This window comes from Phyllostomus discolor, chromosome 7 (genome assembly GCF_004126475.2).
Source record: "Phyllostomus discolor isolate MPI-MPIP mPhyDis1 chromosome 7, mPhyDis1.pri.v3, whole genome shotgun sequence".
In the NCBI taxonomy this organism is placed as follows: domain Eukaryota; kingdom Metazoa; phylum Chordata; class Mammalia; order Chiroptera; family Phyllostomidae; genus Phyllostomus; species Phyllostomus discolor.
The window spans coordinates 135,037,058-135,107,721 of record NC_040909.2 but is presented as its reverse complement, the minus strand read 5'-3'; the positions used below and the strand labels follow the sequence as shown (position 1 = coordinate 135,107,721).

At 51.5% G+C, this 70,664-nt stretch overlaps 1 protein-coding gene across 3 annotated transcripts; it reads left to right on the top strand.

Moving 5' to 3' along the window:
- Positions 1-39,360: 39,360 nt before the first annotated feature.
- Positions 39,361-70,160, top strand: LOC118501802 (neural Wiskott-Aldrich syndrome protein-like). 3 transcript variants are annotated; one of them, XM_036031444.1, is made up of 3 exons: positions 39,361-39,771; positions 41,650-41,732; positions 41,958-42,239. In XM_036031444.1, exons 1-3 carry the CDS (start codon positions 39,492-39,494, stop codon positions 42,108-42,110), a joined length of 516 nt encoding a protein of 171 aa, XP_035887337.1. In that variant the 5' UTR covers positions 39,361-39,491; the 3' UTR covers positions 42,111-42,239. The 3 variants fall into 3 exon arrangements, with proteins under 3 accessions (XP_035887337.1, XP_035887338.1, XP_035887339.1); XM_036031445.1 differs by lacking the exon at positions 41,958-42,239 and adding an exon at positions 70,044-70,160 and having other exon boundaries at positions 39,363-39,771; XM_036031446.1 differs by lacking the exon at positions 41,958-42,239 and adding an exon at positions 42,858-43,128 and having other exon boundaries at positions 39,364-39,771.
- Positions 70,161-70,664: the final 504 nt, after the last annotated feature.

Here is a 70,664-nt window from a genome sequence, read left to right as displayed (position 1 = left end):
GTTCAAATCAAGACCTGGGGCTCACAGGTGACGGTGGACTAACACGTCTCCAAAGTCTCTTCATCTGTGACAGTTGTCCCTTTCTCCCCCCACCCCCCCTCGCTCTGCTGGGCGGATTGCATCCTCCCGACGTCCATCAGGCCTCCCTCAGGACGCGCATGCTCAGACCTCGTCTTCACAGCCAGCTGACAAGGTAGTCATTACTATATCGCGTTCCCAGACGCCAGTGTCTCAGTCTCGGGTCGATTGAAGCTGCACAGGTCACGTGATGCAGCAGCGCAGCGAACCCTCGCGGGGTCGCTTGGGGCGGATGAACACAGGGAGATGCAGGCGAGCGAGGTGCTGGGGGTCTGCCGAGTGCCTTGTGCATGTCAGCTGTCTCCGCCCCCCGCGGCGGTGGCCCCAACGCCACGCCACACCCCTTCTCCTCCCAGCAACCGCGGCCAAAGAAAAAGCTCAGAGCAGACACTGGTGCCGCTTTTGCAGGAACTGTGTTGCACACCCCTCTTTAGACCCTACGAGCGGTGACCTTCGGTTTCGTCCTAATCGGTGGTCTTCCTCTCCGTTCAACAGAGAAGGGAATGGACCCGACTCTCTGTCCTCCGGGAACCCACGGTGAGCCTGGGAAGACGGGGCAATACTCACCGATACCGCGAATGCGAGACGGGCATTGAAAAGCCCGGCGCGTGGTGTAGTTTCCCAGTAAGAGGAAACGGGTGGCTGACTAATAACGACTGGGGAGGCGGACGTCATCTGTGGGTGGACATGTGGAGCCCCAGGGAGGAGCGGATGCTCGCCAGGTCCCTGAGGGGCAGGCGCACGAAGGGTGCACTGGACGCGGGCGCGGTTCTGAGCAGACACGCAAGGGAGGATACTGGGCCGCCGTGTTTGGGACCTGCAGGCCTGTCGTTGCACGTTCCACCGCCAGAGGGAGCATGACACGTGCCTGTGTTTAGGAGGAGAGAGATGATTTCAGTTTCGGTTTTGTCGTCACCAGGCCCAGCCCTCAGCAAAGGTCTTTTAAGTTCTAGCTTCTGGGACTTGGCGGCCTCTCAGCATTCCTAATGCCCTTGCACATAAAAGGCTCTTGGCCCGGCAGGAGGCCGTAACATTTATGGAGGGATGACAAGATTTTTTCCGAACTTGACCTCATCGCCCTGTCCTGTCGCCGCATTCCCAGTAAGGAGGTCTGAACACCCAGGTCTAGCGCCCCGTTTCCTGCCCTGACTTCCCTCCCCTAGCCCCTCCTCATCTGGACAAGCTGCGGCTCCTTTCCCAGGACCGCCTGCTCTGTGAGTCCCCCTGACCCCCCCAAGCTTAGAGGACCCGTTAATATTTATTACCTTGTATCATAAGTATTTGTGTTGTTTAATTAAGACTTTTTAATGAAAATAACAGTCAGAAAATCGCTACTCTTTAATAATTTGCCGTAGGTAGACTTTATAAAAGACCAGATACCTTCCCGTACCCTGGGGAATCCAGTGCTCAGCCTGCTGGTGTCCTCCGCGCCTAGCAAAGGGCCTGGCACCTGTCAGTGGCCAAAAAAAAAAAAAGCCTACTGCGTGCAGAACACTCGAATACGTGAAACAGCCATTTCGATTCCGTGACCAGCACTGTCACTGCCAGGCGACACTGTCCGGCCTGTGAGGCTTCCCCGTGCTGGTGACTAAGGCCATGATGGCCCAGGGGCTGGTGTGAGTGACCTGACAGCATCTCACCTGACTGACCCCGCCCCCCCCCCCCCCCCCCCCCCCCCCCGACAGCCTCCGCGGCTTCCTACTGCGCTGAAGCTAAAATCCCAACTCCCTGCCTTGGCCCCTGGGGCCCTGCATGGTCACCCCGCCTCCTCTCTGGCTCGGGCCCCTCCCATCCAACTTCAGCCGCACAGCCCCTGTCCACACAGCCTCATCCTGCCCTCCCCCACCCCTCGGGCGTGGGCACGGGGCACTTGCAGGGTCCTCCCCTGGAACGGCTCCCTTTTCAGACTCAGAGCCGTCTCAACGTCACTGCTCAACGGGGCCCTGTGGGGTCATCTAACTCGAAACAAACTCCCATCACTTTCGATCGCACAAGCCAGTTTTAATGCTCTCTGCAGCATTCGCCGGGATGTCTGTGAATTGATTGCTTTACTGTCTGCTGCCTCAACTAGACGGCAAGACCAGGAGCCCAGGTGTGCCCCGGTGCCCAGAACTGACCCCCCTCCTCCTGCTCAAGCTCGCCCCTCAGGCTGATCTGCTGATTGAGTGACTCTGGGATGAGGGCTGCAGTGGCCCCTGGGCCTCCACCCCCCCAGCAGCACCCTGCTGACTGCAGACCCCACTTGTCCACCGGGAGGAGGCTGTCTCGGGGGAGGAGGCGGCCAAGGTTCGAGAAGGAATGAGGCGAGGCACAGGTATGCCACGTGGGCCAATCAGGGGCCTGGGATACCAGAGCAGCCAGCGCACCCTTCCGTTTCTCGGAGCTCGCCACGTCTCTGCCAGGACACGAGGGACAGGTGGCAGTAAAGAGCGTGGGTGCAGGATGTAGGGGGCCTGGACGTGCAGCCCAGCCCCTCCGCGTGCCAGATGAGCTGGGATGAATTGCTTCACCGCATGGTGCCTCCGTTTGCTCATCTGTAAAATGGAGATGACAACCGCAACGTCCACCCCAGGCGGCTGAGGTGACCACAAAGGAATGCTGGCTGAGTCCAGGCATGCGGGGAGCACCCGCGCGTGTTCTTGTGGACACTTGCTCTGCGGCACCGGGAGAGCCATCGGGGTGTGTCCAGCCAGGCAGAGCTGTCCGCAGGGAGAGGGAGGGGCTGGTGACCCTTCCCCCCCCACCCCGTTCCCAGGTGCCCGGCACCCTCCACAGCACAGGGCACGTCCCCGGAGATCGGCGGATCTCTGTTGTCTCAGCCAAAGACCAAGAGATTTTGGACTTGGGGCAGCCAGCCCCCCTCCGGCTGCAAGGTGCTCGGGCCTGCATCTCCTGTCCTTCTCCGTTATCCGCCTTAACAAGCCGTTGGCACGTTCCCTGGTTTTCCAACAGGAGCCGCCTGACAAGAGTGGGCTGGACCCCAGGGGCAGGAGACGCAGCTATGCAAAGAAATCAAAATAGATGCATTTCCTATCAGGTTATTCCTGCCCCCCCCACCCCCCCACCCCGTAAACAACATCACGGCGCCCCCAGGTCCTGTGGAAAAGCTCCCTCCATGAGGAACGAGGTGTATGTTCACGGAACTGCCAATATCACAGCCAATTTCCAAAGAAAATTGCCTCTATCCATCAAAGTGGCCCCGAGCCAGACGTGCATGGGTGGGGAGGACCCCCGCCAGCCTCTCCGGAGGGTCTTCTCGGAGGCCGTGGAAGGAAAGCCCACCCCCGGGACGAAAGGAAACGGGGCACAGGGAGAAAAAGAAGAACCGCCTGATTCCATGGGTGTCCCCCTTCGCCACCCTCACTGACCCCAGGACCAGGCAGCCTCGAGGAGTCCTGCAAATGAGCTGCCGACCAGCTCCCCAGTAGGACTTGGGGGCGGTGAGCTGGCCTGAGCTCGCAGGCTGCGTGACCCCGGCTGTGTGGCGGCTGTCCCCATCGCGCTGCTCTGCCCTCCCCTCCCGTCCGTGGGTCCTGCTGCCAGAGGCGGGCAGGGCCGCCTGCCCTCAGGGAGATAGCGATGAAGAACGTGGCCACTGGACACATTGCAAGCGGCCCATCTGGCATTCCTCCAGGGTGACGGGAGAGCCCTCGGTCACTCCTGAGAGGGGGGAGCCGGCAGGAGCAGTGCCGGAGCTGTGCCCCTCACGGGATTGCTGGCCTCTGTGGCCACGGAGGACACCCGGCATCTGTCACTGAGCCCCACGGCCCCTGCCTACACAGTCACGCTCGACCAGACGGGGGCTCACAGGCTGAGGACAGTGCCCCTACAGGCACAGGGTTGGAGGGGGCGGGGCCGGGGTTTGAACCCAGGTCCCTGGACCTACCCCGCCTCCCCGCTCTGCCTCCTGTCTGAGCCCAGGCCCCTCCCGCCACGGGTGGGCTGTAGGTGTGCCGTGGTGGGCGTGGAAATCACACAGACAGCATCTGGCCGTGGGCACAGAGTCATGAGCACCTCGTCCCTGCTCTTGTGGGACCACCCAGCGGCCCCTCAGTGGCCCGGCCACCAGCCCATGTGCCTCCCTGGGGGAAGCCGCTCCCTCCCTCCCTCCCGCTGCTCCCTGCCGTCCGACTCAGGGCTCGCACAGGATGGGTGCTGACGCCGGGTTTCTGGGATTCAGCTGAACGCCCTGGTCCTATGGTGAACGGGAAAGGCAGTGTGGCCACAATCCCCTCCCCCGAGGCTGATCACACACAGTGAACCCCGAGTCTCCCCAGCCCGGCAGGAGAACGGAAGGGTGAGGCCCAGAGAGCTCCTGCTGCCCGAAGCACTCAGCCCCCTGACCCTCGCCCTCCTTCCCGCACCGGGCTCGCTCAGGCCGCCTGGCCACAGCGCAGGACACACCCCCAGTCTCTCCTGGGGGGGAGGGGGAGGGGGAGAGGTCGTTCGGGGTTGGGCTGGAATCGGGGGCCTGCCCACCCACTCGGTCGTCCGGTTGGAGAGTTTGAAACACAGCGGCAAGGCCCTCGCAAGCCGCCTCTCGGGCCGGTTGAGATCAGATGACTTCCAGAGTGAGTGTCCGCAATCGGTAGGTGATGGAGGCCAGGCGCTCCCGCCGCCACCTGGCAAAACAGCTGGAAGACGAGCAGTGGCATCAGGGCCCTCGGGGGCACAACAAGGCTCCAGGGGCACCAGCTGCTGGGGTACAGCTGCAAGGGCGGGGCTGGGGTCGGCGTGAGTTCCAGCCTCGCTCCTTGTCGTCTTGTGACCTTGGGCACCTCACTCCAACCCTCGGGCCGGCTCCCTCTGCACCCGAGTGAGTTGGGGGGTTTCTGGGGTTGGCGGTCACATGTCCCATGTCACATAGACCCACTGGACCAGACCGTGATCAAACACCTGTTCTCACTCTGCTCTACAGAGCAGTCAGTCCCACGCCCGAGGAGGAGGGGATCCAGGTGGTTCTGTGGGAGCTGGTTTTGTAGAGCCGAGCACCCCACCCAGGCGTCTGTGCAGAAAGGGGGAGCCCCCCTGCTCCACAGGGTCCGCCCTCCACCAGGCCGCTTCCTCTGACCGTCTGTCAGTTGCCTTCTCTCGTGCAGGTGAACCACACCTGTTTCAGGTGAGACACGTCTGGGCCCGGTTACTTCGGGGAGCTCTTTCACTCAGAAACCCTTAAAGCAGAAAAATCACTGGGAATACCAGAGCACGCAGTGGAATGAGCCGTCTGCAGCCGGTAAGACAGTCGGTAACAGAGAGATAGTTTTCGCAGGTACACAGCCAACGTTTTGCAACAGTTGAGAAAACGTGGGAGTCACGCCAGCCCCTGGCCCTGGGGGGCGTGGAGGTGGGCACGCTTGCTCCCGTCCCTCTGCTGTTCTTCATGCAGCAGCCTGACCAGGTGGGCCGTCCTGTAAGAGATGGGGCCTTCTCTGGGACAGCACCTCTGGGACAAGGCACCCAGGGGCACCTGACAGAGCTCGAGTGACACCCGGACCAGGGCTGAGTCCAGATCATGCCATGTGAGGCGGGGTGGTTCAAGGTGAACCCCAGGTATCCCGTCTATAAACAGACGTGACCTTACCTCCCTCCTAGGCCTGGGAGAAAGTGTGAGGTAATACACCTAAAACACGCGACACACGGACGCTCTCGCTCCGTGGTAATTACTCCTGCAGCCTGTGCGTGAGGACGCCTCCCGGGGGCTCGGTCTGCTGAGCGCTGTAGAGTGAGAAGTCGGATTCTGTCGGCCCCTGGAGAGCCTCAGCCACATCCCCCGAAACGGAAACATAAATCAAACTGCCAGTCTCGTCATTCACATTGAGAAGCCACTGCCACACTGTATCAGCTCCCTGCTGCTGTGACAAATCACGGCGGACTTCGGGGCGTGGGACAGCAGGGATTTATCAGCGCAGTCGGGCAGTCCCGCCGGGCTGGGGCTGAGCCCTCGGCAGCCGCGCTGCTTTGGGAGGCTCTCGCGTGGCGGAATCTGTCTCCGCACCGGTTATAGCTCCTGGAGGCGGCTGCGTCCCTCGGCCTGCCGCCCCCTCCCCCCGCCTGCAAAGCCGGCTGCACCGGGCTGAGTCCTCCTGCGTCTCCGTGCATGCGGATCTCGCTCTTCGTCCACCCCACTCTTCCTCTCCTCGCTGGGCCCACCCAGGTCATCCAGGATCATGCCCCCCATTCTAAGGCCAGCAGATGAGCACCTTCAGTGTCATTTGCAACCTTAACTTGCCTTTGCAAGTAACATGGCTTCGTCACGGGTTCCAGGCATGAACACTTGGGGCGGGCGGGGGGCGTCCTTCCGCCTCTGGCGCATGGGCACCGGAACACCGGAGTCCACAGAGCCGGCACGCCGGCTCCCTGGAGGCAGGCCTCCCCCACAGGCGTGGTGAGCACAGAGCTGGTACCAGGTGACATCGGGACCACACGGCCCGATGTGCCCGCGTCCACAGAGGACGTGACTTAGCCAGCAGACCCCATGGCAGTAAGACGCCTTCCCTGATGGGAAGTGGGCTAGCCGTGGAGACATTTGTCTCTGTGATGCCCTCTTCCAGTCCTCCACGGCCGAGTCGCCGCCACGGATCCCAGCCGCCAAGACCACCTGCTGGTGGATCTTCCTGAGGGGCTAAAGCTTAGGTGGCCTGGTACCAAAAACGCCACATTTAGCACCTTCTCTCTTTTTTGCAGTCTGATTTGTGTGGGACTGAAAGTTGAACCCTCGAGGTGTGAACTTACTTCTGAGTACTGGGGAACACGGAACTGCCCCCTGAGAGCAGGGAGCCAGCCCTGCAGACACGCGTGAGAGCTTCATCCGTGTCAAGGGCGGCAAGACCCTGGAGCGGGATCAGACGCGGCCCCAGCCCTCGGGGAGCTCGCCCATCCTGAGCCAGACGAGTCGAGGATGTGACACGTCCCACCCGAGACCTCCGAGAGGGCTCAGGGCTCCAGACCGGGCTGGGGGGGGGGGGGGGTGCGGGGGGGAGGTGTGTCTGGGCTGAGGGAGCAGGGAGGAGGGCCCGGTGCTGCAGCACGGCCGTTGCGACACTAATTGAATCATTTGACTGTGGAGGGCTTTGTGCCATGACCCATTTTTATCGGGCCCAGACTTGATTGTGGGCAACGTTCCCTCAATTTTGAATGCCGACCCACAGGAAAAGAACAAGTCGTTTGTTCTTATGATCACAAAGTAGGTATGAAACCATATGCTGCGTTTTTCAGCTGCCAAGATTCTTAATTAAATTCTGTAGGTTCTGCATGCTGATGACTGTCTGCTGTGTCCTTTTAGAATCGCTAAGTAGGTGTGATCTTTTATCAGGTACCAGCACCAGCCGGCATTTACTGGGGGCTTCCGTCACGCCAGGCCCTGCGCCCGGCGCTGTGCGTGCACCAGTCACTCAGCCCGCACAACCAACCACGTTAGCAGGCAGGTGCTATTATTACCTTCGTTTTACAAATGAGGCAACCGAGGCGGCAACCGCAGCTCGGGGAGAAGAAGTAACGCCGCCGAGATCCCCCCAAGGCCCTGCACCACTGGTGGGGCCCGGAGGGGCGCCCAGCCAGGCTGCCGTCGGAGCCCGAGCACATGAAGACTTCTCAGCTTCACGCACGCACCCTTCACCCGCGACGGGAGGAGCCGCGCCGCACTCAGACGAGAGAGCAATCACAGTCGTCTTTAAAACTGGGGTGAGGTACACACCCCTGACGGGAGACGTACCGTCTTAACCGTTTCTAAGGGCACTCACTGTTCAGGGGCGGTCAGCACACTCGCGTGGTTGGGCAACCACCCCAGCCTCCACCCCAGACCTTTTTCATCCTCCCGAACTGACCCTCTGTGCCATCCAGCATGAACTCCCCACCCCCTCCCCCAGCCCCGGTCAGCTGTCACCCCACGGCCTGTCTCTGCGGGTCTGACTGTTTCAGGCGCCCCGCCCAAGTGGGCCCGTGCAGCCCTGTCCTTCCGGGACTTAGTTCACCCGGCGTGACGTCCTCATGGACACGGCACTGAGAGCTGGGCCTGGGGCCTCGTGGACACTATAGAGGTGTGTGCCACGTTCTCTTTCCACATGGTTAGCCAATGTAAAGATTATTCGAACAGAATATTCGCATAAGGAGAAACTCTATTCCCCGAGACTAGGAGTAAACGCATCTTCTTTATGCGCTTCCAAACCCCCGTAAACACGGGCATGGAAAATGCACGACTGAAACGCTTGCTGTGAAACACACAACCGGGAAAGTGTCACATGGAGAGAAAAAAGAAACAAACAAGAAACAACATCCTGTTCGCAGTCAAGTCCCTTTATACGGTGAGCCTCAAAGAACAATCCTATGTTATGGAGATTTCTTCTTCCTTCTGGAACTTACCATGGAGCCTTACTGACAAATTCTAGCCCTCGCCTTTTTACTTCCCGGGACTGTATTCCTTCAAGTGCAGGCTTTATAAATGCCTGCAACAGAGGGCACAATGGCCTGGACTTGACGCGTCAATGTGAGGACCTTGAACTTAGGGGGACGAGCAGGGCACCTGGAGTCAAGCTCCGCCTCCACTTCCTAAAGGACCCTGGAGGCCTGGCCTGCGCTGCCTGGGCCTCGGTGTCCCTGGTAGCATTAGCTGGCCCCACTGCACAAGACGGGAATGAGGACCGGAGGAGAAAGAGGGTGGGGAGGGGCTTTTTAAGCGGCAGTATACCTGACCGCTTGCATGGCGGGTGCAGGGGGAGCCCCGCGGCCTCCTCTCCAGGTCGGAGAAGACACCCAACTGCTCACTGGCGGCTCTCACACCAGAGCTCCGATGGGTCCCCTCCAGGGCTCGTTAAAACAGGAACAGCGAGGGCCGGGCCCCGAGTCTCTGATTCGGTAGGTAGGTATGGGGTGGGGCTGGGGAACCTGTCCTTCTCCACATGTCCCCAGGAAGCCTGGCGCTGCCAGGCGGGGACCTCACTGTGGAGACCACGGCTTTAAAGCCCCCTGGGTAGTTCTGCAGGCGGCCCGAGCTGCGAAACACGGCTCCCATCCCTGCCTTGTGCAATGGATGTCTAGACCGGAGGCAGCTCCGCGGAGAGGACGTGGCGCCACGCCTGGGACCCGGTCCACGTTTTACAGTGTCTGTGCCCTCCCTGGCGCCCCATGGCACCTGGCAAACCTGAACAGCCTCCCAGGGGCCGCTGCACCGCCCTCCCTTCCACTCGGTCCATTCCCACACACCCTTCTGGAAACACGACCCCTGAATACAAAAATCCAACGTCACTGCCCTCTCTGAAACACAGCCCTGCCCCCCCGATGCCTGTGGCATGGACTCTCGACGCAAGCCACGACACGGAGGGCTTTTCACCACGTACTCCGATCTTTTTGCCTGCTGTTCTGGTTGGACCTCCTTCTAAGTAGCCCTCCTCCCCAAAACCAGCCCTCCCTGGCTGGAAGAGACCTGTCAGGGTGCGGGGTGCATGGAGCGCAAGGGTCACATGGTGTGGGGGCAGCAGTGGGGGCTGAGTGACCAGGAGCCTGAGCTCCGGGTCCCGGCTCTGCACCTCGCTAGCCCTGTAGCGAAGGCAGGCTACCTCCCAGCACGTTCCCCAGTCCTCAAGACGCAGGGAGGGAGAACCAGAGTAGTAGTCCTTTCCTCGGTGGGTTGTCAGCTGAAATGCTCTGTGCAAAGCCCTCAGCACCAGACCCAGCGTGGGGAGGATTCAGCAGCTGGAAAAGGGAAAGGTGAAAATGACCGCTGATCCCACCTGCACACTACAGAGGACAGCCAGAGGGGGTTGGGAGGGAAGGACAGGACCCCTTGGCTCGGACTAGGGCCCTCCCTTCTCTCAGCACCCTACACACGCCCGTCCCAGGGAGCAGCTCTCTTAGTACTCCTCTCCCCGCAGACCTTTCTCCCCTGCTGGACAGTGACCTCCCTGTGGGTAGGGACTGGGCCTCATTCGCCCCACGGAAGGAAAGCAGAGTCGCCACGGACGAGAGGGGGTGTTCTCATTCTTTAGCTCCAAAGGGTAAGAATCAAGAGGGTGGTCGTTAAGGGGAAAACCTAAGAAAAGCCAGCGTCAGCAGGCCCGCTCTCCTGTCCTAAGACCTGAGTGCCTTTTCTCCTTGGCCCCGATTCAAAGGGACCCCCCCCTGGGGACAAGTGTCCAGTTTGGAGCCTCCAGACAGGCTTGGTGCCCTTCTCAGCCAGGACTTCCCCCACTCCCTTCCCCCTCGGGTCCCTCCACCACGTGCATATTTTTTTTAAGTGTTTTTTTTTAAGATTTTATTTATTCATTTTAGAGAGGGATGGGAGGGAGACAGAGATAGAGACAGAGACAGAGAGAGAGAGAGAGAGAGAAAGGGAGAGAGAAACATCAATGTGCGGTTGCTGGGGGCCATGGCCTGCAACCCAGGCATGTACCCTGACTGGGAATCGAACCTGCGCCACTTTGGTTCCCAGCCCGCGCTCAATCCACTGAGCTACGCCAGCCAGGGCTCCGCGTGCGTATTTACCCAGCTCCCCTCCTAGGTTTTAGATGCTGTTAGGAGCCCGTGGGATCGCGTTCCTCCGTCCTTGTAACTGGGCCATACACAAACATGAAACCAGAGTAAGCACCGGAGAACGAGACGTGTCGGGGCTTCGTGCAATGTAAGGCAAAGCTCGCACGTGGCTAGCGCTTTCCACGGAGGGAAGGGCGCCTCCCCGGCACGGAGGTTTGCAAACCGGAGCTGCCAGCGGCGACCGGGAAGGCGCAGTAGCTTCTGGAGGAAGTCAGAGGTGCAGTTGGTGGGCACTGAAAGGGCTTCTCTGGGCTCCTCACAGCACAGAACTCTGGGTACCAGGGTGAATACATCCTTCATCGACAGTCCAGCCCCCGTGTCTGTACAGAGGGAGGGACAGAAGCCTAGGAAACAGCCTCCCCAAGTCAGAGGGTCCCCAGCCTCGCCGCTCCACGGCCCCCAGACACTGCCCCGTGTGGGCCTGGCCGACCCGCTTCCGGACGCCCTCCCGCGGCCCGCCCCGCCCCGCAGAAACGCCAGGCAGACGATCTCCTAACTGCAGACTTGGCAGACACGGGGGAGGACGCACTGGCTCCGCCGCCCAGGCCTGCGCGTGGGCAGGCAGGGCAGAGAGAGCCTCGGCCAGAGCAAAGGGGGCCGATTCCCACTCGGCAGGGCGGCGGGCACTTCAGAGGGGATTACAGGGCCATTCTAACCAGCTGCCACAAGGGTGGGGCGCTGTTCTAACCAGCGGCCCCTGTGCGAGCCCTTCTGTTCAGGCAGGCCGGCCTTCCCGGTCCCCTGGCCACACGGTGCTCGCCTCCGCCTCCGCCTCCCCCGTGCACACGCCGTGCCCTCCCCGGAGGTGCACACACACTGCTCACAGCGCCCCCCACCCCCGCACCCTACCCAGCCTCCAAGGCCCAGCCGAAGCCCATCTCCTTTCTGACACCTCCCCAGACCCCTGGACCACAGGGAGCTCAGCAACTCCAGAACCACCTACCGGTATTAGATTAATAACCACAGATGTCACTGGTTACGCTCAGGGACGTGGCTGGCACTGTGTGTATACATTGTGCTAACATTCTCCAAACAATTCTGCGAGGAAGGAAGGTGTTCTCACTCTAGCGACGTGGACATCGAGACCTGGCACCATTTGTGAGGCTGGGGCACGGCGGGGCCGGGGCTGCCTGGCCCCAGATCCCACGTGCTGTCCGAGCGAAAATCAATCGTGGCTGTTTTCTCACAGGCTCGCCCGGCCCTTGGAAACAGCCCGGGCTCCTTGGAGCCGTGGACTGTGTCCCACAGTCCCACATCCTCCAAAGTGTTTACCCGAAGGTGTGAGCAAAACTCCTTCTGATAAATTCTCCCCGGTGCCCGCTCCATTTCAAACTGGGCGTCCGTCACTTGCCACGAAGGGAGTCCCAGAACACGCAGTTTGGGAATTCATCCCTCACTGCACACTTGTGGGTCCTGGAGTGAGCGTGGGCTTCCGGAGGTCGGCGGCCACCAGTGACAAGGATAAACCCTGCGTGTCCTCATTCCAGGGACTGGCTATGGCCGTGGTCTGTGAATGTCCAGTCGATTATTTTGAATGCTTTGGGGACATAAATTGAAATTTCCCCAAACTCTTTTAGATAAGGTGCCGAGATGTAGATTTAAAAAGCGCATTGCCTAAGAGCTCTCAGGGGAGCCAGACAATGAGAGGAAATTATTTCAGTGTTGTTTCGACTGTGACGGCTCCACCAGCCAGAAGGGGCCGCCCCTCTGGGTGCTGCCACCTCCGCCTTCCCCTGCGCCAGCCCCGCCCCGAGCTCGCTCCACACCCAGGGTGCTCTGCAGGCGGAATGTTGCCCAAGATGCACTCGAAGGGCCCAGCTGTGCGCCCGACACAGAGCGGGGTCAGTCAGAGGACCTGTCGGCATGTTGTAAAAAGACATTGGAGTATCTAGAGCCAAGACCACGGACGCCGAGGCCCACAGGGGCCCAGGGGATGTAAGGAGGCACAAACAACAGCCACGCAAGTTCCGTGCTGATGGGCGGCCGACCCCAGCCTCTGACGACATGGGGAGACCGAGGAGAAAGTGGGGGGGCCTAGGGGTGGGTAGCCCAAGGGCTCTGTCCATCTGGCCCAGTCTGCCCGGTTGTTGCCAGGTGTGATTGTGTGGTTTATCATAAGAAATACATATCTGGTCTTCATCTGTTTCTGGCACGGAGCTCCAAAAACTCTTGGCATTTCCTTAGCGACGATAGGATAAAAGTCTTTTGTTACATGAATGAGGTGACTTTTGGAAAGCACCTCAGGGTGGGGGCTGGCTGCCAGGAGAGCCAACCATGTGATGAGAGGGCCGGGGACTTTCTGCACCCCCACCCCACCCCACACCCCACCTCACCCTCCACCCTCCGGGGGAGGGAGAAGACTGGAGAGTGAATGACTCACCAATGGCCAATGACTTGACTAAGCATGACTGTGTAATGAAGTCTCCATAAAAACCCAAAAGGACAGAATTTGGAGACCTTGTGGGCTAGAGATCCAGGGAGAGGACAAGGGCCCTTCCCATACACCTTGCCCTGCTCATCTCTGCCACCTGGCTGCTCCCGAGTTGTATCCATTTATAAGAAACCAGGAATCTAGGAAGTAAAATGTTTTCCTGAGTTCTGTGAGCAGCTCCAGCAAACTAATCAAACGCAAGGAGGCAGGTCATGAGAACCTCTAGTTTGTAGCCAGTTGGCCAGAAGCACAGGTGACAACCTGGGCTTGTGAGTGGTGTGTAAAGTGGGGGACTGGGGGTCAGTCTTGTAGGACTGAGCCCTGGACCTGTGGAATCTGACACTCTTTCTGGGTGGACAGGCATCAGAACGTCATTGAACTGTAGGACACCCCGTTGTGTCTGGAGAATTGCTTGCTGGTGGCTGGAGGACACCTTCTACACCCACTGGAACTGAGTCCAGGCTCCCAAATAATCAGGTCAAGTCGAGTCCGGGGTTGTTGGCCCTTCCCAATTTTTCAGAGAAGCCACAAATCCTTACTCTTCTGTGAAATCAACCCATTTCAAAATATTGGCATCTTATAAACTGTTTTTAAACATTCACCTGGGTCAACAGTCCCAGGTGCAGGCTGGATCCTGCCTACAGAGGGCCAGTCTAGGGTCATCCCACAGAAGCTGGACCTGGGTCCAGTGAAGCGAGGCTGCCTGCCAAGGACGCATGGCTTGCTGGTGGCAGACACAGTGCAGGGGCTGGACCTCCTAGTGGCTAGGCCGGGGCTCTTTCCGCTCCAGCCCTCCACCTGCAGCATCTCAGCGGGTGGGAACCTCCACCAGGGATGCTCTGATGGGGCACACCTGCACAGTCATGGAGAGGCCACACCTTGGCCAGTGTCCCTGCACGTCATGGCCACGTTCACCCCCCTAACCCACGGGTCTTCAGTGACTCCCAGTTGCTTCTTGGACTCCTTCTCTCCCTTCCACTGTGCTTCTTTCAACATCATTCTGGGTGCTTTGGGATTTGACTCATGCATTCACCAGCCTGTCCCGAACACCCACTGCATAGGGCATGGCATTCAGCCCTGGGGACATTAGTCAAACTTTATGTGTCAACTTGGCTTGGCCCTGGTGCCCAGGCATTTGGTTAAATACCAGTCTACACGTTGCTCTGAAGATATTTTTTAGATGTGACTAACATTAAGTCAGCGAATTTGGAGTAGACGGCCATCCACAATGTTAGTGGGCCTGTCTCATCTGGTCTAAGGCTCTAGGAGAAAAGGCTGAGGTCCCTGGAAGGAGAGATGATTTGGCCTTTGGACCCAAGTGCAATGTCGATTCTTCCCTGGGTCTCCAGCCTGCCCCCTGCCCTGCAGGTTTTGAACTTGCCAGCCTCCAATCCCATGAGTCAGATCCTTACTTCTCTCTCTCTCTCTCTGTCTCTCTCTTTCACACATACACACACACACACACACACACACACACACACTATGGACCAGAATCAACACAGGAACCTACAGCCTCGTGAGAAATGTACCGGCTACAGCTCCCTTTCATCACACTGAGTTCACCGCAGACGCGAGGGCACAGGGAAGGTGGGGGAGGCTAAGTTCTCCCCAGACATGTAGGCAACATTCTGCGTATCTGCGCCATATGCATTTTTTGGAGAAAAGCAGTGAAGAATTTTGGACCCACCCCCACCCAAAACTCAAGAGCCACCCAACATCCTGGCCTTGGACAGCCCTCCCAGCCTCATATTCCACAATTCAGCGGGACTTAAGGCGCTTCTGTGGTTGGTTTTGCTCTCATCAACCAGGGTCCCGGAAAGCCTTCGGTGCCCATTCCAGACGAAACCACCGAAGCATGACAGAAAGTGCCCCAAATCTGGAATTGGACACCGGTGGGGTCAAACTCTGTCTCTGCCACTTATCAGCTCGATGACTTAATCTCTCTGAGCCTCGATTTCCTCAACCGCAGAGTGGAAAGAGAGCACCCCAGGGTGAAAGAGAGCACCCCAAAGAGAAACGTGAGTGCTCGGCACAGGGCCTGACCCCCGGCGGGTGCTCTGCACATGACCCCTTACTCAGTCAACCACACCGATGCACCCGAGTCCTGGGGAGCCACCACCCAGGGCTTGCAGACTTCGGCATAAGCCAGCCAACCCCCAGCTGCTTTCCCTTCAGCCTCGGACACACTCTCGTGCTCAGGGGGTTCGCACCAAACCACAGGAGAGAAGCGTGGTAGACCTGCTCCTGTAAATTCAAGCTGCCGGGACGGGACAGGAGCTGTTCGCCCCGTAGAGGCAGCCTCGCTTCTCTCAGCTACCAGCTGGGGATAAGGGTGCCTCCCTGAAAGAATTATCACACCTCCAGCATGTGAGTGCTTTACTAAATGCCGGGGTCTCCCCTTTCTCAGATGCAAAAGACAGAAACGTGTGAAGGCCCAGAGTCCAGGCTCCGGAGCCAGCGAGACCAACCCTCCTGTCCTGCCTGGGACCCCCCTCGTCTCGGGGCTCTGCAGTGCCCAGTATGTGACGAGGTTGCTAAACCTGGGCACCTCATAGTCTGCAAGGACTTAGTGACACATGTCCTCCTACAAGGCTGGAGAGCCCTGTCTGGTAGGGAGCGGCAGCAAGTAGCAGTATTATTTCAATCACCCTTTTTCAGGAAAAGGTGGTCACTCACGTGCCCACTGTAGATTTCTCCTTGGCCTGACCTTTTTCGAACGGGCTTTCGCTCCATCACCTGCCACCAAAAGAACCCTGGCAAATAAATGCCTTTGGAAATGTACTTCTCCCTCGACATCTAGGTCGTTGAGCTGGGCAGGCTGTTAGCTCTCCTCCCGCTGTCCAGAAGGGCCCGCTGAGGTCGGAGCGGAGCAGCCGGCTGCCCGGTGGGCCACGGCTGAGGAGCGGTGGCACCCGGCCACCCCGGACCGTTCCTGCACCATCTTACTGGCTGCCTGAGGGTCAGAGGTCGACACCGCAGCCAAGAGTTTCTTGGCAAGAGCTTCTTGGTCAGGGGTCACGGCGCAGTGGAAAGCATGGGAATTCCATCCCTTGTTATGTCCTGTTGAACTTGGCCCTCCCTGGATCCCTCCGGCCAGAGAGCCAACTGCCAACAGAGCTCTTGCCCTCGGGTGGCCGCGGGGAGTTCTGACTTCTAATTCGGGCTGATTACTCTGGACAAGTTGCCCAGTCTCTCTGTTCTTATCTTCGAGTTTATAAGTCTGGGATAATAATAGCTTCCTCTCTTTGGGAAACATTTCAATGGCATTTTTTTTAGCAGGGTTACATCATTTGTCCCCTTCCTTTGCTTTGTTTGAGTAGGCAGGAGATTATTTTGAGCCAGCGGCCAGTAATCACTAATCACACTGACCATTCGTAACAAATGAACTGCCAAATGTAGTTCGAGAGTAGATCTCTATTTCCTATCGAAACATTCCCCTGGGAGTGGGTTGTAGCCGGAGTCCAGGCACCGCGTGACTCCGGTTAGAGGCTGGGCCAGGAGGGAAAGAGCGATGGTGGGCCGAGCATTAGAGCCCCAGGTGGACCTGGGACACCCTGGGGACGTCACGTCACCTGTCTGAGTCTCCGATTCTTCAAACATAAAATGAGGACGTCACAGTAAGAGACCTTCGGGGTCCCCTCCTCCAGCGGTGCTCTCTGACTCCGCCTGTGATGACCATTGAGTACAAATAGTTCCCAGTCACCGTGGGCCCCCCCAAGCATCCCCCTTCCCCTGCTGCACCCACCCACCCTCCAGACAGCCACCAGCGTAAACGGAATCATGTCCCTCCCTGGGTGAGGTTCCCGTGACAACAGTGAAACAGACAGGAAGAGCACGGTGTCTCGTGCAAAGGTGTGACATGCAGTCGTCTAAAATGGTGTATGAAGAGGAGCTTTTAATAACAAGAGGAAATGAAGGGCTTAGGTGAGAAAGGTGGGAGGCACAGTTACGTAATAACATCCCCAATAACTAAAAATGTCTATGACGAAGACTAGGAAGGAATATCACAAGGTGTCAACAGTGGTTAAGTGCCTCGGCCTACTAAGCGCCAGAGCCAGGACTGCAACCCGGGTGGGGAGGCTGCGGGCGAGATGGCAGAGAGATAGAACGCAGCGATAGACACCAAGGACTTGGAAGCGTTCAAAGACAAAAGGCTGCTGGAATGGCAACGCGCTGGCCATGAACTTTACCATGGATCATAATCAAAAAAAGTTAGTGAATTCATTTTTTCCAGATCATTCATTTCATTTATTTCCTTCAGCAAATTTCCACACACATTAAGTCCTGTTTCTTCATCCTTCAGACCCATCCTCCAAACACCTGCGGAGGCTGGGCAATAAATCCCCGGCACCTTAAGCAGTGAATCGTTTTATTTACCCCATCAGATCACCATTAGAGATCCTAGGTTATTAAGTAGCTAGGTTCCTTGATAGCTCAGGCAAAAATGCTGTCCCTTTTCCCTGGGTGGGACCACTGCCTTGGAAATCACATTCTCTTTAAAAAGGTGAGTCATTTGTCCTGTCTTAGCATCTCGGGACCCCCAAGGTGCTCCAGGGCACCAAAGCTAACAAACCCCCTCCCACCAGTCCCCAGCCCCCTGGACGTCACCCTCATTGTCACTCTCACTGAATGTCCAGCCCAGGCGGACACATGCCCTGGGCTGAGGGTCACTCCCGGGATGACAGGCAGCCCCAGGAGCTGGATAAACACAAGCCGAAAAGGCAGGTAAAAATTGCTGGTTGTATGATTTCCTTAAATAAAAGGCTCAGCTATCAATAAAAACTACCCTGCTTCGTGAGATGATGAGGCACAGGGGCCTTGACATTGGAAAACAGCTCTACCTTCATGATGGTGGGGGAACTGTTCATTCAAGCAAACTGGTACTTTGTGGGGCCAGTCTCTCAAAACAGGAGAACATGTATAAGATGAGACATCCGGCAGCATTTCCACAGAAATGGCATCGTGCTTGGAATTGGGCAGCCAGGATCCAAATCCCAAGCTGTTACATTTCCTTTGTAGGTTCTCAGGCCACCTTAAGCTTCATTATTACCATCCCCAAAAATGTAGCTAGGAGATACAGCACATGACTGGCATTTCAGGAAGTACAAGAGAACATAAACTTACACATTGAAGGAAGAAAATCAATAGCCCTGCTTAGATACAGAAATCTTTTTAAAACAGGATGGCTAAGAACACCGTGCTGCCCATCACAGCAGACAGACCACCCAGCCGTGCTGGGAGGCAGCGCAGAGCTCAGGAGCGCGGTTTCGACCTGGAGCCACGCACCTCCAGGGCCGTGACTTTCACCCCGTGCTCCCCCAGAATGTTCACCCCACGCAATATCTGCCTGCCCAGCTGGGGCACTGACCTCTTTCCCCTTCGATGGTCAAACTTGTTAAAAAATGACAACAGCCAACACAACAATAAGCTGTCTGATGTGAATGAATCAAAATTATACCCATTTTTTGTGAAATCAAAAAAAATACATATTCCGGTGTGCCGCAGAATTTCAGTGATCGGTGTAGGTGCCGGGAGGTAGAACAGGTTGAAAGTGGCCACTCTCGGGGCTCCACAGGTACATGGCCGTCACAGGTAAGGTGGCTGTCGGGGGTCTGCCTTCCCAGCATCCACGGCCACAGCTCATGGTGACGACACCCTAATTTTCTTTCGGGAAGCCACCCCATCACTCCACACAGTTCAGGTAGGGCCAACCCACACCCCATTACAGGGCCAGGCACACAGCCAATCCAGCCTCCATCCTGAGACCCGTAGGGATGGCGTCAGGCCTGGGCGGGACTCTCAGAGGAACCGGGAGAGAGCTGGGCTCTTGGGGTCGGGTTTGCGCTGCGGGTGGAACGCCAGCTTGTGCAGCTGAGGGGCCTGTTTGCAATCACTTGCGGAGACCCTTCCCAAAAAGACAGCCTGCAGCTCAGAGGGCACTGCCCAGATGTAGAAAGATACGGGCTCCTGACGGCGACCTTTGGGCTCCTGGATCCAGCCATGCCTAAAGCTGCAGCTTCTTCAAACCTTTTGAGGACCATGAACTATTACGTCGCCTTTTGTTGTATGCCAATTTGAGCAGAGTCTGCATCACCTGTAGCCACAAAAGCATCCTTGCCAATATAAGAGAATGCATGAATCCCTTGAAACGGTATACGAATTTTGTATGAATATGCATAGGTGTATTTTCCCACAGAGAGGATTAGCATTCTCAATGGGTTCCTGAACTACAGCGGTGAAACATTTTCACCCAATGCTCACATCTCACAGGAGAGAAAGGCAGGACCCCAGTCCGGAGAGCAACGTGCCCCAGGTCACTCAGCCAGCTGGGACTGGAGGGCACATCAGAGGGCGTGACTGCTGGCTGACCTGCGAGCAGGACCTGCGCAGGCGGAGGCTTCTCGCCCCCGCCCCCCGTCCCTGGAAGGTGCACACCACCTGCCCTCCCCGCACCGGAAGCTACTCAACGGCACAACCTTGAGACAGCAAGGTGCGGCTGAGACCATCTGGATGGCCTGTGTGACTAAACCCAGCTGGGACCGCTGCGCAGCCTTTGAAGATTCTGGTCAAGATCTGCGGACACTGACTTACCCTCTGGCCTGAGACAAGCCTTATAAGGAAGCTTCCTCCCTTCTCTCACCCGCCACCTGCCAATCCGGAGCGGCCCGCCTTTCCACGGTTTCTCTTCACGCTCTGGGTAAGGGCCCCATGTGCAAGCCAACACAGTGGGCGATGGGACAGACAGCCCAGAATCCAGTCGTCCTGAGTCTTCCTAACCCTGCATCTCCATCCTCACCAGGAGCCCACCTCTGGCCACTCAGAATCAGCGGGCTGCTGCTAATCATCGCCAGGGGTGGGGTCTCCCCCAGCCCGAGGGAGGCAGAATGACTGGGAGTGAAGATCCCGGCACCGATGGGAGGGTCTCGTGTGCAGTTAGGATGGGTGTCCCCGCCTTACAATGTGCAAACAATGATGAAGAAACACGCACCACCCAACTGTCCAATATTTACTGATAAACGTTAAATAAATACCTCACTAACGTGAAAGTGAGAGTCTTACTCCACCCAGGCACCTTGTATGAGGGGTCAAGGTGCAAAAAGTGGAAAAAAAGGCATGCAAAACACTTCATCTCTTGTGTAAAAGAAAGTAAGAACCATCTACCAAGAAAACGGGCCACTCTCAATCCTCAGAAGAACAGAATTCTTGGCAGCTCTGTCGTCAAATTCTCAGCCACCCAACTCTCTCGGTCTCTCAAATGGAGTCAACAGTTCCTTAAGAAAATACAGTCGAGGGTTTGCATCTGTTTGAAACAGCCCCACTTAGGGAACATGTGGTATTTGAGCGTATTTACAGAAATTCTCTTCCAGGGTAGAGTTTGTGTGTGAGCAAAGTTGAGTTGCTGTCGGCATGAGAACAGACTGTTATACCGGTCAGATGCGGCCTGTAAGCCCCCCGGGAATCACAGAGGAAAACCCTCCTGCACATTCACCAAGGGTGACGGTAGCAAGGAGGGAACCAAAGCGTGCCACCGTGGGCATCCCCGGTTCCCAAGGGCAGGCAGCAAGACGGCAGGAGCAGGGAAATACTAAGGAACCAGAAAACAATGGATGCACAAGATAGCATGAGGAATTCCTTACCTATCAATAATTACTCTAAACACAAATAAGTTGAAGTTTCCTATCAAAGGACATGGAAGGCTGGCTGGATTAAAAAAACAAAAACAAGACCCAGATACCCGCTGCAGACAGGAGACTCGTGTCAGCGTTAGGAGCACACGCGGGCTCACGGCGAAGGGTGGGAAGAAGCCGTGGCGTCCAGTGGAAACCGAAAGAGACCAGGGTCGCCTGCGTTCGCATTGCGCAAAGCAGACCTGAAGCTACACACGGTGACGACAGGCAAGGCCAGCGTACAATGGTAAAGGAGTCGAGTCACCGAGACGATACAACCTACACGTGTACCAAATCTACACGCTGTGTGCTTTAACCTTATACAATGTTACGTGTCGGTTTACCTCGATAATGCTGAAAAAATTATCTTCGTTGTTCAATTCCCTTTCAAGAATACAGTCTACAGGTAAGTGTACCCCTATATTTTTCTAAAGACACCTCCCAACTTTCAGCAGACTTGTCTTCATGACCCCCTGCACACGGCCCCACCACACCCCCCTCCCCTCTCATCCCGTGAGTGGCCGCCAGCCACGCTGCCCGTGCAGGTGCAGACCACTCCCATCGCTGCAGAAAGCCCGCCGCACGTTGCCGACCACGGAGGAAGCGAGAGGACAGAGAGGCGAGTGGTTGGTCTCCGAGGGTCGGGCGGGGCTCAGCGCACTCGGCCAGCCCGCGGCGGGAAAGGGAAGCAGGAAAGAGAGACACCAAAACCAGCCTAGGCGCGCATCAACCCACCGAGAAGCCCCCCGGTAGCGGTGCCCAGCCTCGTGGGCGCTTCAGGCACAGCGCCCCCTCGAGGTGAAAGGGAGGTGGGACAGAGGAGCCAAAGCTCCCCTCTGCTTTCGAGGTGTGCGTAGCGGCCTCCTATTAACCAAAAAGTGAAATTTTTAAAAAAGGAGGACTCCATAGCCCGGAGTAAGTCCACTCGCTAGCCAGAATACGTATGGCATCCCAGCGAAGGGCCGACTGAGCCAGTTAGCGTCCGGCGCCCGCCCTTGGGTCCCTCCAGCAGAGGTTATAAGAGACGGCAGCCCAAGGAGGGGCCGTGGCACGGGAGCAGGACCGCTGCTCACGCACGTCCCGCTACTCCAGGCAGACAGAAAGTCAGGGGTCCGCGACACTGCGGGGGCGGGGAGGGGGTGTCCCTCATTTCACTGCTCACCCCGTTCAGCCAGTCCGAGCTTGCTTGTTCCTGATTTTCGAGGACAGAGATCCCGCGTCCTCCCCTACGGCCAGCAAAGCACCTGCCTCCCGGTTTCCTCCTGATTCTCAATAAACGCTGAACTGGATGGTGGCAGAGGGCTTTCCGAGCCCTGCCTTAGGCCGGAACCATGCTACCGGCTCGACGTGTGACCTCATTTAAGCAGCACAGCAACCCGAGGTGATGGATTTTATTCACCCTGTTTTTCAGACGGAGAAACTGAGTCTCCTCAAGGAAAAACAACTTGCTGAAAAGTGCTAGGTGTGAATCCAAACTCCCGTTGGTACAGCCTTTCATAATGCTAAATATTTAAAGTGAATGAGGGGATGCTAATGTAATTGATTCACTTAAATATCAAAAAACTACTCACAAGATAATTGTCTAGAATTGAATCCTATTAAAAAGCAGATGTGTAGAAGGCCACATGCAAGATGCCTCCTGAGTATTACAACTGATGTTTTCTATGAAGACAAAGACACATTGGAACCATATTTAAGGAACAAGAATGTTGGCTGGCATTGTGTGAAAACACAGCTTAAATAATAAGGGTGTTCTTTCTTTTTTAAAAAAGATTTTATTTATTTATTTATTTATTTATTAGAGAGGGAAAGGAGGGAGATAGAGAGAGAGAGAGAGAGAAACATCAATGTGGGGTTGCTGGGGGTTATGGCCTATGACCCAGGCATGTACCCTGGCTGGGAATCGAACCTGCGACACTTTGGTTCACAGCCCGTGCTCAACCCACTGAGCTACGCCAGCCAGGGAATAATAAGGGTGTTCTAAACGGAAACAATGAAATTATGAATGAAGCTGCCTTCCAGCCCTTCCACACGGCACAGCCAGCCTACTCCTACGCCTCTACCCACTTTCATTCCGCAGTCGACCTCTGGCTGGCAACGGCTTATAGTCTGTAACTGATACACAATGAGTACCCAGGGTGCCCTCTTGCTTGTATTTCCTTGCTGGAGTCAGTAGCTAAAGAGTAAAGCTAGTCCTACCTTCCTCAATTCCTTATTTTCTAACTCAAATACTTTTTGGGTGTTTGCATCTTGATACTCGTCCAGTGGCCAATCCTCTAGCCTGTTCCCTGGTCCTAGGACAGGCCTTACACACCCCTCCTTCGTACCCTTGGCTGTGCTGTTCCGGCAGGGGGATTGTTTTCTCATCCCACATAGGACTCATTTTGAAAGCCCAGGCTTTCAAAAAGACCAGTGAAACCCATGCAAAGTGAGGGTGAACAATTTAAATGTTTCTCTGCTGTCACTGTCACTGCCATAGGAGATGTTTAGAATTTGGCATAGGAAGAGCCAAGGTGCTGCAAAATGGAGCTCCATTTTCAAGCCGGGCTTTGTATCAGTCAGTTTTTGCTGTGTAACAAATAAGAACAAAAAAATCTTGCTGTCATGTGACAGTAAGCTTATAGTATAAGCTGCATCTGCAAGACAGCTGGAGTTTCCTTGATCTGGGCTGAGCTCCTTTAGGTTTAATAATTCCAAGTGCAAGTTAGATTCAGGTATGCTCTATATGATAAAGCTATCAAAAATTATAAGTTTAATCTTTTCATGTTAATCTATACATCTTCTGTAAGGTAGGAGATTTCTTAAGGCAAGTTATTCTCAGGGCAAAAGTCAGAGCCATGGAGATTAAGATTGCAACTGTGCAAGCATTTCCCAAGCTTCTGCTCACAGCACATCTGCTGACCGCCTATTGGCTGAAGCTTGACGTGGCCAAGGACAAAGTCAGGGAGGAGAGACAGCGCTTTCCTTCCATGTGGGTGGAGACAGGGAGTGAGTATTTGCTGAACCATAAACAATCTCTACAGACACTGCTACACAGTTAGAATGCCCCTTCTGGGCTGGAAAGAAGTACTTGAAGTCACGAAAGGCAAGGACCTACATCCCAGATTACTCTATCCAGCAAAGTTTTCGTTTAGAATGGAAAGGTAGATAAAGTACTTCCCAGATAAGGTGAAGTTAAAGGAATTCATCATCACCAAGCCCTTAATGTATGAAATGTTAAAGGCCTTATCTAAGAAAAAGAAGAAGATCAAAATCTATGAACAGTAAAATGACAACAAACTCACAACTATCAACAACTGAACCTAAAAAAAAACAAAAACTAAGCAAACAACTAGAACAGGAACAGAATCACAGAAATGGAGATCACATGGAGGGTTATCAGTGGGGAAGTAAAGGTGGGGAAAACAGGAGGATAAGGTACAGAGAATAAGAAGCATAATTGGTAGGTACAAAATAAACAGGGGAGGTTAAGAATAGGACGGGAAATGGAGAAGCCAAAAAACTTGTACGTACGACCCACAGACATGAAGTAAGCAGGGAGGAGGGTGCTGGAGGGTGGGGGTGGGGCATGGAAGAGATAGATAAAGGGGAGAAATAATTGGGACAACTGTAATAGCATGATCAATAAAATATACTTAAAAATAAAATAATAAGTAAATAAAATGCCCCCTCTTTAGCCGAACCAGGCCGCAGAATACAGCCTAGATAAAGAGGGAATGCACCCCTCTGGAGCAGGCAGATGGCATGGATGTGGGGCACAGCTGTAGCACCTGCAGCCTCTCCTTGGGTCCTTCGGGAAGCAGATGAGCCCTTGGGAGCCCACGTGGGATGGCACCAAAGGGTTCTCGGCAAGAACGTGTTGCTGGCCGGGACTCACAGGGAACCCCACTCTGGCGTCGGCACACACAGTTGACGGGACCATGAACTGATGGAAACATTCTACAGAGATATTTGTCAGCACGCATCACATTTTGTAAGTCACATGGCCTTTGACCCGTGCGCATTTGCCCTGCTAAGGGTATGCTCTATGGAGAGAATCTAACAAGCACACACAGATCATACTCATTTGTTTGTTATAGCAAAAACAATTTTAAAATAAAGAAGAGAAGAAACAGAGAAAAATTGAATGTCCATCTCCTAAGGTCTGATAAGTGAGTTATGGTACAGCTGTATCGCATGTTACAAAGCTACTAAAATCAATGTTAAATCTATATGTAGACCTCTATGCATGCTAATCCACTCATTCACAAAAACTGTTTGTTGTGAGTGTGCCATGTGCCAAACCCTGTTCTCGGCACTGGAGACACAGCGGAAAGTGGGACGTGGAGGGTGTCTCTCCTCGAGGAGAAAGAGTGGGGGGAGGTGACTAAGAAGCCAGCAAGTAAATAAGACAGGCTCGGGAAGTGATCATACTACATGAAGACGTGCTGGAGGGGACTGGGGGAGGGACCACCTTTGACGGGTGTCCCTGGAAGTGCCTTTCAAGGAAGCGATGTTTGAGCTGAGACCGCAGTGACAAAAAGGAGCCAGCCCCTTCTTGAAGAATGTGAAGATGCAGGGCCAGAACACTGCAGGGAGAGGAAACAGCAGGGGCAAAGGCCCTGAGGCAGGAAAACGCTTGGCTTATTCAAGGGAAGGACCAAATGCCAGTGTGCTTACCGCAGAGCAAGTGCAGCCAACGGCGGAACAAGCGGAGGGCGGAGAAACGCTGGAGACCTGTGCTTCTTCTGTTCCACCTCTTACGCTTGTGTCCTCATTTCTCCATCAGCAAAATGGCGTTACTAGTCTCGGACAGCTTTTCCCTCCTAGGACCTCTGCAAGGGGTCTGTGCCACAGGCCAGGCAGGCATTAGCATCCCCCGCTTTGCAGGTGAGGAAACAGACTCGAAATGTTCAGTGACTGAGCCCCACATCACCCCTTTGCAGTCACCAGCGTCCGGTCTCAAATTGGGGTCTCCTGGTTGCTATCACACACCCTTTCCCCGGCACCGCACCTCCTAAATGTACACCAGTAACGGCAACCCTGCACTCTGGAGTGAATCTTCCTGACCTCCAGTGCTTTTTAGAGGGCTTTAATCCCAGTGATATGGATAAACTGAGTTTTCCAGTCTGCAGCTGAACACCACCACGGGTTTTATTTTCAATATAAGTTATTGCTTACATTTCTCTCTTTCCTACCAGAATGTGAGAGGGCAACGTGTCAGAGCGCTCCTTGGTGCAGAGCTCGGGCAGGCAGAAAAGGTAGAGGTGGGATATGTGGTGAGGGAAACCAGCAGCGTCCACTCGACACCCACTGTCATGTAGCTTGTGGCCTGCGAGACCAGGATTTGAACGGTATCTGTCCAAGTCACAAGTGTGTGCTCTCCCCAGTAACTGGGGTGGCGCGTGGGAAGGGCCAAGCAGAGCGCCTGACTCGTGGTAACAGCTCCATTAGCTTCGGCTGCTGTGCCGTGTCCTACACTGTGTTTCTAGAAGGGTCTCCCCCTCGTCATCTGGCCTAATATCAAAGAACCCACCCAGAGAGCCATGGAATTAGACAGTTCATGTGGTAAGGATTCCAGATGATTCCATGCCACGAATCCTCCCTGCATAATGCATGCAACAGCCCAGTGGTCTCGCTCCATTTCTCGGATCGGAGTCTGCAGGGGCCGGGGAGGTGACCCAGGCTTCATTAACTCTGTGGGCTACACCGTAGCATGTTTACCCGTGCACCTGGAGGCGTTATCACAAACCACCAGGATTCAAGCCCGCCTGCCGGAGCAGAGGCACGGCCTGCACTCGGGCCCTGGGAGCAGACGGCCACGGCGTCAGTGGCTTCCCCGCGGCTTCACTGCCTTCCGAGCCTTCCTGGGCCCAGCGGGCCCAGCTGCACAGTGCTCCTGTTTGATCGTTAACAGGGTCGTGACCATTAGCCCGGCAGTCCTGAAGGGGCTCGGGGCCCTGTGTGCACTTTTGCTCTCAATAAGTACAGGCTAAGCTGCATTGGGAGGAGATCAGAAGGTTGAGAGGTGATGATTTGTGTTTTTGAGCCACAACTGCTTAAGTCAGAGCCTGAATAGGCCTTAGAGATGCAGAAAGGATTAGTCAAGTGCCCAAGGTCACACAGTCATTAAGAGCAGACCCGGGACCAGAACTCAGGACTCTTATTCTCAGTCCAGTGCTCTTTCCACTCCAGTGCATCTGCCTCAGGGCTTTCGGTGGATTAGCATACATTCAGATATATGTACTCCCTCCTGGGGAAGTCCACTGCTTTCCTGGGTTTGGGTCACGAGACTTCCCTCGGCCATGGAATAAAGCAAACCCTGTACAAGCAGGGGCTGAAATGTGCTTGCACAGTTGAGCAGGCTCCGCCTTCAGCAGGAGGACTGTACCCGGACGAGTTCATGGGTCCAAGGGAGACGAGAGACCTGTGCGGCAGACCGTGACCCAGCCAGCAGCTTAGCCTAGATCAGCCGGTCCCCGGCTGATGCAGAGACACCGGAGTGAAATAGTGACCATTTCTGCATCAGCTACAGTAGTTGGCTGTTTCAGGGCTCAGCCTGCAAACAAATGCACAAGCCCAGTGATGCAGAATAATGCCCTGGAAGGATCCCGAGCTTCAACGGAATTCATTTGAATCTTGGTTTGCGCGTTTAGTTATTTTGGGATTCCCTAGAAAGTCATTAAAATTCTGACACATGATTTCCTGAACTCTAAAATAAAAATAATAATATTTGCCTGTAGGGGGATACTATGGACTGAATTAACCCCCCCCCCAAAAATTGTACATTGAAGCCCTACTCCCCCTGAGTGAGCCGGTATTTGGAGATGGAACTGATAAGGAGGAGGCCGTTAAGGTTGAATAAGGTCATGAAGGTAGGATTAGTGTCCTCATAAGAGACACCAAAGTGTGTCTCTCCCTCCCCCCTCCAGCCCCCAATCCACAGTGTGAGGACAGAACAAGAAGGTAGCTGCCCACAACTGCTGATCTTAGACTTCACAGCCTCCAGAAGTGTGAGAAATAAATTTCTGTTGTTTAAGCCACCCAGTCTGCGGTGTTAGGTTATAGCAGCCTGCGCAGAGTAATACGGAAAAATTCAGAATTTATACTAATTGCCTAGCACACAATGGGATTGGGCTTGCAAACCTCCGGCTAGAGAGTGGAGGAAAAGTAGGTCATTACTACTTGAAAATCAGTAGTGTTAGAATACATTCTTCTCTAATGTGCTCATAAAACCCTGATTTTTAGCTGGACAAAAGACACCCAGAATAAAAACTATACCTCCTAGATTTCTTCGCAGCTAGTTCCAATTGGCTATGTGACAAAATTATGCCCAAGAAGATAAAATGGAAGTGCCATATACAACTTCTGGGACATGTCCTTGAATAGAGAGAGGACATTGTCCTGACTAGTGTGGCTCAGTGGATTGGGCGCTGTTCTGCAAGGCAGAAGGTCACTGGTTCAATTCCCAGTCAGGGCACATGCCTGGGCTGAAGGTTCAATCCCTGGTTGGGGTTAATATGAGAGGCAATAGATCAATGTTTCTCTCCTTCTCTTTCTCCCTCCCTTCCCCTCTCTCTAAAAATAAAAATAAATAAAAAGAGAGAGGACATCCCTCCAGCCCCCACTTCCTCACTCTTACTTGCTTGAATGTGGACGTGATGGCCGGAGCTCCAGCAACCATTTTGGAAGAGGAAATTCCATGCCACGTATGGCAGCAAGGAGACAGAGGAGCCCAGGTTCTGACATCATGGTACCAATCCTGGACGACCTGCCCACGGACTTCTACAATGTAAGAGAAAAATTTTAGCTATAAACTTGATTAAGCCACCGCTACCATTTAGTGCAGCCCTACTCAGCACCACGTGGGGACTGGAAAGAAATGCAAATTCTCAGTCCCTACTATAGGCTCCCAAACCAGAATCTCTGGTTTCAACAAGCTCTCCAGGTGATTCTCCGCTCAGTAAAGCTTGAAAGGCATTGATGCGGGAGATTTCCGCTATCTCCGCCTAACCTGGTAGCTGAGAGAGTGGTCCGCAGCTGCGGGTCTGTCCAGGACTCGGCGGAAGACAGAAAGCCTGGAAGGGCGGGGAAGCCAATGACTGACAGTGTCGCGATCTAAAAGGGTTTCGACCGAGTGGAATGCTGGACCAGAGCCAAGCAGATGAATGTAGTGGGGATGGAGAAAAAGCAAATTAAAATGCCCTTACATTAAAAAGAAATGTAAAATTACATATTTTAAAATACAGCAAATAAAGCCATAAATCAGTGCCAATTACGGCCTGTGGAAGGAACAAAGGACAGAGAGAGGACCGGGAAGAGGAGGTTCTCTTCATTTGTTTGAAGGGAACACAAGCAGAACCCAAAGCAATAAGGAGGCCTGGAGTCAAGGGGGGGAAAGGAGCAGTGAGGCCCCGGTGCAGGACCCGGCAGTAGGTGGTGCTAAGATGGTCCCGGCAACTGGAGGTCAGCGTGATGATGACTGTGGCGGGTTGTACTGAAACCCGCCAGGGGCCAAGCCATGCGTTGTAAGTGCTGTGCGAATGTATCCTATCGGGAGTGTTTTGGGGTCAGATCTATTAAGATCACTGCTTCTCAGACGTAAAAACTGAGGCACAGAGAGGCTAAGTGTCCCAAGGACACACAGCCAGCACAGCTGGAAGCAGGATATGCACCTGGGTAGCTGGAGCTCAGGGCTGTGACCCTTGGCCACCCCAGCGTCCTCCACCCTGTGGTGCTACCCCACTCCTGGGACTGATCAGTTTCCAATAAAAATAAGGAAACCCATCACCTCCTATAACTAACTGTAAGTGCAGAGATCGGGTGGGCTCCAGGTGCAGTGGGATTGTCAGCCCAAAGACATCATCAGAGACACAAGTTCTGTCCATTCCTGGGCGCCACTGTCCTCAGCACCTGGCTGCACCCCGAGGCCGACTCTGCTCACAGTCCCAAGGCGGCAGCCAGCAGTCCTGAGGCTTTGTGCCTTCTCCCCCATGGCCAGCAAGGGAGACGAGTCTTCGCCCCAAACGTGGAGTGCACTGCAAACTATATTCTTGACCTCAGCTCTAGTGTACCAATTTACGCATATGACAATTCTTAGACCCCAGGGGTCATCAATGGGAATGCCGTGAGTTAACTGTGATAGGTTACTCGGGACCGAGCCCTGAAATCAGGGGTGGGATCACTAAATCAGGGTGTTGTGGCACCCAGGACAAGCAGGCTCCACTACTAGTTGCTGTGATTCTTTTCTCCTCTAAAGCACAGGTGGCACACACAAGGCCCGTGGGCTGAACCCGGCCTCCACCGTGTTTCATCCGGCCCAGCACCTTGTTTCTACCCAGCGGCGGCACCAAGCTCCTTGCCCCTAGTTAAGGAGGAGTCACATTTACACGGTCCTAAAGTTACACTTGACCCTTTGAAGGCCACCGCAACTTGGATGTGGCCCCCGGTAAAGTTGAGTTTGACACCCCTGCTCTAAAGCAAATCGGGTTTCCTCATTTGTTTGAAAATAATGAACACTGAGGAAATCATGAAGTATTTATTAGAAGGACCTTGGGTATAAAACAACAAATCCCTCTCCCCAGCGCTTCAACAGCCTTGCTAACCTCCAGAAGCACCAGGGGAGGATACTTGTGGGAAGTAACCTTCACGCCGCCCTCTGATGGGGAAAACCACATTCTGTAGGGAGCGGCCAGCACGTGCGGGTGGTAGCAGGTGCTTTAGGAGGAGGTGGGGATCCTGCGTTTATTGACTGTCTAGGTGCTGAGAACGATGACTCACACTTTATTATTTATTTATTTTAATCATTATAAGGAGGTAACATGACCCTCATTCTCTAGACAAGCGAGCCAAGGCCCAGCAGGGCCGTGCAATTGGCTCAGCACCACTCAGCTGGTCACATGGCGAGGTGGATCTCAAACTCGTCTATCCAATTCTACCCCCGTTCTTCCCAGAACACCATGCTGACCCAGCCCAGGACCGTTTCCATGTGCTGAAATTATTACCATCGAACCTTTCAACTGAGATTTCCCGGCCCGTTCTTACCTGCTCTGGCCCATGTTAGTTGAGAGAACTACTCTCAATTTACAAGAGACTTCATAAAAAATGTCTATTTATTAAACACTTGCTTTGTGCCGAGAACTTTGTGTGTACAATTGCAGTTTGTCCTGCTGATAACCCTGTGATAGTTGTTTTTGTTTTTGTTTTTGGTTTTTATGCAGAATGCTTTAGTACCTAGTGGCAGAATCCCAAGTCAACCATGTGCCAGTGGCCGCATCCACAGTTGCTTTCTGCTTTTGGCTGCCTAGACTTAACTTCAGGTATCTTGAATTTATCTGGCTTCAGAGGGAAGACCACACTTAGGACCTCTTTTCCTGGAGCCACTTTGTCCAACTTAAAAGATTTAACTGGCACCACCTGAATCAATTCAGAGGTTTGAAAAGAAGAATCATACCTTCTATTGGGCCTCGCCACAAGGCTGAATTTTAACCAGCCTCTGTCCCTGAAAGGTCTGCTTTATCTTTGTCTGGAAATCAGAGTCAATTACATCCTCTAGTCCTTTCAGTCCTCAATTTTCTGGACATTTCTACTCACTACCATCTCTCCAAAGTGGACAATTCTTTGCTAAACGCAACTTTCTCTTACAGTAAGTCCTTCATCACGTACAGACCTTAGCACCTCAGGCATGTAAGTAACATCCTGTCCGTGAACTCTTTGGCTAAAACCACAAGCTCATTCAGGACAAAGCTATCTTCCCAGCGATCACATGTGACTGTTTTACCGAATGCATCACTACTAGGTAACATGGGCTGCCATTTCTCTATTCTGCAATAGCATTTTTTTTTGCTTCCTGCCCCATAACTTAGGTTTCCTGTTACGGCAGCACTTCAATTACAGGTGCCAATTATTGTAGCATCTGCCCGACCTAATCAATGCTGGAGTAACAGCAGACAAACCCTACGTGTTTATAAAAGGAAAGATGAATTCCTTGCTTACGTCCATGGCCTTTGCAGTCTGGCTAAGGTTCTGCTTCCTGTCCTCTTCATCCAAGGACTCAGTCTGAAGATGCAGCCCCTGTCTGGGACATACCCGCTTGTGGGAGAAGAAAAACCAGCACATGCGCCCCTGCTTAGAAATGGCACGTATGCTCCTGGTCACATTCCACTGACCAAGCAAGTCACATGGTCAAGCCGAACTTCAATATTCTCTTCTCACAGAGAAGGGCAGCACAGAGACACACAGTGAAGAGAGCAGGTATTTTTGAGCAAAGAACACCATCTATGCAGCGGCATGCTGGTAAATGTTTACCAACTACCTCTCAGGGAATAAAAGCCCTGGTTTGCGGCACTTGCCAATTTCCATGGTGTAAACACACTCGCAATGGCCAATGTCAAGCTACCGATGCGATGTCATGGAATGCAGAATGAGGGAGAGGTGTGTGGTCAGCTATTGTGAGCCGGCGTGAGCAGGCTACAGCACAGCACTGAACACATCCCGTTCCAACTCAGTCCATTACTGAGCACAAATGGAGCATGAGCTGTCGCACCATGTGCATATGAAATCTTGCTGCGGATGGAGCAATAGAGGCAAGGGAGGGTAATACTATTAGGTTTCACTCAGCATCAGCCTACCTTAAGCCTAAAGTAGGATTTGCAGTAGGGATGAGGAAGACTTAGACAACCCAAAATTAAGCCTTCACATTATTTGCTATTCCTGTATTAACTGGCAAATTCAAGTGGAGAGGAAGAATGTGAGATTGAAATAAAAATCATTTTTGTCTCTATAAATAAGATTCAGCCCCAGGTTCCTCCTTTGCAAAAATTCTTATTAAGAACTTGGCTCTCCTCCAAGAAAAATAAAGTAGAGATCATTCAAAACCCTCTAATTCCAAATTATTCCTGATGGGAGTTATTGGTGAGTGTACCTGTTTCACATTAACTTTTTTTAGTAAAAATTTACTTAAAATAGCCATGATCTGAAATTAGCTCTCACATACATGTCTTATTTTTTCAGAGCACTCTTTAAGCACGGTGACATCACCACTGTGGTGACGTTGAACGAGACGCTTACATGCCCTGAATTTGCTTCCTCATCTACAAGATAACAATTCCTTATGCATTTCTACTCCTTATAAACTTGCAAGGCTGTTATGAGGCTTAAATATCGGGCGTGTAGAAAGCACCAAGGTGGTTATGAGGCTTAAATAGCAGGCATAGAGAAGCACCTTGCACGTGGAGGTTACTCAATAAATAATCATTACCATGCATTACTGAGAAAGCTGATAAAGAACCTTCATGGTCATTATTGAGGCACAGAGCTAGAGGGTTTGCTGCTATCTAAAACAGGACAGGGCAGCCCTGGCCAGGTAGCTCAGTTGATTAGAGCATGGTCCCAATACACCAAGGTTGCAGGATCGATCCCAGGACAGAGCACATACATATAAGAAGCAACCAATGAATGCATAAATAAGTGGAACAACAGATCAATGTTTACCTCTCCCCGCAACCGCCTATCTAAAACCATCAAGAAAAAAAAATAGCACAAGGCTGTATTCGGTAGCCCCAGAGCATTTGGCAGGAGCGATATGGCTGTTGATTTTAAGTACATCTGATAAGAATGACTTTTGCAGCTCCCCTGGAAGCATAGATTTTTATCATAACTTAACAAAACTGACCTCTCGTTGTTACTGCATTATGTCTCTTGGCCTCTAGTTTGGTGAAAACTGTCAGCCCGACAGAAAAGACTGGACGGTTTGCCCCAGGGCAAAATCTCGGCCTCAGGGGCTGGGCCCTGAACCGCATCCTCGGGGAAAATGGAAAGCTCACTCAGTCATGCTGTAGTTCCTCATACTGATTCTTACTTAAAATATCAACAGGAAATTCCATCTCTACAGTAATGCTGGAGGAACTGGAGGGCCATTCAAACACAGATGCCTGGCCTGACGCCGCACGCCACATAAGGTCAGAGGACAAGCCTCACGGAGCCATCGTGGTGATTCATAAGAGAAACAGCCCGCCCCCTTCCTAGGGACCGCTCATTTCTCCTTCCCGAGGTCCTGACATAGCCAAGACTATCTTTTCAGACTCCTTTATGCTTTTTCACTTAAAACACGGTGGTGAGGAGGATCCTGATTTGATCACGATAATAGCAAAAGTAGTGGAAGCTGCTTGAGACTCTATCTTACTTCTCTGTAACGGGCATATATGTTTGCATGTTTGCACATGGGTATGACTCTATGTATTATGTGTGTATTGGTTCCTTCTGGCAGCTTTAAAAAAACTGTCCACTTCTGGAACTGCGCATAGTTTTCCAGCAGCGACAGTGACTGCTACGTGTATGGTCAGGCCATCAAACACTTGGAATAAAACTACTTTTTGGGGTTTTCCAAAATTGAGACTTTCAGCCTACTTGTAGGAGCAACCTCACAAATTTGAGGGTATAAATATGGTCAAACTATTTACTTTTCCAGTTAATCCACTGAAGAACGCTTACTTCTAGAGCAAATAACCTCCCAAATTTTCATTTCTTTCTTGCTCAGATCGCAGTCCAAGTCAAATGTTTGCACACGGAGGTCAGCTCTCCCCCGCAGAGTGACCCCGGGATCCAAGCCTGCACACACCCTTCCCCGGACAAGGGAGCCGTGGGCTCGCTCTGCTAAGGGCGGTTTCCCAGCACCCCTGGGAGACCCTTAGAGCAGCCCACTGAACTTGCTGGCACCTTTCCTAGCAGGGCCAGGAGGGAAAAACAAAGGAAAAGGGTATAGAAAAGGCCTTATATTCAGGAGCATCCTGGTATATTGGACTGTTTGAAACGGATGAACCAGCTGTCACCTCCAGGTTTTAGTGGATAAGCGTCTATCAAATAAAGAGGATTTGGAGAACAGCTTCATACAAAAAATGGTATAAGTAAACTGAAAAAAAGCATATGCTTTCACTGTTTAAGAAATCAGTTAATTGTTTTCTAAAATTTGTAGTTACTATTTAATACATTTGTTGAACCCCGCCTTTTGAATCATGCATAGAACTTAGATGCTCAATTGTTGTTTACTGGAATAATAAATCTACGAATGGTAGTGATATCAGTCTAATTAAGGACTTTGAAATATGCTCAAGTCTTTAGAGAAAACTTCATGCAGTAGAATTCAATGAGGTTCTCAGGTGGTCACCGGTGGCATTCTATGTACCCATTTGCATTACCAGACGTGTAATCTGGATCATGCAAGTTGCCACAGTAGACAGAGATGTTCCTTGGACACGTCACTGAGTACTGCTACGTGTCTCCACAGGCTGGGCACTGCATGGCCCTGGAGGACATCATTCACACAGATGCCCTCGGAAATAGCTCCCCCTAGGGTTGTGCAGAGCACAGCCTGCCCACAGCTTGCTGGCTTCGATGCGTCAGCCTTAACAGGCTATGAAGGTGGAACGGTTGATTCACCTTCAACAGTAAGGCTCATCCCCAAGACTGATGGAGTGGGTCTGGTTAACTGGGTGAGTGTGGGCTCTCTCCTGCCCACTTCTTCCTCATTCACCACCTCCCCCTACAGGTTTACGTTCTGGTGAGAGATGTTGACCTTGCCAGACAGAGGCGAGTGCCCTCCAGTCAGGGGTGTGCTTGGAAGTCTGTGGGAGCCCCCCTGGAACTCCAGGGGCCTCTCAGTGGTCCTGGGGCACAGGGGCCCTCCTTCTCTCCACAGAGAACTGAACATTCTTCCCCTCTTCCTAGTGAGGCACGTTTGCAAATACTCACACGTGGCTCTTTGTTAACCCCACTTAAGGTTTGCCTTTTAAACGCCAAGATTCACCTGAGCTCAGCTGACAGTGTCACCAATTCAAAAACGTTCTCACTTTCTCTAGCCTCCCAGAAGGCCCTCGGCTGGGTCCTTCAGGTCCCGCAGGCCAGTTCTAACTATCCTGGCCTTACGTGTACAACCATGGTATTCTAAAACTAAGCAATCATTATTTGTTATAGAAAAATAATTGTTAAAAAAGGAAAACACAACCGCTCACGCAGCCGGATGTGTGCACCCTCACTACACGTGACACAATCGTATTGCCCCCGTCGAAGCACAGGGGGGCCCTGACGTTTCCCTGGCACAAAGCAGAAGCCCACGGCCGTGTCACAACGAGGGAGGACACGAGGACATGCACAAGGCAGGAGCAGCAGCAGGGTGCTTACCCTGACGGTCCATTTCCAAACTAGGGGGGCCTGTCATCAGACCAGACTTGGCCAGCAACTAACAGTGTGACCTTGGCCCAGTCCGGTCCCCTTCTTAAGCTTTGGTTTCCTTATCTGCACCCATGCCAACAGTATAGAGTGGACAGGGAATTGATTAACTGAGCTAATGAATGGAAAGTATTAAGTTCCTGATACGTGGTAGGTTTTTCATAGCTCATTACTGCCCTTTCATTCATTTGCTGTTATTTCAAGTGCCTACTTACTACTGGCATAATACTGGGTATGGCCTTGTGAGAATCAGAGAAATGTAATAGCTTTTTTCCTTCATGAGTCTTATAATACATTCATTCATTCAATAAGCAATGATCGAGTGTCCATTTTGTGCCAGACACCCTCGTAGGTGTTAGAGTTACAAACATGAATAAAATAAGCCAAGGCCCCAGCCTTCAAGTGGCTCACATTCCGGTGGAGAAGATCAGACATGTAATCACATACAGTATATGTACAACACGGTAAGTAGAGCCACGCCACAGATATGTGGCATGAGTGTTCTCTCAGACCTAAAACGCATACATCGGATTAACCTGGGAGGGAGACCCTGTGCAGAGAATTCTGGGTAGGTGTGCATAGAAAATGTGACATGCATGAGGTTTCTGCACGTTTTGAACATCTGTAGAGCAAAATTATTCTTGTAAAAGTCACACAAAACATGGCTGGAGAAAGTAGTTGAGAAGCAGTGACGAGGTTTGGTCTCTTTCCTGAGAAGGCAAGGGGCCACAAAGGCTTTTAAGCTGTTGAGGGTGGATCAATTTTGTGCCTTTCGGGCAGTCCCTCTGGAGGCTGGGGTATGATGGAAGTTGGGCTGGACTGGCCCGAGAGGAGGTAAAAAGAACAATCGGGTTTTTGTTCAGATGAGAGATAAGGAAGACTCACGCTAAGGCAGTGGCGGCGGAGGGTGGGGAATGGTTATGGCTACCACCATCATTCACGAGGAAGACGTTATGGGCCTCAGTGACTGGCAGAACGGAGCTGGGGAGAAGCCGAGGCTGACTTGTGCTACTGGGTGCTTGGCAGCGCCCTTAACAGGATCAGGAACAAGGGGACTAGGTTTGGGGAGGACCGACACACGCACAATGACTTATTTAGCCTACCAGAAGAGCAGTACGACACACCAGTCCACCGCCGGGCTTTGGATTACTGTGCCAAATTAGACAAAGGAGCAAACGCTGTCACTCCAGAAGAAGCCAGCATGGCTTGGTCTTTTTCAATATTCCCCTTTATATAATTTTCCCCTTTTTCCAGGAGCAACCTCACTGATACATCTTGGAGTAATGTGCCTACTATAAGATGCCTTGGCATCTGAAAATCACTCATTCCAGGGCCCCAACAGCAGCTAAGAAGTGACTGCCTCTTCTTCCCTGCACTTCATACTCCTTGGTCTGCTCAGCACCTTGGGCTATAGACAAGGGCTCCTTTCGTGGCAGGAGCGTGACCGTGCAATTGCTGGTGCATTTTAGAGTAGTCCAAGATTCATGGAGAACTCCTAACTTCCCCAAAAACTTTTGGTTCAGATACTGTATGAACAAGGCAAAGTCTGTTGCGAACAGGTTTATGAAATAGGCAGGGAGCCTATTGTTCGGGAGGGATGCGGTACGGAGGAAGGTGCTGGAAATGCAAAGTGGAATGAGCATGATTCCTGCCATTAAAGTTTTACAGTCTGATGGAGAAGGCAAATCAAGCCTTAAAGGGCTGCTGTGTTACACCACACAATGCTAGGGGAGCCAGGAAAGGGAACGGCCAACCTATTCGCACATGTTCACGGCAGCTTTCCGCAGGTGACATGTGTATAAACCACAGAACACAAAGTCTACCAGAAGCTGCATCCCAAACATGCTAAGTGTTCTGGAAAGGGAATACTCTTTCACTCCAACTGAGTAGGTCCAACAAGACTTTTTGGAAGAGACAACATTTTAGCTGGAACTTCAAAGGGTCAAATGAACAAATTCCTGAAAAAAAAAAAGTGGAAAACCTAAGGGCATGTTTGAAGAACTGGGCAACAGGCTTTCCCAGGATCAGGTTTAGGTTTGGGGCTACAAGACACGGAGGGAGACAGACATGGAACACTTTGTAAAAGTTAACAGCAAATCTAGAATTAAATCGTACCACAACATTCAAGAAATATCCAGAGGCAGCAAGTGATTAAGAGGTATGTTAGGGGCAAGAGCCGCATGCACAAGTCAGAGGAATGATGAGGTCACCTGTGCACCTGAATCCTAAGGGGCCTACAGCCTCAAGGCCGCAGGCTCCTTTTGGTCTGGAAAGGCATTCTTGCCTGCTCAGCGGACGCTGGATAAATGTTGGTTCACCGAGTTAATCTTTCCCCAGCTAGCTAGAAATGGTACAGGACCTGGAGCTCCCTGTTCCTGTGTTTAAACTTTAACCAATAAACTGTAGTGGAAATGTAGGCGCCCCAGAGGAACTTAAGAAAGCACCATCCTCTCCCTTGCTCAGAAGCCAACGAAGAAGCAAGACAATTGCCCTCCAAAAGTTGCACCAAGGCTGTGCAGCCCGGAGGCCCCGAGGCCCCGAGGCCCCGAGTTCTAACTCAGCTTTTGTAGGGACAGAAGAGGGGTGGGGAAGGACCAAGAAAAGATCCGCAGACAGCAAAGGGAGCCAGCTCACTAAGGTACTCCTGGGATGTTTTCCCTCCCCGAGGGATGGCCAGGTAGGGCAAAGAGTATGGCACTTGGAGCCTGGGTCTCTGCCACGACCTGGCAGCGAACGAGTCATTTAATCTTTTACATCTCTGTGTCCTGTGTCCCCATTTGTAGAATGAGGTGGTTGCGGAGCCCACACTAAGTCTGTAGGATCTACCACGCGCCAAGCGAGACGTTTCCCACCTTCCGTTAACCCTCACAAGCACCGTGGTGGGTATTGCTAACCCCCTTTAACTCAAGGCATTCAATTCAGAGCACCGAAGCAACACGTCCAAGGTCACCCTGCACTAGTGGCGGGGCGACACGGCAATATGAGGTTGACTCGCGGTCCCCGTTTGATATGGGTTAACCTCCCTAAACGAGGGTCTCGGGCTCCCATTCCTCCACTACCCGACCGGCACCCCCTCCTCCTCCCTAAACTCCCGGGCAACGCACCCCCTCCACCCCTTCCACCCCCAGTGTGTTGTGGAAGGGCTGTCACTCAGACTCGAGAAATTTTTCACGCCACTCTGCCAGCGGAGCCCGCCCCGCCCACGGCTCTTCCTCCCTGGATTGGTCGAATTCAGGGAGGCAACTGGTAGGCCCAGAGGGCCTGCCACCCTCCCCAATCCCTCCCAGCGCTCTGGGCGCACGCGCTCCGAGCGTGCGTGCGTGCGTGCGTGCGAATGAGCACGTGAGGTCCCGGAACGTGCACAGGGGGAGGAGGCAGGAAATGGGAGGCGAGGGGCGGGGCTGCCGTTGCCATGACAGTGACGTCAGGCGTCGGGGAGCGAACCCGGCCCCTTCCCCACGCGCGCGCGCGCGCACGGACAAGCACACGCGCGCGCACCGCCGCTCTCCCTCCGACACACTGGAGGGAAAGGTCAAACTAAAGGCGAGGGAGCGGGGAGGCCGGAGGAGCCGCCGCTGCCGCGCGCCATGACGGACGCGGCCGAGTCAGCCCGCTCTCCGCCGACGCCGCCGAGCCGTTGCTCTCGTCGCGCCCCCTGCCCCCGCCCCCGTGTCCGTTCTCCCCCTGTCCCCTACCCCCGGCGCTCGCGCGTCCACGCGTCCCCTCCCCCCGGCTCCTCAGGCGCGCGTCGGGCCTGGGGCGCGCGCCGGCCGGGAACGGGAGCGGGCGCCACAGGGTGGGGGCTGCGGCGGACGATCGGGCGGCCTCCCCGCGCGACCCCCGACGCCCTGGGCGAGGGCCCGCCAGGTGAGTGCGGTTGGTGGGGAGAGGACGTCAGAGGACGAGGCGCCCGGCGGGCTCAGCCCCCTGCCCTACCCCTTCCGGGGGCGCTGACAGGCGCTCGGGACCCGGCCTCTTGGGGGCGTCGCGGGGTCATCCTGCCGCGGGGCCTCTTTTGGCGCCCCTGGCCCTTTGGGGTCGGGCCCCGGAGTGGTGGGGGTCTGGGACAGGGGGCGTGCAGCCGCTGACCAGGAGTTGGCAGGGCCGCGCGGGCGTGGGGACAGGCGACGGGAGGCAGGTGGGCCCCTCTCTGGGGCTTGGCGAAGTGCAGGGAGGGGGCGAGGGGCGGAGGGGCCGGGCCAGGTGCGCGCAGGGCCCGCAGGAGGCTCTCCAGAAATGTTTGTTGGGCAGTTGGGAGAAACTCTGCCCTTGGGACGAGGTGCCTTGCTTCTGCCCCAGCCGGCGCAAGTGGCGGATTTCAGCGAAACTCGGGGGGCAGCGGGCAGGGCAGGGTGGGAGGGCGAGGGGCCGGGAAGACCCGTCTGGATGGGAACCAGAGCTGAACGAATCCGACTAGGGCATGATGTGTGGACGTTGCCATGCCAGTGCTCGATGTCTGCTGCTCGTGGTTATTTTAGGACTAAAGGGTAAAAAAGTTACTCGGGAGAGAGAGAGGACTGCTTGAATGGTCAGAAGCCCTTCCCTGTTTATGCAGGAAATGGGTTAATCTTTCACACACACGCCCCCCCCCCCCCATTGAATCTACACCCAGTGGACTTTGAAAATACTAAATACAAACTCTGAAGCCCCAAACAAGGTAATGTTTGTCTGATGAGTTTCAGGTGTCAGGCTCCGTGTTCCCGGGGAGAAAAACAGGAGGACGGCGAAGCACTTGATATGCTGTAGCTGTCGCCTTTTTGTAATGAGCTTTGGAGCCTATCAAAGCGGAGTGGAGCTCTAACAGCCAGGGTTAAATAATCACATTGACCCAGCGCCACCCACCAATCAGGAGCCTCCCTGGAAGTAACTGGGAAGACTGCTCCCGGCCCAGCACCCTGCTGCTGGTGAAAAACCGGTGCTTCTGCTGATTGTTTTTCCTCTTTAATTTTCCACTGCTGTAGCGCACGCTGCCTATTTACCAGACGTTGGGAGGAGTGATCCCCAGTTAAACTGCTCTCCTCTGAGTCACTTTTAAATGATCAAGCACTAGTTCTCCCAGGTCTTTTTTTCAGTGAAAGTTACTTGGAAATTTCAAATAGAGGAGTTTCAAATGGATAAGGTTTTTTGATTTAGCCTAAACAGATTATACCAAGTGGGTCACGTGTTTAAAATTTAAATCTCATCCAAGAACATGTCTGGTCCGTGAAAGGTTCGGGGTTGTAACAGCGGAGGAAATGTCTGAAGGCGTCTTTGGGGAAGGATCGGGGAGCAGCCGGGACCCCCTTCCTCGAGAGTTGAACGTGAACCGGTGGGTTCAGCATATGCAGATTCGTTCCTTACCTGGGAGCCTTTCTGACCTGTGTGTGTGGGGGCGGGGGCTGCTGTCATGAAGGATCTCTGGTTATTTGTCTCTTTCAAAAAGTTGTGTCCACAGAGAGCCCTCATTTTGAAATCGAGTCGTGGTGGCACGCAGCCAGGACACCCAGGGCTCACAGCGCGAGGTGCGAGGGAGGGCTCTGCAGGTCGGGGCCTTGTGAGCCCTCTCTGCACCCGCTGCAGTCTCTGTGCCCGGTTCTGGGCCTCGGTGCCCCTTGCACGTGTGGCTCCTGTTTGGCCGTTGGCCACACACGTCCGTGAGGAGTTCTGTCCTGGGGTACTCGAATGTTACAACCTGAAACATCATTTCCTATGATATGTTGATATATATATTTATTTATGTTTTTTCCTTTCCTTCTCTTTGTAAAGGAAACCCTAGAACCGGGCAAACCAGCACTTACTCAGCATATCCCCCTCCCGTAGGTCTCATTGACCTTGGTGGCACCGTGGAGGTCAGTGTTCATGAAGATAAAAGGTTCTTGCTTTCTGCCAAGTGATAAAGATACATGGGAAAGTGGTTTAAGATATGTATATTTTGATTTTTGAAAAAATAATTTTTAGTGGGCATCATTATGATTATTAGCAAAAATAGTTTATTGACTCCCTCTTGGGACTACTTTTACATTTGTTTTACATGAAAAACATAATCACTCAACTCCTTTTTTCAACTTTTCCAGTATTGCTTGTACACCCTACCACAGATGAACAGCTGGTTCTGGGTGACGGTTTCAGAGTTTGGGAACCAGGGAGGAGGGCAGTGGCGCTGGGACGAAGTTAGCCCAGGAGAGCAGCAGCGCTGCCTTGAAGAAACCTGGTATTTACAAGGATAAGATTACACAATAAATTAAATAGTGGTTAGCTACGTTATTATGTGAGAATTCCATATTTTACAACGAGGGCTCACTAAAACTTTCCTTCCAATAAGTAATGTTTTTTTATGATACTTATAAAATGTGATTTGACTTAACAAAACGGTTGGCACACAGCAATTTAGGAACATATTTTTGGCATATTGCATGATTTATTAATGTGTTTCTTGAATTGTCTTTTTCCCAAAAGCGTTTGGGGGCAAAATTATAGTATTAATGGACTTCGTAAAAGCAAAGTTTTGTTACTTATGGGCGACCTATTAATGTTTTAACTGAATGGAAAAATTATCATCTGATTTGTGCTCTACCATTTAAGGAGTACATTGAAACCTAGTTAAAATGCCAGAATTTTATGGCCAAGTTTGTCTGGAAACCCATCCGAGGTAGTTGAGTTACTGAGGTATCAAAAGCACCTTGTTACAAGATACCCTCGCTAGGATGGTGGTCCTGCAGCATAGGCCGGCAAGGGGCTGTGCCCAGACTACAGCAAGTTTAAAATAAATAGATTTGGTCCAAAGTCCACATGTAATGCAAACCATTACCTTGACTTTTCCTCTAGGTGCAAATTATTCTCCAGAATTAAAGGCTTGATTTTCCTGAGGTGCAGTTCTATTTGGGTCACTTGTGGAAGATTCTATTTTGATAAAAGAACAACTGCATACTCTTTAAACCTTCAGGGAGGCTTTTTATTTTTTTACTTCTTGTTAGTGCATTTGAGCTTATTTGGAATCACAAGAGATGTTGCATGAGATAACTGGGGAGTTTTCATTCTGAAGTCGTTCTGCTTTGGTGAGTGTGAGTTAACATGAGAACCTGCTAACAGGGCAGCTCGGACTTCGCTGGGGTGAGGGAGAGAGGGAGGAACCGGACGCAGACTTCGTTGGGATAATTCATCAGATGTGCCCTGCTTTGTGCTGTCCATGCCTGGCTTCCCCGGAGTGACAGCTCTCCCCCTCACTTTCAGAGGAGCCGTGTTCTTTTTTTTTTTTTTTTAAGATGTTTTTTATTTATTTATTTTTAGAGAGGGAAGGGAGGAGGGGAGAGAGACACACACACACACACATCAATGTGTGGTGGCTGGGGGCTGTGGCCTGCAACCCAGGCATGTACCCTGACTGGGAATCAAATCTGTGACAATTTGGTTCCCAGCCCGCACTCAGTCCACCGAGCTACGCCAGCCAGGGCTAGGAGCCGTATTCTTAAAGAAGGGATTGAAAAGACAAGAGCTAAACATACAGGTGTGTGAACATTCTACTATCTTTTGAGAAGTTTAATCGGTTTTTTTGTTTTATGCATTAGAAAGAAAGAGATTTCTGTGCTGACTGTGGCCTGAGAGCCCAGCTCTAGGATAATGGGCACTGTTTTATCCGTGCATAACTGAATATTATAAAAATGGAATGAACGGCTTGAATGATGCCACTGATGTTTTAGAATGGGCTCTTAGTTCCTGTGCTGAACAAATGAATAAGAATGAAGATTGATGGTGTGATATTAGAGAAGTATTTAATTTTTTTTTAAAAAAACCCAAGGGACTGTCCCCAAGGATTGCTAATGTAGAGCGTGGTGAGGTAGATAAGTTCATTACTTAGGTTTATCATTAATGAGGATATGGAATTTAAAAATTTTTCAGCCCTGGCTGGCATAGCTCAGTGGATTGAGTGCAGGCTGCGAACCAAAGCATCGCAGGTTCGATTCCCAGTCAGGGCACATGCCTGGGTTGCAGGCCACGGCCCCCAGCAACCGCACATTGATGTTTCTCTCTCTCTCTCTTTCTCCTTCCCGTCCCTCTCTAAAAATAAATAAATAAAATCTTAAAAAAAATTTTTTTGAAGTACGTGCAAAAAATAATAGTAATAATTAGACTGCATTTAAAAGGTATTTTTGCCTGGATCTGGGAGAAAAGAGGTAATGGTCAGAAATTTTCATTGGAATTTAAGGCTGAGTAATGGTCTCCGTGTCATTACTTAGCCCGCTGTCCCTTCCAATGTCACTAAACGTTTCCGTCCCCAGTTTCTTTCCTGTGAAACGCAGTCAGTAGAGCGACATGCATTGTGTAAGCTGGGTTCTGAAACAACATTTGCTGGACTTCTTAAGCATGAAATACTACCGAAGCGGGATTTAAAAATGTTTATGCCTTGCATAATGTGAAGAAATTTGGGCAAAAGTTTTAAAAATAAGAAAGGCTGAGGTCAGAATTCTAGTCACAGGTGATTGATTGTACATTGCATTTTCCTCGTTCTCCTGAAAGGACTTTCTCTCACTATTCCATATTTGTATTTCCCGTACTCCCGTTGTGCTGGTTTTAGTGTCTTTCAGAAAATCTGCCCTTAAATGGGCAAGAGATAGAAATTTTACTCTGAAAACTTTTAATTGAATATATAGTTAAATGTATATGGTTAAATGTTTGATATTGGGTATTGTTTTGATTGGTATTTTTATATATGAGGATTTTTGTGTGTTTTTATAGGATTACTTTCAAATATATATTTATAAACAAGCTTTCCTTTACAAAAAGTCATTTGTATTTAATGATTATTTGATAGTGCTCAGACTTTTATATTTGAAGTTAAGTGGAAATGAATCATTTATTAAGCTGCTGTCCCAAAATGTGCTAATTTGGTTGGAACATGTGATACAATTTATTTTCCTATAATGTACAGTTATTTTTATCTCCCCCAAATTTATAGCAGAATAGTTGGCTATTTTTGCAAATTTAGGAGTGTAGACTGTGCCCAGAAATGATCCATTGAATGCTAAGCGTTGAACTGAGTTTACAGTAATATTTGGGATAGCATTTTCCTTTCAATGACATTTATATTGTTTCTGTTTGAGTACCGTTTCTTGAGAGCATGCCTGCAAGTGACATATCTTACATGTGGGTCCGACGATGTATGGAAGGACTAAATTTCCGTCCTCTGCTCCTCTCCCCTCCTCCTCCTCTTCCTCGTCGGGCAGTAGTTGGCCCTCACACCTGGGCGGGAGCCCCAGTGCACAGCAGATGGCACGGGGTGGTTGTTGGCTGGTGTTTTCCGAGTGTGTGTTATCTGATGGAGAAAAGTGAGACTGTTCTGTAACTCTTACTCTGTGTTAAGCATTGTTTTGAGAATTTGTTTTTAATTAATTTATTTATAAAGGGGATGACACTTTAAAAATTCTTGAGACTATTGAAGTGGTTATGTTCCCCAAAAGTATCAGAGTGAGGAACAGGGGAGGGTAAAGGCGGAGAGGATGGGAGGGTTAGATTAGATCGTGTAAAGTAAATACAGTTGTTCACTGTCCAACATTAAACTACTGAACAGCTCTCCTGTAGGGTTGTAATCTTGCTGTTTCACTAGCCCTTCTCACCGTGGAGTCCGGAGCATTAAATTGTCAGGAACGGCAAACGCACATCTTCAGTTAGTTTTACGTGTTGTTGCTGGGAGCGGGCGAGATGGCTGTGCGAGGGGCAGGCAGTCTCACCGTGGTGGTCGTTTCCAGTGACCACGTTTAGACCTCCCAGTATCATAAGGTGTGGGAACAGGTACTCGGGTGATAGGTGGGGAAAGATTTCCACGTACAAAGTCGTTGTTAAGAAAATTCAGGTACACCAATCTTGAAAAAAATCACGTCACACCAATGACCATCACAGTCTGTGTCTGATTGTAAGTTCTAACTCGCAGGTTAGAAGATGTGGCCACTTAAATTACAGTTTCACTCAAGAATGCAAAAGCTGATAATGAATCTTTACCTTCCTTTTACTGTATTACAACACTTGTTCTGTCGTTAATTCCCAAGACCTAATCCTGTCTGTTTAGTTCTGTGTGTGGCTAGTCCTGTACGTGAAGAGAAACTGCCTTCCAGAGTGAACCCTTGTGCCTGGGAAGTTAGAGGCACATCAGGAGAGGTGTGAAGTGTGTACAGACGTGATTGTGTAGATGCACAGTTTTTCTTTCTGAAGCGGTGGATTTTTGGAAAAGAGTCTTTATTTATTAGTGTGAGAGAGACGGAGAGACCGATGTGTTGTTCCACTTACTTACACATTCACTGCTTGCTTCTTGTATGTGCCTTGACCAGGGATCGAACCCGCAGCCTTGACATTTAACAACTGATCGACCCAGCCAGGGCCTAAAGCAGTGGTTTTGAAATTGTTTTGTAAAGGCTTCTGGAGGAAGTCAAGCAGGTTCATTCCAATTGCAACCAGTCCAGTTTTACTGTGATCGACTTTAAGTATGGAAGTTTGCATAAGATTTCATTCGCGTGCAGGGTTTCGTTGTTGAAAATAGAAAGTGTGGTAGCCACTGTTGGTAGCATATTTGATCTCATCGCTGTTCTGCTTAAATCCTTGCAGTGGTTGGGTATTTTTGTTATAGCCCTGGGACTTTGCTTATGTAGCTCCAGCTTCGTTCTTCATCTCGCATCGCCGTTTCCCTTGCTTTCCGTGCCCCCTGCATTCTAGTTCTGCTTTGGCTGCTTGGTGTTCCCGCAGAGGAAAATGCCACTGCACCATGCCTTCGTGCGAGGAGCTGCCATCGCTCATGCTGTGCTAGGTGGAACTCTGTTCCCCGGGGACCTCGGTCATGGCTCCGTGAAAGCACTTCATTGTTTTGTAACTGCGGCCCCTCGAGAGCAGAGACCATCTAACTGACCTTCGTGTCCGTACCACTTGGTGTTCATTAAGTGGTCAAATGGCGGTGGAATAACTGCACTTAGAACTTGAGAAGTAGTAGCATCGCCTTAATGCATGCTCTTTTGAATAAAACATCCCAGATCTAGCCTGTGCAAAGTATTTTTAGTGACATGGTGTCAGGCATTATGCTAAGTGTGTGAAAGGCACTCAGTTACACTTACCATGAAGTATAATAACGCCAAACGGTATCATACATGGAAAGATTAGATTAGGTTGCATTAGGTGCTATTGGCTTAAATGAAGTGATGGATTGGACTCAGTCATCTGATCTTAAAATCTGGTTGCAAAAGCATTTAATAATAATTCTATAGTCTTGACTGCCCGTGAAAGAATTTTTTCATATGTGATTAAAGCTCACAGACTCAGAAAGACCTCCAGATGCCCACCCACGAAGGTGAAAGAGTGGGCCCTGGAGCTGTCCCGTGCGAATTCACATTCTTCCCCACCTGTCCCTAGCCGTGTGATCCTGTGCAAGTTACCTACCATTCAGTGCCTCCTTTTCTTGCCTGTGAAATAAGGGTGCTGACAGCACTACTTTAAATGGCTGTGGTGAATGAAGGGTATACATGAGCTAATGTATGCTGAGCACTTAAAAATGTCCAACACACAGAAAACACACAGTACATGTTAGCTGTAATTAATTTCTAGTGGCTTCTTATTTAAACAAATGTTTATTGTGTGTCATTTCCATCAGATAGTTGCTTTAGTACACAAGTACCTCATTTAAAAGAAAATTAACATTCGTATTTGCTTACTATATTCTAAAACTGGTAACTTTTTTTGTCTCCTTGCTGGCTTGTTCCCCCACCCCCGGTGGAGCGCGGACTGTTTGGTCTGGGCGTGGACACGCGAGCTTTGGAGCTGGGTTTTCCCGACTCTGCACAGACCATTCCGTTCCCTTGACCTTTGTGATTCCCAGTCATGCGCACAGGAAACGGGAGCAAGAGAAAAGGGGCGGGGGTGTCCAGTGACAAATTGAACAGCCTTCACCCATTCCAAATAAGCCCTCGATTTCCATGCCCCTTAGTAGCGAAAGGTGTTCAGCCTTTTTGCTTTTCACCGTTTCCTCTACCATTTTGGCTTGAGTAGATTTTTAAAAACCTGAATGAACATTCATTCTGGAAAGACACATACACATTTTCTTAAATAAGTCAGTGAACATGTTTTTTAAGCTCATATTTTATCTAAATACCTGCAGCGAGGGCAGTTAAGTAGGGCGTTAGTAATTTATGCCAGTACAGGGAAATCCTGTTAAATGTGCCCATTTAGGATGCAGAGAAACATTTAAGGGGAAAAAGAAATTTGTATCCCAAGACATTTTGCAGAGAGTGGTTATAATTACAAATGAATAACACATAATACCCTATGCATGTTCAGAGCCTGCTTTGACTTTCTCTTGTGTAACAATTAAAATACAGTGAGAAATTAGTGGGTAACTCTAAAAAATACTCCATTAAAGGAAGGATTTTAAAAAGCAATTTTGAGTTTACTGTGCCACTTGAGTGGTTTGAAGATGAGGTTCCTCAGACGCAAAGGTGTCGGGCGTTTATACACTACGAACCGCCTACTGGGGAGCCCACGGTGCGCAGAGAAGGCGTGGGGGTGAGAGCTGGAAACGAGAGTGGGGAAGGGCTGGATTCTGAAAAGAGTTGGGAAACCAAGGAAGACATTAGCACAGGACCGTTTGTGCATGCCAGGGGCACGTGGGTAACAGTGTGCCTTGGGAGTGTGAACACTTAATCAAGTCAGCCGATGTACTAGGGTTGTCTTGTAATTACATTAGTTAAATGTTAGCGAATGTTTGCTTGATTGCCATTGTAGGAACTCATAAAATATTTTTTGCACCTCCTTGGAAATTATAGGAGTTAGGTCATACTGGGAAAAACAACCTCTAGAATAAATAGAGTTTTGAGTAAGCCTGTTTCCTCTGTAAAAATCAGGACACTGTGTCCGCGTCCCTGTTTCATGTTACCGAGCTTGAAATTTCATTTCCCTTCAGCAGCATGACTCTGTGTTAGGCCAAGCAACTTCTTGTTTTACTTTTTGATTCAGTTCTTGTTTCTTGTTGTTGTTAGTAGTATCAATATTATTACATCAGAAAAGAGAAATGCTGGTTGGGCATTTTCAAGGGCCTCAAAGATGTTGAGTATTACGGAGGAGCGCGCGAGGTTTGTCCAGCTCACGGCCGTGCAGGCCCCTCACTCAGCAGCACCTCCACCGCGTTGTCTGCCATCCGCCCGTGCTGTTTTGGACAGTTTCCAGTTGTCAGAATAACTTCTCTTGGAGCTGGGTCTGTTTCCCTAACGTCCACTTGCTGGAATGAGAAACGTATTCTTCTCACACACAGTAACTCTTATTAGAGTACTGGCCAATGACTATCAAATCCTACTCAGGCCTTTCTGCTGCGCTGAGGAGAGAAAGCCCTGATTCTCCAACTGTACACACAGGGCGTGCTTTACAGCCCTCTCTCCGTCCGCATCAATCAACTCACGACAGGGTCTGTTTGTCAGTGTGCCTCTTAAAACACAGTGGCCAGGACCGAACTGCCTCCGTCAGACGTGGTCGGGTGATTGCTGGATACAATGAAGCTATTATCCGGCTACTGTACTTCTGCTAATGCTGCCTGAAATTTGCATTACGGGTTTTGGCAGCCACATTACCCTTTGATCACATTGAGCTTATGGTCAGCTAAAACCTTGTCCCTTTCATGTGAACCGCTTGGTCTGATCTTTGTTATTCTTCTCTTGCCAGTCAATGCTTTGAAAGTAATTGCAGGATATTATGTATTGCGTTACTATAAAAGTTTAAATGAATTTATCTTTATCAGATTTCATCCCATTGCACTATCTGGAGGTCTCAGCTAACATTTGCATAATATGGTAGAGTTTTCAGGGAGCTTTCACAGATATTTTAATTTAATCTTTACAACAACCATCCAGGAGTCAAAAGAGAAAGATGACTTTCCACTGTCAGGAACTGGTTCCAGATCCTGCGCTCATCTTGTCACCGGTCACTGTGTGAGCGCGGAGCCCGTCCCCTACTGTGCGGCCAGCACCACGCGGTTGGGGCATCCCGTGAGCAGGACAGGCGGCGGGCCCTGCCCTGGCATAGAAGTAATCGCCTCCAGGTACTGAGCACCTCCTGTTGGGGAGGCGCTGTGGTAAACTGTAGAGTTGTTCAGAGCACTGGTTGCCTCTGTCTGCCGGGCTCCTCCCTGTAGGGAACTATACTTCCCACTCTGTTGACTTCGGGTGTGGGCATTGGCTTTCCTTGACCAGTAACAGTGTTAGAGGAAGTGACACGTCCCACGTCTGAGCAGATGTTCCGAATTCCATCTCATGGTTCTGCCTCTCATGAGACCAGCTGCTGCGGTGCAGGCCGGCCCCCCGACCGTGGAGCCCCGCGGAAGCCCACGCGCGGCAGGTGCTTCCTGGGAGTGAGCAGGGAGCGCCTGCGCTGTGGCCCGGGGGCACAAGGTAGCCGAGACAGCGTGTGCCCTGACCACCTGCAGGCACTCCGCGGAGACGGGGACTCGTCCTCCGCGAGCCTGCGGTGCCCGCGGCGTCCCTCTGCCTCTTCCCCTGTTCACTGGAGCCATCCATCCGCCAGAAGTGGCGGTGTCGCTTTAGGAGTCCTCTCTCACCTCCTTGGGGCCATCTTCGTTATTTTTTTCGTCATAGGCTTATAACACTTCTTAAATATTTTAGAAGTTAAAAATGTGGGCAGAGTTAGAGTCGAGAACCTAGATGATTGGCGGAGTGGAGGTGAGAAGGAAACAGAGGTTTGAGAGTGAAGATGCAAGTTCGTGTGTCAGGCATCACCTTTATGCCATTCTCTCTCTTCGATCGAGTCGCCTGCGTTGAGCCTCCGTTCTGCTCCCGTGTGCAGAGTGCAGCCCTCGCAGAGTGAAGTGAGGGGGTGAGCAAGGTCCCCGCCCTCCCGAGGCCTCTGTCCCGGAGGGGCGACATGGGAGGCAGACAGGAGCGAACGGAATGAACACGCTGCGTGGCTTCAGGTCCCGGTAAGACCGGCGGAGAGCATCGAGGAGGGGGTGGGGAGAGGGAGTTGCAGGGCCGGGGGCCCCTCCCTGGGCAGGCAGAGAAGGCCTCTTCTGGGGGCACCGCGGGAGCACCCCGAGGGCTGGCAGGAGCCAGGCACAGGGAGACCACCGTTGGGCGGGTTGTCCGGCAGCGAGAAGCCTGGAGGCTGGTGGCCAGTGCTGGGGAGGTCTGGGCTCTCGAAAGGAAATACTGTTTTGTTTTGTATCTTTTACATTTTACTAACGCTTGTGCACTTGTGTGTATTTTCAAAATGGTTTCTTATTTATAGTTACATACTTGTATGATACATACTTGTCTATATTTTCAAAAATGCTGTTTTGTGGATTTTTCCTTATGTGGCAGTTGACTAGCCCCGCAGTGGGAACACAACTTTGATCGCAGTCACGAGCGTGATTGTTGGCCACACGGAAGCACTCAGTGGGGACCAGCAGACCTTCATCACTGGGATGCAGTGCGGCACAGGGTCTGGAATTGTTGGGCAGCATGGACCTTCAGAATTGTCTTGTCTTTTTCCTTCTACGGAAGAACTGACTTAGATCCAAAGAGGTTAGGTGGCTCACATTGTATACACGTGAAAAATTAAGTAGTCTGGTTTTTATGGTCCTCCCAGTTGTAGGAAGAAAGGCTTTTGAGGCAAAATACGGAAACCGGGGAGAAGACAGGGGCATCAGTCGGTATCATGTTTGCCGCCGTCTGTGTCTCTCATCCACATGCCACCCGTGGCATTTGCACTCGGTCCCGAGGGTGTGGGGATGGGTCAGACGCCCCTTCCTTAGCGCGCAGACAGACACGTGAGCGAGCAGCTGCCGCGAAGGCTAAGCGCGTGGTAGAGGCGAGCGCAGCGTGCGGTGGGCGCACGCGGTGGCCGCGGCTGGTCCACAGCTTGGCTTCCGGGGCGGAGTCTGTCCACCTGTGGAGTCGGACGGGCTTGGCCCTTCGCTCCGGGGATTCTGCGTTGTGAAGCCTCAGCCCTTCGGCCTTTCCTGCGCCTTTCGCCTCCCGCTGTAGCCCTGGGCCAGCCACGAGCAAATCTGAAGTCCCCCCGTTAGGCGGTCTCTGCCCAGTCCCTGCGTGCCCGGGACAGCTCGCCTGGACAGCCCTCCCTGCTCCTGCTGCTTCAGAGCCCTGGGGCCTCGGCGTGCGCCCAGGGCCCGTGAGGAGCCACCTCGGTATCGCATCATCTTATTTTAAATTGAATTGCATTTAGAGACTTTTAAGAATGGTTGATGCAGATTTTATTAATACTTCATGTTTGAGAAATTCTTAAACCGAGAAATGATGTTTTTTCTTTATGTTGGCTCATTTGCCCCCCCCCCCCCACACGCACGTATACGTGCAGCCATACAAGAAAACTAGCACGTGAAGTTCGTTGTCGATGTGCTGACATGTCCCGAACCTTACAGTAAGGTACCAGAAATGATTCGGAGAGCAGGCAGACAAAGGAGCACCGCTGTGATTGTGGAGAAACAGCAGTCACTTGCTAAGCCTCCCTCTTTCCAGAGCGTATAATTTTATGTGTAACCCAAGCATTATCCCTTGGGCAGGCATGCTTTATTCTTGCTCTTGGTTCGGTGCTACAAGGTTTGGTTAAAAAGGGAAGATATTAACTTTGTGTCTTCCGCACTTAGTATGCTCACATTCCTGGGTTTTGTTTTGTTTTATTTTTTATAAGGTTCAGTTCGATACCCCTAATGCTACCTTCATTTAGAAAGTAGTGCCTTTTTCTATGAGGCATATTTTTGCCATTGCTTCTGCGCATAAAACGCAACCCCGCCAGCACAGCGCACCTCGTCTGCAGTGCTGGGCGGCCGGTCCCTGGCTGGTGACCGTGCTGTGCTTGCGCAGAGCGCCGGAGGACGGCTCGTCCCGGCGGCCTAAGGTAGTGGGAGACCAGGCGTTCTCCCTCTCTCGGGTCACACGGGGGTAAAATGACCCGTCTCCGGGCCTGGTGGGGAAGGAACTGGAGGTTGAGAAGTGTTTTCTACGAGGGGCGAACAAGGCATCCACAGTGAACGACTTGAGCTCGCGCAGAGACTATCCTCAGCGTTGCTGAGTGCAGCGCCGTCGTCTCTCGGGGGGTCTCTGCGGCGAGTGCGCGCCCGTCTCAGTCGACAGTGGAGGCAGCGGCACGGGCGAGAGCAGGCTTGGGGGCCCGGCCGCGGGGGGCCAGGGCCCGGTCTGCCGGCCCCCCTGGGGCTCCGGGCAGACTGCTTTCCGTCTCGTGCTCGTGTGCTCGTCGTTACAAAGAAAGGGCAGTGCTGGTACCCACCTGGCGGGGCCGTTACGAGGAGCAGATGAGGTACACACCCGGCACACTCAGAACACGGCCTCAAACGTAGTGAGCGCGAGGTGGGGTTTGATCCTATTATTGACGGGTATCTGGAAAACACTTTTAGTGGCTGGTTTCACTGGTGAAACTTTCATAGAGAATTTGGCATTTGAACTTGAAGGATAAGCAGGATGTATAAAAATCAAATTGAAAATAGGAAAAGCGCCTTGGCTGGTATGGCTTAGTGAATTGAGCACCGGCCTGCAAACCAAAGGGTCACTGGTTCAATTCCCAGACCGGGCACATGCCTGGGTTGCAGGCCAGGTCCCCAATGGGGGCGCGTGAGAGGCAGCCACACACTGATGTTTCCGTCCCTCTCTTTCTCCCTCCCTCTCAGTCTAAAAATACAATAAATATCTTTATAAAAAAGAAAATAGGAAAAGCTATGTGAACACAGTTGGAAAGAGGAAGCAAAGAACCATCTTCCCTCCTTTTCTCCTGTCACTTATCACACTGTCCATGTGCCTGCCACTGAGCTCCGCGTGTGACGGGCGTCACCTTCTTACTCAGTCCTCACAGTAACCCGACAGGGCGAGTATCTTAAATTCTCACGTTACAGGAGGAGCCACAGAAAAGTAAAGTCACTTTCCCAGAGTCACCGAGTTACATGTGGGCCTACTTCTGTCTGACTGTGAAGCTCAGGTTCTTGCTTACACAATTCTGCCTTCAGAAAAGTTGACCGTCAGAAACCGATTCCAGAAAATCTCCCAAAGGGTGGCCACGTGGTGGTTGGAGCCCTGCACACTGGCAGCATCGTGGTGTGGAGAGTGTATGTGGGCACTCGGTCTGGCGAGAGGCCCCAGACACCGCATGACGGTCGTTCAGAGGCTGCGGAGAGGCGAGCGTGCCGGGCCCGCCAGGTGTGCCGTTGCTGTTGCCCGTGTCACCCTGGCTGGGTGGGCGTGCTGCTTTCTCTGAGCTGAGAAAGACAGCGTTTCGTTTGCTGAAGTTTTTACCGTTTTTTAGTGGAAATTGTGCGCTTCTCCCCAGCGGCATCCTCGCTGACTGGGGTGGACGTCCGTGCTGCCCACACACCTGGGCGGCCTGGGGCTCACCGCTGCCGGAGGCTTTCCAGCCCCTCCCCAGGGTGGGTGGTCGGTCGGCACCTCCGCAGGCTGACCCTGCGCGTGTGTGGCTCTGTCTGTGAGCTTTCTGTGGTGTGTGATTAGAATGTTACTGTCCCTTCCATCTTCTCACTACTTTGTGACACTTTTTTTTAACTTTAAGGGCATGTTGTTGGAACCGAGGTGAAAGCTTAGATAAATCGATGGTTATGAGAACCTCGTGTGCGTCAGAATCTCCTGGAAGGCCTGTTAGGCACGTTGCTGGGTCTGGTCCCCTCGTTCCTGCTCCAGGGGGCCTGGGGCCGCAGCCCGAGAGCTGCTTTGCCAGGTGTCCTGGGCCATGCTGCTGCTGCTGGCGTAGGGGCCGCGTGTCCTGTGGGTGTGGGTGGCGGTTTGTTCGGGTCCGAGGGAGGGCAGACTGTTTCTCTGCCTTACGAGCCTCAGCTCTGACTACCCAAAAGGGTGCTCGTGTGCCACACCTGTGGTCGTGAAGCACAAAACCGACCCAGGTCTCGTGAGGGGACAGAAGTGGGCAAGCGGTTACAAAAAGTCTAATTGAAGAGTCGTTTGTGAACACACGTTGATAGTTCGTCAAGTTTCTTGGGCAGGCTTTTGGGGGATGACTTACTCGGACTCCCCTGAGTCAGAGCGTCCGCGGTGGGTCGTTGCCGGCAGAGAGCGGGCGTTTGTCACGACAGCAGCGGGGCGCAGTGCCGGCAGCCGCTCCCGCCTGGCCTGCTGCTCACAGAGGTGGCTGTGAATGTGCCCGTCGCCACGATGGTGACAGGGATGCGCTTTACCCCGGTGTGCTGCTGCTCGGTGGCACTTTCCCTGCAGCCCCACCCCCCATGATTGTGTTCAGGTGTTCCCAGGGCCCAGGGGTCCTAGCACAACTCCTCCCTGTGACTTTTGTCGCCCCCTCACAGACTTCGGTTTGCCCAGCTGATTTGTCCTCGGAGGAGGTCACCGGGTGGGTAGGCGGTCCCCAGGTGCAGTGGCTCGCGGTCCCCAGTGGCTGAGCTGGGTCAGATCGCTTCTCCAGGGTGTGCCTTCTTCCTCACGGGTGCGGTGGGGTCACCCTCACCCTCCTCTGCTGCTGGTCTTGACACTGGCTCCAAGGCCGAGGCGGGAGCCCTAGTGACGGGGAGCAGTCAGCAGTGAGGAGTCAACAAGCCTCCGAGAACAGGAGGCACGTTCTTCTCGTCATTCCTGAGCGTTTCGCTACGTTCCAGGTTTTTCAGACAACGCGAGTCTATTGCCTTGCCAGGTCGAGTGGCAGACACTTCCAGCCTCTGCACGGCGGCGCTGGTCCAGCCAGCGGCTCGGTGACGGCCCGTTTCTGTCTGGACAGAAGGTTACATGTATGTGATGTACAGTTTGTCTAGTTTTCCCAACGTTTGTAAACACAGAGGCCCTAGCCTAGTAGTAAGATGGGTAACTCTCAGATGTGCAGGACGTTGGGACGGAGGTGGAGTCATTCACGTGCCAAAAACGGCGCATCTTTAGCCTCAGCTACAGCCTCATTCGATGTGAGCTGTTTTCCAGCGCATTGGATTATGAATAAAAGAACAAAATTAAAGAACATTTGTGAAAAATAGAGTATATGTTATAATTAAAAATTGTCTAAAAGATATCTGTAATCACAGAAGATATTTTACAATCGATTTTTATAACATAATTATTTAGCCTCTGTACATTTAATTTTCAACTATCTTTAAGAATACAGTATATACAAATGCACAGCATTTGACAAAATTCCCTAATAACCTTGAAAAGAGTCTATGTATGGTATGTGCCAGTAACTGTAGTCACTGATAAAAATTGCATTTTTGATCAACCCTTTAAAAAATTAAACTGAGAACAGAGGGAAATTGAAGGAGAGAACTGTAATTACTGGTTCATTGCAACTCAATATTAAGCATCCTAATTAGTTAAGCATCATGTACCTACCTAGGCATGAAATAGCTATTTTTTTTTCTTAATTTAAATCAGAAATTTTCAGTTGTAGAACAACCTGAATAGCCTTGCTGTAAATAGCCACTGGACTTTTAAAGTATTTGTCTTCAGAAACAATGAAGGTCACTGTGTGTCCATAGAGACCACGTGCACTTTTTATTATTTCCGGCAGTATTTCTGTAATGGGTAAAGTTACTTACAACACTTAAACAAAAAAAAATATTTTAGAAAGTATCCCTGAAATATTATCACAGGGTAAAGGGCAGTGACTGAAATCCCTCACTTCGTAGTTTCTAAAAAAAAAAATTTGATATTAGGAAATTAGTAGCCTTTCAAAATTGTGCATATTAGTGGTTTGGGTAGTTATCTGGTAGGGTGTGTACATATGGTACACATGCTTGTGAGTGTATGTATGTACGCTCATTTCTTGGAAGTGTCTGATTTGTTTGTTTAAGGAACAGCAACAACTTTACATGATTGAGATGAAAGCAAATCTCGGTTTCAGCTGAAAGCGGATTTACTGTATTTTGCCTAGTCTTCCTCTCTTTCAGGCAAATAGTGTGAGAAACAAAATGGTCTCAGTGTATCACTTGATAAACAAACCCAAGGTCATGAGTTTGTTCCTTTTATTATTGACTTTGCTTTGTTCTTTTCCACGCACTCTGTGTCCCTGGCCGAGGCCCGCTGGAGACGGGAGGAAATGGTAGGCCCCTGCTCGGTCTGGCTGCGCCCGCTGTCGCCGTGATCCGGGGCGCTTTTCATTGAAACAAGTCGCTTTTGATAATAGTAGGACAACAGGGATAAAGCCAGACTTCGGGGGCAGGTGTGCGGTCACTGAGCTTTCGGGTTGTCATTCTAGTGTGTTTATTGTTTTAAATCTCAAGATTTAGGGAGAAAAGGACTCACTGTTGCGCATAGTAAGTAGGAAAATGTATCTTCATGTGAGACAACTGGGTAATACTTGAATGCTGTGTATCTGCCAACGTAAATTTATCATGAAAGTTTTAATTAAAATATGTAGGCAAATATGATTGATGAACCACTTGCTACCTTGAGAATAGCGTTGACTTACTGTTTCCGTCCCAAGATGCCGCGGGAGCCGCTCAGCGCTAAGGAAGCCGCGAACCCCCAGGTGCAGGCGGGCGCGCCTCCGCGTGTCGTTGGGAAAGCCTGCGGCTGTAAACATCCCCGACTGGAAGCTGTAAGACACAGCCGAGCTTTCAGTCAGATGTTTGCTGCCCCCGGCTCTTCACAGGCGTCGGGGGGCGCTCTGCTGTCTGGGCGTGGGGGTGGGGGCTGCGGGGTGTGTGCGGGACCGCCGGAGGCCTTCAGACCCGCCTGTGAGCGCCGAGTGCGGACACTGTCCCGGCGGGGGACATCCCATCGCAGGCGCCCTCTAGTCCCCCAGCTTCACACGCCGCCTCTGGGACTCGGAGGGCCTACTTGCCCCACCGCGGGCTCGCATTCTGTTCCTGCCCTCGCGGCGGAACTTCATTTCCGCTGCTTTTCCCGGGGCCGCAGGTAAACTGCGGTTCCGGAGACGGAGAGGGCCTCTTCCCTTGGAAACGCCGGGGGCGATCTGGAGGGCCTGCTCCCCGGCACCGCCCAGCAGCCCTGCCGCCCCACCGCGTGCAGCCTCGGGGTTTCGGTCTTCTCTGGACAGGAGGGGTGCGGTGGCCCGTCTCCCTGCTCTCACCCCGGTGATGCCACAGCTCCTCATCAGAACTCTTCCAACAAATTACATGACTTCAGACCACCGAGCCTGCTCACGACATTTATCGCTGGTTCTTTTGACTGGTTTATTAAGTGTGCTTTCCCAGGTGTTCCAGGGTACGGCTTGCCGTTCCCGTCCTCAGTAGAGTGTGGGCGCTTGGTGAGCAGGTGCGCTGTGCCTGTGCCTCGTGTTCCTGCTCAGAGCTGAGGGACACAGCGCTCTCCGGAGGTGACATTCGGTGCAGACAAATGGGCAGTGTGTGATTTTATAACAGCTCTCTTTCCTGAGTTTTAAAAATGCTTTATTTCTATTTGTCTTTTAGACACTGTGAAACATTTCTATTCTAATTGTTCTTTAGTAAAGCACTGATACTTTCATAACTTATTATTAAATTGCTAAGCATTTGTGTTAGGTTCAGTGCATAATTAAAGGAAAAGGTAAAGTTTTTGTTAATTTAATTTTAAACACTTCTCTTCCTTGATTAGATTACAAGCTTTTTTAAGGGCATGGACGTAAATAAAGCACCTTGCACGTAGAGGACTCTGGTAACAATTTAATTTTATTGCAGCAGTGTCTACTGTTTCCTTTTATTTTTTATCCAGATGAGCAAATGGCAGTTTGAGTCATAATGTAGCTACTCTGAATGTATCTGGGCTACAGCATTGATTTTTAAACGTTCCTTTGTTCCAGTGGCAGCTTGAAGACAGACTTGGCCGAGAGTGGACGGGAGGAGGGGGCAGCTGCTTCAGGCACAGGTAGCTTTGCGCATGGTGAGCACGGCCTCCGTGCCTGCGATGGGCGTGTGCAGGTGCCCTTCCCACTGAACTGATAAGGCAGATTTCTGTGTGTTCCGGGAAGCCTCGCGTTCCAGATAGGGCACGGATGGAGCCACTTCTGAGAGCCCAAGAAATGTTTCCTGGCAAAGGAAGAAAAGAGTCTTCTGGTTATAGGATTATTTTGTTAGACTGGGTGACATTTTTTATTTCCTATGAAAAAGTTGGTTACATAGCTTTCAAGTTTTTATACGATGGATAAAAACTGCCTACTTTAATAATTTACACAGCTAAATTAGAAAGGTAGCCCAAATCTAAGCTAAAAATGGGGAGCCTTCTGCGTGAAGCTGTTACGCAGCTAGTCCAGTTGTCCCTGCATGCTGCGGGATTACCGGGGCCATCTGTGTCATGTGACATTTGCTCCATGTCGTTCTGCCCTGATGCGGTGGGTCGGGGACCATGTCAGCTTCAACTCCAGTGGTGCCCTTGCTTCACTGCGCTTGAGTTGTACAGCTTTTCAGTCGTTTACAGATGACTTCTGTGTGCTTTAATTTTGAAGCATCACAGACTTGCCATTGGCTTGAAGATTTAGCAACTGGCTGTTGGGAACTGACGCCTCACAATGCTGGGTCCCCAGTATTCATTCACCAGTAACCTGTAGCAGCCAAACAGCCGAAACAGCCTGTAGCAGCCCGTGCCCCGCCCTCTGTCAGTATTTAGGGAGGGGCGTGTGGTCTCTACCGACCGGTCACAGAAAGTCAGATTCGTTACTGTTTAAGGAGATCTTTTAAATCTGATATTAAATTATTTTTAGTTGCTGAGCATCGTTCTGGAAATGACTTTTTTTCCTTAGTATTTGCTTTGAAATTACTTAGGGATTACTTTTTTGAGAAAACCACTACAAAATTGTGTCTCCAGGTTCACTCCCAATTAGATATGCTTGTGTACAGATACTCCTGGTTAAAGTTGCACTGTTGGAGGGGCCCTCGTTGGTCTCAGCGCCTGCGGCTTTTCTGTGCAGTCAAGGCCTGGGGGTGTCCGGAAGCGGACAGGGAGCCTTAAACCCTGACCTGCCTTGCTCCTTGCATGTAGCACATTCTGACTCCCTTCCACCCCTCTGGTTAAAACTGCATTCACCGAAAGAACGAATGTGTCTTTATTTTCTGTGCATATTCAGGGAAAAAAATTAAGCTGAAATATCAGCCTGAGCTTAATTACTTTTCACGGTTACGCTGTTTCAGATCGCCTCTGCCGCAGCTGCCAGCCTGGGTACCTGTAGGCGGACACGTGGCACACGTTCTGACAGTGCCTTTTAGAAAACCCGCCAGACCTCCCAGTGACCGAATGTGTGTTGCTGTCTTTGCTTTGGCTTTCAACATATTTGGTGAAACAGCCCACTGGCTTTCAAATATTAGTGTGCATCACAGTTAGTTGGAGGGCTTCTTCATTCAAACCCAGATTGCTGGGCCCCGAGAGAGTTTCTGATTCTGCCATAGGTCTGGGGCCGGGCTTGAGAATGGGTGTGTTTCCCCCTCAGTTCCCATGCCCCGCTGGTGGCCACTCCGAATCCGTGTTGTCCGAACCCCAGGACTCGTCTCCAGGTTTTCTCCCGTCCAGTGTCCAGTTAGTGATGAAGAAAAATACATAAAATCCCAACTTAAAATGCATAGTAATACAGAAGTTTGAGTTTTATGATGATGTGTCTTGCCAATGATATCTCAGACAAGGGTTTAATCTCCAAAATATATAAAAACTCACATGACTCCACTCCAGGAAGACAAACAATCCAATTTAAAAAAATGGGCAAAGGACCTGAACAGACACTTCTCCAGGGAAGATCATACAAAGGGCCCAGAGACATGTGAAAGGAGGCTCAGCATCACCAGCCATCAGAGAGATGCAAATTAAAACTGCCATGAGGTACCACCTCACACCGGTCAGAATGGCCACCATAAACACATCAACAAACAAATGCTAGTGGGGCTGTGGAGAAAAGGGAGCGCCGATTGGTACAGCCACTGTGGAAAACAGTATGAAGTTGCCTCAAAAAGCTAAAAATGGAACTGCCTTTTGATCTGGCAATTCCACTGCTGGGATTTTACCATAAGGACCCTGAAACACCAATTAAAAAGGACTTATGTGCACCCCAATGTTCATAGCAGCACAATTTACAACAGCCACGTGTTGGAAGCAACCTAGGTGCCCATGAGTAAATGAGTGGATCAAGAAGCTATGGTACCTTTACACAATGGAACACTACACAGCAGAGAGAAAGGAGCAGCTCCTACCCTTAGCGACAGCATGGATGGAGCTGGAGAGCATTATGCTAAGTGAAACAAGCCAGGCAGGGAGGGACAAATACCACATGAGCTCACCTTTAACAGGAACCTAATCAACAAAACGAGCAAGCGGGCAAAAGAGAACCAGAGACCTTGACATAAAGAACAAACGGACAGTACCCAGAGAGGAGGGGGAGGGAAAGGGTCGTCAAGGAGCATGTGTAAAGGGCCCGTGGACAAAGCCGAAGGGGGGAAGGATGGCGGTGGGGGTGGTGGCGGGAAAATGGAGACAACTGTATTGGAACAACATTTTTTAAAAGATTTGTTGGAAGCCTGAGACCTATTTTTCTCCCAGGGAAAGTATCACTTTAATTGCCTAGCACCCAAAAACCTTTTTGAATATATTTGCAAAGAAAAGCAGAAGAAAAAATGCTGCTGCCGCAGGAGAAGTGGGAGCAGGAAAACAGTGCGCTCGCTGGGGGCGGGGGAAGGTGTGTGCCGAGGTCCCGAGGGCTGACGCGCCAGGAAGAGTGGGCAGGAGGCGCGCGAGGCCGGGGTTCCGAGGCGCGGGGTGCCTGTGGCATTCCAGGGATTTTTAGAGTTTTCTGGCAGTGGTTCTCATAGTTGGTTTTACTTCCAAATTTGAGGGTTTCCTTCCTTCTTCTTGCAAGTGTCTTGGTAGGGCCACAGTCGGTGCCTCGCGGCGGTGCTGTGTCCCCGCGTTTGGGTCGGACGCGCGGGGTTCCTGCCGGCAGCTGAGGACGCTGGGGCCGTGGGAGACGGAGAGACGGGTGTGCGGGGAGGGTGTTCCCGAGGCGCAGGTATCCGAACTGAGCGTGTGGGGGAGGACACGGGGAGAGGCAGCCGGAGGGGAGGAGGGGGGAGGAAGAGGCCACAGCCAAGCCCGGAGCTGCTCAGGGGTGTTTTACTAACTTTGCCTTCTGCCCAAAGGAGAATCGCCTTAGTGAGGAAGAGTGGCTGACCGGGGCGCCGCTCCAGCCACCAGATGAGTCCTTCAGGCCCAGGGGTTTGGGGAGGGGGTGCCGGCAGCGGAGAGGTGGAAGGGCAGCCCCGCGTGGATCGGGAGCACGTGCAGGACGCCTGCGTGTGTTGCCCTGAATGACTGCAGCGGGAAGAGTGCCACTTCCACCGGTTCCGCGGACTCCCAGTCTCGTCTTTCACTCGACTCGTGCCTCATCCACGTGAGTCACGGTAACTGCTCTCTTCTCTGCGGATTCTGTGAAGTTACCTTTCCCAGAGAGGCGTTCGGCGTGCGTGCGTGCCCTCCCGGGCGCGAGTCCCGGGTGCAGGACCGGTGTAGGCGCAGCGCAGCGGCAGCCCCGCGCGGAGCGGAGCGGAGCGGAGCGAGCCGAGCCCGCTCCTGTAAACATCCTACACTCAGCTGTGGCGCACGGCTGGCTGGGAGGCGGGTGTTTACGTCAGCTGGCTCGGAACCTCGGCCCGGGCGGCGCTGCACTCGGCTCGGCGGGCAGGTAGGGGCTGGGTTTTTTAACCAGATTGCTCTAAATTAAACTGCCGTCCTGTCTTTCCACCCGTGTTTTCCCACCTCGAACATGATGCAATGGTGCGCACTGAGACCACAGTGTCCTTTGATGTTGGGTCAGATTTGTGGGTGTCCCGGTGCGCTGCCTGGCTGTGACGTCACAGCCATCTGGGCTGCTGCGTGACGGGGAGGAGGAAACGGGGCTGCTCTCCCACACCTCGGTGCTTTTCTCACGACAGCACAGGTACAGCACCCGCCTCAGCTGCCAGGGTGAGCCCACGCGGTGACGGGGGAGTGGCTCACGAGGCAGCGCGTTCCAGCGGGTGCTCGGGAGGCCTAGCTGTGGCCGGCGCTCGCCCGCGCGCTGCAGGGCCCCGCACAGCGCAGAACGAAGTTCAGGTGCGCAGTCCGTCGTCGCTGGTGCGTCTCCGGAGACGGAGCTGTTTTCATTGTAGCGATAAAGAGGATGTCAGCTTTCTGATTCAGTAGAAATGTCTGGAATCCTGGACGCCACCGTAACTCAGTGACAAAGAGTTTTGAAGCCCAACTTCTCCGACTCATGTTCTGGTTCTGCCACTTACCAGCTACGTGACTTTGGGGACGTCGTCAGCCTCCCCGTGCCTCAGCTTCCACGGTCTGCTAATTCGGGATGGTGACACCGCCTACCTGATAGGGTTGCTATGAAGTGGAGTTAGTTGATGCCAGTAGTGTGTTGGACTAATTCCTGTGCATGCGAAGGTCTTGCTAAGTGGCAGCTGCTATTATTATTATTTTAACACACGTTTGTCATCTGTTGTGCTTTCCCAGAGTAAAGTTGTCATCTATTTTTAAATAATTTAAAGATAATATCTGATAATTAGCTCTAGATATGTATTGGTTGCTTTAAATGACATTTTCATATTTTGTGCTCTTGCTGAAGATACTTAAAATTTTCTTTAGCTTTGTATTTCTGCTCTATGAAATCAGCTTTTCATTTTCTAGTAACATAACCATATTCTGGGTAGGTTAAAAAACAACACAACTACCACAAAACCCAAATCACTTAAGTACACATTATTCTAGCAGCCTGGAAGGGGACTCTAAATGCTCATTTGTGCCAAATCCAGGGTTGGAACTTACATTTGATGCTTCCCCTATGGGAGATGTGTACGGGGTGTGGGAAGTTCACGTGATGACCGTGTGAGGTGCGGGCACAGGGACCTGCTCCAGGAGAGGGGAGCACCATCTTTCTCGTTATGTTTGTTCAGTGAACCAACGTTTCATTGTTTTCTTTGTTAGTAAATGGGAGCTGTTCTGTTATGTTCTTGGATGCAAAATGTGTATTTCAATGAGTTCCACGTGTTCATTTGAAACTTGTCAAGCATTGAAATTATAACTTACAACACTTCAAGAAAAGTATCACAATGTATTAGGGAAGCATCATAAAATCAAAAGGTGGTCTTATGAAATGTATTTTTCAAATTAAGCATATTTGGGAGTTCCCATGAACTTACCTTAGAACCTCAGTGAATAAGATAACAAATTTTTTTTCAAATTCTCCAGTATAAGAAATATTTGCATGTTGTGTGGTTTAAGCTATCAAATGGCCTATAGGTCTAATTCTAGTGTTTTTACTTCAGCACTTTTTTCTTCTGTTTAGTGGTCAGGCGTTTATGTCTTTATGTTACCTGCTTTCCTGATAACATAACCGGGTCTTTGATGATGTGGGTTATCAGCCTTGTCTCCCTTTGTAACTCAGAAAAAGCTGTACATTAAAGTTGAGTTGTAGTTAAGTGAAAAATTGGAGTGTTTATCTTGTTTTAATTAATACGGGGAAACATTCTAAGGTATACTGAGCTATTTCCACCCTTATAGGAAAATACAGATCTTGATATCTTTAAAAACTGTACATGTATTAGAAATATAAAGGGAACTATTTTCTGATAATATGTGCTTATTGGTTTTAAGTGTTACAAAATTTTCCTAAGACGGTGAAGGAGTAAGTGGAAGCCACGCTAACCTCCTCCCAGGGTAACTGTTGAAAGGTTCCCATGTCTCCCAATTGCCATTTGTTGTTTGATTGATAGAGAACAATATCAAGTTGGATTTCTTCAGTATTTGGGTATGTTCTGAAATTAAACTGTTTTCTCTCCTTTGAAGGTTTACTGTTTCTTCTTACCCTAATTTTGCCAGCATTTGGCATGTGTTATTTAACTTGTCCCAGTTTTATTATATCTTGCTCATCTCAGTCCCAATAGTAGAATTTTGTAGTTCCAAATAAATGCTTCCTACAGACTTCAGTAATTAAAAATGTTGGTTAAAACGGGGAATCTGTGATACACGAGAATTCACCTTTTCTGTTCATGTTGGTGATTCTGATTTTTCATAAAGGTCACAGTGGTATTCAGGGCAATTATCATAAGCAATGACATGATCTTTTTTTATTGTTAATTGCCTGATGTTAAGATTTTTTAAAAAGTGGAAATATGCTGGTATCAAATTCTGGATGAAAATGAAGGGGTGGTTTCAAAAATAAAATGAAAAGTGGGCTTTTTTTCATTTTTAAGTCTTCATGGAGCCACCAGTCAGCACATTGTGAAACCAACAGCAGCTTCACATTGAGCATTTTTATGTGTGTATAAACTAGGGTTACTTTTTTTTATTAGCCTTAACTTCCTTTAATTCTATGGAAAAGAAGCAGTCCCAGAGGCCTGTTTATGATTTAATGCGTATTATTTCTCTGAGTCTGGGTCACCATTTCATGAATCCAGCCCTTACCGGCAGAACCCGTTCCACCGCCTCACGCCCAGGGCCTGACCGGTTTGGCCGGAGCTGGTGTGGAAGCAAGTGCCGGCCTTCCTGGACTTGTGTGGAGTGGGTCTCCAGAGGCTCTTCAGCTGCGTGTCCACTGTCTGTTCTTCTGCATAAAAAGATTTAAAAACAGGATTTGGGCTGTTCGTTTTGTTGGTTTTTTTTTTCCCCAAACTACTTTGAGAAGGCTCCTTTGCTGCTTGTTCTCCACGCAAATTTGTAAGAGCTCAAGTTCCCCCGAAGAAAGCATTTTTGCAAGGTTTCTTTGATTGGAAAAAGTACCAGAGGTCCCTAAAGGTGTACAGTTGCCTTAAGTTTGACATCGGAAGTTTTTCTTACTCGGTGGGTTATCTGTGGAAACATTTGTTTTGGGTATCCTGTGTGTGTTTAACGATCACTTGCGTAAAACTTGCTTCAGTGTGTGGTCAGCAGCCCAGGCAGACTCCATGTTCACCAGAGCACGGGGTTACTTTTGAGTAAAGGTGTGAGTGGGAATGAGACACGGAGTTTGGGGGCTGGGGACTGGGAAGCCCTTCGTTTTCAGATAGCGTTCTAAAAGTTGGGGCATTTGTTCTGTACCAGTTAGAGTAAAACATGCCCCTTCTCTTCTCCCATTCACATCCCCCCGCCCTCCCTTCCGTTCCACGGAATTGTAGACAGTGGTACACCTTCCCAGTCCTTGTGTTTGCACACAGATACCCGGCTGATATGGGTGGTGTTTTCAGTGTCGTCACGAAATCACACTGTGTGTATCTTGTCCTCTTTCATGCATTTTGGAGAACTCTCCATATTTGTGTATCAGATTTTAAAGATGTTTGTATAAATGCACCATGACCTAGTTTCTTCCCCCTTGGTAGATTTGGAGGTGGCTCCAGTCTTTCGCTGTCACAGGCAGTCCTGCAAACTACAAATACGTGATTTCATGCGTAGGTGTGACTGTTTTCACAGGACAGTTTATAAAGGCATGACTGCTGTGTCAAGAACACGTCTGTTTAGAATATGGGTAGACACTGCTAAATCAGTCTCGAGGAGTCGGTGCCGGTTTGTGCTCTGAGTCACCGTAAGGAAAGTATGTTTCCTCACGTCCTCGCCAGGGCGCGCTCAGCCTTGTCGCACTGTGCTCACCCGGGGGTTCGAAGTCGTGTATCTTTTTTATTGCCTTCGCTTGCGTGGCGTCCAGTTAGCGTGTTTTCATGGATTTGTTGGCTTCTTTCTTTCATTGTTTTTATTGCATGTTCATACCCTTTGCCCATATTTCTCTAAGCTTGTTCTTATTGCTTTCTAATAACTACATATTTTGGATATTTTTCTCTTTCTTATATGTGTTACTAATATTTCCTCCTAATCTGTTATGTGTTTTTTAACTTTATTTAAAACTGTTAACGTAATTTTTATGACTTCTGGAATCTTTGTAGGAATGCCTTTTCTACCCTCAATATTATAAACACATGATCCTAAATACATTATCTTTCAATGTTTTAAACCAGTGTTTCATCGATGCTCAGAAGTGCCACTGATTATACACCAGTATTTTATGTACTTAAGAAGAAAAACTAAACTTGAGAAACAGAGTGCTTTCTAACCATTTCAGATTTTATTTTATAGTTACTTAAAGAGCTGTGTTAGACATTTATTCAGACATCAATTTTTAAATGATAAAACATAAAAAGGAAAGTACTTTATCAAATCTAAACCTTCGCATTAGTAATCCTTGGTCTCTGGGTGTTCCTCTGAATGTGTCACGCATTTGAACACATCTTTCATCATTAGCCTCTGAACACTGATGAGTGTGACAGTGTATGCGGACGGAGCACCTGTTACGGTGCAGGTGCTATCCGGGTACCTGCGTGCACGTCCTCATGTAACCCTCGCAGCAGCTCTCTAGGGCGACCACTTTGTGTGCATTTTACAGGGGAGGGGCCTGCGCCTCGGAAAAGTGAGGCAGCTCGGAGTTGCCGAGCAGTGCAAGTGTCGGAGACCTCTGACTCCACAGCCGGTGCCCGGACACCGCCGGTGGTTCGGGACCGGGGTCTGGGTCTGAGTCGCGTGTGGAGATGAAAAAGTTAATACGCGGGGAAGTCTGCCCTGTGTAGTCATTCTAGAATGGACCATCTAGAACTTTTTAGAAGTGTGTCATCACATGTGTGATTCTGGTTTTCATGCCTTTTCAGAACCAGCATACGCTTTGCTTCCAAGTAAATGTGTATTTATTGCTAAGTTTGATATTTTTTGTCTCCTGTCAGTTTTCATGTTGAGAGTTTTAGAATCAGTAGGATGTTTAATGGGTCTTCACTTGAAGGTGGGAAATGACCACAGGGATTCCAAGGACAGTGCATATGACTCTTGCCATGCGTGTGTCAAACCGGAACCAGAACAGCAGGCTGTCGCTGCACCCCGGCCTTGAGCAAGGTCATCCGTGGTAGAACCCCAGTCTGCACTCCTGGTCGCCCGCCTCGAACCTGTAAAGTCTGCAGAACTGCATGCACAGTAAGAATGATCGGGTTTTTATTATGACCCTCAGGAAGTCAAACTGATTTTCACATAAGCATTGAAACATTTAGCTTCCCACTGAGCAAACAAGATAAACAGTTTGCACTCTTTGCTCATGTGTAAAACATGACTGGCCACGTGCCAGGCAGCTCAGACAGGGCAGACGGAGGACGACCGAGGGCTGAGATTGGAACAGCGAATCGGAGCGCGCTCAGAAAATGTACTGTAGCCGCGCCACCCGGGGCCGTGCAGCTAAGGGCTGGAGAGGGTGCTCCGGGCGGGCCCAGCACAGATCTCGGCTGCAGCTGTGCCGGGAGCCTGGGGCCGGGGTGCACGCCTGTACGCACGTCCGTGCGGTTGGCTCGGTGTGTGAGCGGCAGTGCCCCTGAAAGCTGGCAAGTCTGTGCCACTTGTTTCTCAGTCTTGCAGATCATTGTTTATAAAACACTGACGTTTACAGTAAACACCTTGTTTGAAATACAGGCTGGCCCTGTGAAGTCCAGTGCCCTTGTGCTGCCCTCCGCCAGTGGCTCCCCCTCCACGGAGCTGGCACGTGCCCCGAGGTGCTCTCGGTGCCAGCGGAGTGCTGGGAGGAGCTAAAGGGAAAAGCAGGAAGAGAGTCACATCTTCGGGAAAAGGCGATCACGCAGCAGACAGGCCCTTGAGAGAAGAAAGGATATCTCTGTCTTTTTATGTGACCTCTGGCTCGTTCCTGAAGCCTGCCGACCTCATACTCCTTGTACGTAAATGGGAACATTGTAGTCTCAGAAGTCCCTTTACCTCTGTGACTCCATCCAGTGACCTCGAAGTTCCTTGCGTGCTTGTATTTATTTGTGTGTGGCACAGAGCACAATATTTAGCAGCGTGAGTTCAGGTTAAACTGCTTGGGCTCATCTGTAAAATGGGCTTCCTAGCTCCTCAGTTGTAGCGAGGATTTAATCAGAGAATCCAGATGGCGCTTATTTAGCACGCTACCTGGCACGTACTAAGCACTCGGGAAATACCCCATTCCTCAAAGCTCAGTTCCCATGTCAAGTCTCACTATCTGGGTAGCTCTGGGAGCTTGAGCTGCAAGCCACTCGGGGTGGGGGCTGGTGTCCTAGGCGCAGAGCCTCCCGGGTGGACGGGGGACTCCGAGAGTAAGAGCTGTGGCTGGCGGAACGCAGGGAAGCCTGGTGGAGGGAGGCCTCTGCCCCGGTGAACCCAAGGCCCTGGCAGGCCCGCGGCCTCGGGGAGGGGAGCAGAGCCCCTGAGAAGGAGCTGAGTGCACACTGCAGCCTTTCCTAACGCGGCATCTGCACTGCGCTAAAACTACAGCGAGCTGCCCTGGCCGGGGCTCGGCTGCCTGGGTGCCGTCCCGCACCCAGAGAGCTGCGGGTTTGGTCCCTGGTCAGGGCACACGCCTAGGTCGCCGGTCTGATCCAGGTCGGGTGGTGTGCTGGAGGCCAGCCATCAGTGTCTCTCTCTCACATCAACGTTTGTCCCCCTTTCCTTCTCTCTGAGATCGATAAACACACCCTCGGGTAAGGAGTTAAAAAGGTTATCCCGAGCACCTCCTTCGTGTGCCAGCACAAGACGCAGCCCCTGAGAAAGAGCCGAGGTGACACCGGGGTCTCCCTCAGAGTCCTCGCTCACCACAGCCGCTCCTGCGGCAGCGCCTCACTGCACCGGCACGGGAGGTCCTCTCGGAGCGCAGGGAGCCGCCCGGAGGTTGCTGCCCTCTCCGGCCGTGCAGGAAAACTAGAAACAGTCTTAACTCCAGCTAGAAAGTAGTTCGATGCTTGTTTTAAATTCAGCTGCCTCTGAAGACAGCAATATGGTTTGTGAACCACGCTGTCTCCTACATCGGTCATACTGTGACTCTCCAGTTATCTGAGGCTTACTTCATAACCTGACGTCCACGCACACGAAGGTACGGTCCTTATTAGGAGAAGGTATGTGTAATAAAGCCGTCTGACAAAACGTTCCCTTCTCTGTGCGTGTCACGGCAGAAAAACAGCAGAGCAGTTTGTTGCTGATGATAAAATATATATAACACAGAGCTTCAGTGTTTCTTGAGGCCTCTGCTTTAATCTACTAGTATCTGACAGGTTTTATGTTTAGTTCACTAGTTTGTAAATGCAGTGTCCTTATTAAGGAAGGCTGACATTTTGTATTCTTGCATCCAAATCGTGTTTAAGTCCCAGTGATTAGCGTTAGAGATTGATTTTCTTTTAAAAAGGGTGACACATTTCACACACGCCTGACTTCCCGTTTTCATTTCTGAAGGGTGGATGTGTGTCGTCACCCCCACGACGCGGTGTGAGTGTCTGCCACAGGACGTGTCGGGGCGCTCCTCGCTGGCACATTTGAGAGAACAGAGGAGGCAGCGACTGCACACCCCAGCACTGGGGGCTCCGGCACTAGGGGCTCCGGCGCTGGGGTCTCCGGCACCGTCCCGTCCGTGGCCCGGGAACTGGAACGGCTTCGGTGCGTGTGCTGTGCAGGACTGACGCGGCAGGGCCGGCTGTTCACCTCCCGCACGTTCCGGGAGCGGCCTGGCCCTCGACCAGCTCCTGAGAGGTGACCTCTCGAGTTGGCATGGCCTGCCCTGGACTGGCAAGCGCATTCGTCTACCTGGGGCCTTGAGCAACACCGGACCGGTGTGCTGACCACGGGGTGCGGTGGGGCCCGCACCACGCAGGACCGGCCAACCTCTGGAGGAGCTGGACCCTGAGTGAGGCGGGCCCCGTGGGTGTTCCAGGCCCACGGCCCCAGGAGAAACCTTGGACGTGCGGTCTCAGGTGAGTCTCCCCAGCTGGCAGCACTCCCTCCATGCGTGTCCCCGCACACGGCCCGTGGAAGAGTTAAACGCCATGTCCTCGTGGAGAGGACGGCCAGAAGCTGGCC

Bases quoted from the DNA above. Each gene is read 5' to 3' on its own strand.
- LOC118501802 (XM_036031444.1), top strand. From the start codon at position 39,492: ATGACGGACGCGGCCGAGTCAGCCCGCTCTCCGCCGACGCCGCCGAGC. The intron at 39,772-41,649 runs GTGAGTGCGGTT...CTCTTTGTAAAG, and splicing joins CCTGGGCGAGGGCCCGCCAG to GAAACCCTAGAACCGGGCAA. The intron at 41,733-41,957 runs GTCAGTGTTCAT...CAACTTTTCCAG, and splicing joins ACCTTGGTGGCACCGTGGAG to TATTGCTTGTACACCCTACC.